The sequence below is a fragment of the Diceros bicornis genome, chromosome 35 (genome assembly GCF_020826845.1).
Source record: "Diceros bicornis minor isolate mBicDic1 chromosome 35, mDicBic1.mat.cur, whole genome shotgun sequence".
NCBI lineage: Eukaryota > Metazoa > Chordata > Mammalia > Perissodactyla > Rhinocerotidae > Diceros > Diceros bicornis.
The window spans coordinates 30,372,786-30,441,966 of record NC_080774.1 but is presented as its reverse complement, the minus strand read 5'-3'; the positions used below and the strand labels follow the sequence as shown (position 1 = coordinate 30,441,966).

General features: G+C 54.2%; 2 protein-coding genes across 7 annotated transcripts; both read left to right on the top strand.

Annotated features, from left to right (window-relative positions):
• The first annotated feature begins 16,343 nt into the window (after positions 1-16,343).
• Positions 16,344-37,404, top strand: TOP3B (DNA topoisomerase III beta). Of its 6 annotated transcripts, none has more exons than XM_058532040.1 (19): positions 16,344-16,464; positions 17,248-17,412; positions 19,936-20,120; positions 21,275-21,406; positions 22,980-23,086; positions 23,705-23,779; positions 25,052-25,248; positions 25,748-25,904; positions 26,715-26,828; positions 28,243-28,333; positions 29,940-30,121; positions 30,247-30,352; positions 31,072-31,218; positions 31,335-31,508; positions 33,339-33,467; positions 34,005-34,154; positions 34,565-34,665; positions 35,487-35,688; positions 36,841-37,404. In XM_058532040.1, exons 3-19 carry the CDS (start codon positions 20,051-20,053, stop codon positions 37,320-37,322), a joined length of 2,616 nt encoding a protein of 871 aa, XP_058388023.1. In that variant the 5' UTR covers positions 16,344-16,464; positions 17,248-17,412; positions 19,936-20,050; the 3' UTR covers positions 37,323-37,404. The 6 variants fall into 6 exon arrangements, with proteins under 6 accessions (XP_058388023.1, XP_058388024.1, XP_058388025.1 ...); XM_058532041.1 differs by having other exon boundaries at positions 17,248-17,427; XM_058532043.1 differs by having other exon boundaries at positions 16,345-16,464; positions 29,967-30,121.
• A 4,793-nt stretch (positions 37,405-42,197) lies between these two features.
• PPM1F (protein phosphatase, Mg2+/Mn2+ dependent 1F) lies at positions 42,198-68,720 on the top strand. Its single transcript, XM_058532039.1, has 8 exons — positions 42,198-42,265; positions 48,937-49,184; positions 54,291-54,436; positions 59,341-59,543; positions 60,223-60,411; positions 62,156-62,299; positions 63,206-63,299; positions 64,616-68,720. The coding sequence occupies exons 2-8, from the start codon at positions 48,988-48,990 to the stop codon at positions 64,966-64,968; spliced, it is 1,326 nt and encodes a 441-aa protein (XP_058388022.1). The 5' UTR covers positions 42,198-42,265; positions 48,937-48,987; the 3' UTR covers positions 64,969-68,720.
• The last annotated feature ends 461 nt before the right edge of the window (positions 68,721-69,181 follow it).

The following is a 69,181-nucleotide window of genomic DNA, read 5'->3' as shown; positions in this document are numbered from 1 at the left end:
ACGTTTATTCATTCTCTTGTCTGTGTGCATGTGGCTTGTCCACAGGTTTGAGCTAATACGCACAGTGCTTCTCTGAACATACTAGCACATGTCTCTCGGTATTTATTCCAAGAGCTTGTCCCTGATTTATATGCAGAAGTAGAACTGCTGAGTTAAAGGTATCTAAATATATAATTTTCCAAGATAAATGTCAAACTGTTTTCCCCCCAGCACTATGTGAGAGATCCTGTTGATCTCTTCAGATCCTGTTGATTTGCCAGCCAAATGTCTCACCATGGCCTAGGCTTTACATTTTCCTATTTATTAATGAGGCTGCACATTTCTTCCTGTTTATTGGACACGTGTAATTCCTTTTCTGTGAAATGCCTGTTCTTGTCTTTTGCCTGTTTTTCCATTGAGTTGTCTTTCTCTTGTGGATTTGGAGTTTTTTTTTTTGTGAGGAAGATTTAGCCCTGAGCTAACATCCAATGCCAATCCTCCTCTTTTTTTGCTGAGGAAGACTGGCCCTGGGCTAACATTCATGCCCATCTTCCTCCACTTTATATAGGACGCCGCCACAGCATGGCTTGACAGGCGGTGCGTCGGCGTGCACCCGGGATCCGAACCTGCGAACCCCGGGCCACCACAGCAGCAGTTAGTAGCTTATCTTATCTCCCCACTTTTTAAAGTGTCTTTTGATGAACAAAAATTACTCTTAATATAGTCAAATGTATCAATCCTTCCTTTTATAGCTCTCACTTTTTGTGTCTTAAGAAATCATTTCCTGGGCTGGCCCTGTGGCTTAGGGGTTAAGTGCGCATGCTCCGCTTCTGGCGGCCCGGGTTCGGATCCCAGGCACTCACCGACGCACCGCTTCTCTGGCCATGCTGAGGTCGCGTCCCACATACAGCAACTAGAAGGATGTGCAACTATGACATACAACTATCTACTGGGGCTTTGGGGGAAAAAAAAAAGAAATCATTTCCTACCTTAAGTCAGAAAGATATTCACCTGTATTTTCAAATAAAAAGTTTGTTTTACTTTTTACTGTGCTTTTGTTTTACTTTTTACTGTGTTTTACTGTGCTAACATCTGTTGCCAATCTTCTTCTTTTTTCTTTTTTTCTCCCCAAAGCCCCAGTACATAGTTGTGTATCATAGTTGTAGTGTTGTAGCTTTTCTACGTGGGACACCACCTCAGCATGGCTTGACAAGCGGTGAGTAGGTCCCGGCCAAACCCAGGCTACCGAAGCGGAACACACAAACTTAACCGCTATGCCATCAAGCCAGCCCCTAAGTTTTACTTTTGAAATTTGAGTTTTGACCATCTGGAGTTTATTTTTCTGTATGGTCTGAGATAAGGATCCAATGTCTTTTTTTTTTTGCATGAATAGCCATTTATTATAGCATCAATTTCCACTGATCTGACATGCTACCTCTGTCATATTTCAAATTCCACATGCACAGGTCTGTTTCTATGTTCTCTGCTCACATTGGTTAATGTCTGGTAGGCCAAGACTCCCTCCCTAGAGACAACATTCAACCCAATGATCTTCCTCTCTAGAAGTCTCTAGGCAATTCTTGGCCCTTTACTCTGCCTTGTAAATTTTAGAATCACTTTGTTAAGTTCCCAAAAAGACCCTGCTGGCTTGTTTTTTTTAATCGCATTGCATCTAAAGGTCAATATGGAAAGGACTGATATCCTTATGATATTAAGTTTTCTTATCCATAAACATGGATATCTATTTATGCTTTTTAATTTATTTTTTAAAGTTTTATAATTATCCCCATATAGGTCTTCAAAAACTTTTATAGATTTATCCCTAGACATTATATGATGTTTTTTGGTATGGTAAATTTTCTTTCTTTTTTTTTTTTTTTTTGTGAGGAAGATCAGCCCTGAGCTAACTTCCATGCTAATCCTCCTCTTTTTGCTGAGGAAGACCGGCTCTGAGCTAACATCTATCGCCAATCCTCCTCCTTTTTTTTCCCCCAAAGCCCCAGTAGATAGTTGTATGTCATAGTTGCACATCCTTCTAGTTGCTGTATGTGGGACGCCGCCTCAGCATGGCCAGAGAAGCGGTGCGTCAGTGTGCGCCCGGGATCTGAACCCCGGCCACCAGTAGCGGAGCGCGTGCACTTAACCACTAAGCCACAGGGCCGTCCCAAGTATAGTAAATTTTCTTATTATTATATTTTCTAATTATTGCTGGTATATAGAAATGCAATTGACTTTTGAATATTGATCTAAATTCAGTCACCTTGTAAATCTCTTCTGTTATTTCTGTTAATTTGTCAATTGATTTTTCTCAATATTCCAAGTAGAAGATCACATTATCTGCAGATAATTATTAGTTTTATTTCTTCCTTTCCAATTCTTATGCCTTTAATTTCTTTTTTCTTCTCTTACTACATATACCAGGTGTTGAATTTTACCAAAGCTTTTTCTACCTCTATTGAGATGATAATGTGATTTTCTTCTCTCATATGCTAATGTGGTAAATGACATTTATCTTAGAACAATTACCAAATTGCTGATATTTGCCCATTTTTGACCAAACACAATTTCATTTACTTCAACCTAATGGATTTTCTTTGGTTATTTTTTGGTTTTTTTTTTTTTTTTTTTTTTTTTTGGTGAGGAAGATTAGCCCTGAGCTAACATCTGTTGCCAATCTTCCTCATTTTTTTTTGCTGAGGGAGGTTGGCCCTGAGCTAACATCTATGCCCATCTTCCTCTATTTTATACGTGGGACTCCACTACAGCATGGCTTGATGAGCAGTGCATCGGTTTGCACCCGGGATCCGAACCTGTGAACCCCGGGCCACCAAAGCAGAGCACGGGAACTTAACCACTATGCCACCAGGCCAGCCCCATCAAAGTAATGGATTTTCTAATATTAAAATGCACTGCTGGGATGAACCTAACCTGATCATGACATGTTGTCCTTTTAACACTCTGTTGGATTTACTTAGCTAAAGTTTAATTTTGGATTTTGTATATATGTTCATTAGGTGATATAGCTAATCAATATAACAGTATTAATCACCCACCATAATGGGATTTATTAATTCCTCCCTGTAGTTCTATCCATTTCTGTTTGATATATTTTTGAGGACATTTTATTATGTGCATTCATGTTTAAAATTGTTACACTCTTTTGGTAAATTGACCCGCCCTTCCTAGATAGTTCTGTTCTAAGGGTCATAAAGCAATTTTTCCTGCAGGGCTGGGGGAGGAGGGAATAGAGTCTGGATGACTTTCCCCTACCCTGCATCACTCAAGCCTGGTTAGGGAGTTGGACTGTTTCCAATAGGGATCAGTTTTGGTGCTGCCTGGTTCCTGGAAGCTCTGGGGCTCGAGATGATCCTACCCCAGAGGTAGCCCCAAGAATCACTTGACCTTGCCTCTTGGCTCCTATCTGATGATCAAAGGCAGAACACCTGACCCAAGGAGAGCCAATCAGAAGCCTACCCCAGGCCATCACCCATGCTGCCAAGTAGGCCTAAGTCAGGTTCACCTCCTTCTCTGGCCAGTGGGCTTCAGCTGAGTCTGTGCAGTGAAGGCTCCTCTAGCCTCGCATATGGCTTAGCCTCTGCGATTTTTCTGAAATTATACAGAGCACACTTATTACTGAACCAGGTTCGTTTTGCCCACTGCACAATTATGCCAACCTCCAAGATAATGAGTTTGCAAAGAGAAAGGATTTAATCACAAGGCGGCCAAGCAGAGAGGTGAGGGAATCAATCTCAGATCCACCTCCTTGAAAATGGGGACTCGAGGATATTTATGGGATAAGGGGGTAGGGCAGAAGTGTGGGAATAGATGATTGGAGGTAAGGAGAAGTGAGGTAATTGACAATCTGCACAAGCATTGTCAAGCTTCATGCCTCTTCATAGGATGCATGTTCACAAAATGGCAGCATTACCATGATCGGAGGGTGGAGTTTTTAGCTCCTTGATGTCAAAAAGGTCACTTGTTGAGCACTTGCGCAAGCCCAGTTGATGGGTTGGTGGTCTCAACTGGCCTGAACTGGACAAGGGGTCAACTCTCAGTTCCTGAAAAACTTAAGCTCTCCACTCGTTACCATGGCGACCCAGGCCTCAGAGATGTTATCTTTAGGGTGGGTTTTAGTAATGTGTTATCTAACTACTTTTGCAAACAAACAACTGAGTATAGTTAAAGCAAGCTGGCCCCGGTTTCACTCTTGCTGGGGCTTCCTATATCTGGGGGCTCTATTGCTAGGCAGAGGCAGAGTTGGGGATTTCGAGTGCTGAATGCAGAGTGAGACCAAGGTTGGTGCAGCTCTGGCTTCCCAGAGGCGGCTGCTGGAATGAGTGGGGGAGGCTTGGGTTTTCTTTGCCTGTCCCAGGAGGGCATGCGCTGTGAATGCGCTCTCTGGAGTTCTGTTTTATCCTGCGTCAGATTCCATCCTGGTGAGGAACCCAGCCCCTTCCAAGCTCTTGGAACTTGCAAGTGGGAATGTGCCGAGAAAGATAAGGCCTCAGGTCTCGGCCACGGCCACCCGGCAGAGTTCCCCAGAGGCCTCCTCCACCCCTGCTTCCTGCTGCTTTTTCCAGTTGACACAAGGAGGCAGTAAAGGCCACGCTGCAGATCGGGCCCTTCCCCTTCTCCATCTGGCTCCCTGTTGGCCCAGCAGCCAAGTCAAGACAGCTACAAGCTGTGCAGATTGTCTGGGATCCTTCCCTGCCTGTGGGGCTTGCTTCAGGTAACATCAGGGTTGGGGGCAGGTAGAGAAGGAGAGTCAGAGAGTTAGGGTCACATGAGGAAGGAGAGGCTGGGACGGTACCAAGCTGACTGGGCTAAGGGTTGCTCAAGCTGAGGTTGATGAGTGAGAGGTGTTTCACCTCCTGTGGGTGGTGATATGGAAGAGTGCTAGGGATGGGGGTGAGGCAAGATCTGAGGGGCAGGAAGGATGGATGAGGGTGGGACCAGCTGGCAGCAGGGACACAAGCCCAAGGCCCAGGAGTGTGGCCCTTGCTCAAGGTCTCCAACCTCTGCTGGACTTGTTGCGTGGGCAACACTGCCCTGAAAGTCGGCCTCTCGGGCCATCCTCTCCCATCCACATAGGAGGCGGAAGCTGAAGTTGATGTGATTCAGGAATTGGAACAGGATCCCCAGAACACATGCTCATTCTGTTCTCAAGCAGCAGCCATGACTGTGGAGGTCCAGCCAGTGGCCCAGCCAGGGAGGAGGTGAGGCCAAGGCCAGAGCAGCAGGAAGCAGTAGAGATATGCACAGACTTCATATTGCAAGATGGAGAAGTCCTTTGTATCCTAGACAAGATCAAGCTAAGCCTTGGCTCCCTGCTCTTCTGCTGCCGGAGAGTACGGTCAAGGGGTTATCAGATCCTGCGTCACGGTGGCCTTGCAGGTGCTGGAGCCAGACTTCCTCCGGGAGTTGCTGGAACTGGACTTTCACCCTGTTGCTATGAGCAGGCTCGCCCAGGTGTGGTGCCCACAGCCAACCTGTTCAGGGCCAAGTTGCCGCCCACCCACTGGCATCTCACTGAGGAGGAAGGGTAGGACAGGATCTCAGCAACATTGTTGTCCAGCTCAGTAGTCAGGGCTACTTTGAAGCAAGAAAGTTCCCTCAGATGAGGAGCCATGTTAAAACCCTAACCCCCCGCGGTGGCTGTATTTGGAGAGAGGGCCTCTAAGGAAGTAATTAAGGTTAAATGAGGCCGTAAGGGTGGGCCCTGATCTTACAAGTGTCCTTGTAAGAAGAGACACCAGAGGGTTTGAGCTCTCTCTTTCCCTGTGCACACAGAAGAAAGGCTGTGTGTGGACACAGAGAGAACGCAGCCCTCCGCAAGTCAGGAACAGAGCTCTCACCAGTAACTGAATCGGCCAGCACCTTGTTCTAGGACTTCTAGCCTCCAGAACTGTGAGAAAATAAATGTCTGTCTAAGCCATCTAGTCTATGGTATTTTGTTATGGCAGTGTTAGTGTAAGTGCCCGACAATTAGCTTTTTTGATTATAATATAAGTGCCTGACATTGAGCTTTTTTTTTTTTTTCTGCTGAGGAAGATCACCCTAAGCTAACATCCATTGCCAATCTTCCTCACCCTGAGCTAACATCCATTGCCAATCTTCCTCTCTTTTGTGTGTGGGTCGCCGCCACAGTGTGGCTTGACAAGTGGTGTAGATCTGTGCCTGGGATCCAAACCTGTGAACCTGGGCCACCGAAGTGGAGCACAGATTTTTAACAACCTGGCCACGGGGCCAGCCCCCTGACATTAAGCTTTTGATTGCTGAGGCATCCACTTCACAGACATCCATCTTGAATAAACACAGCCCAAGCTACACAACTAGATAAAGAACTGGGCCACCCCACCCACAAAGTTGCCCTTTTTTTTTAATCAAGGTCATATGGGCTTATAACATTGTGTAAATTTCAGGTCTACACTATTATATTTCAGTTTCTGTGTAGACTGCATCATGTTCACCATCAATAGTCTAGTTTTTATTCATCACCATACGTATGTGCCCCCTTATCCCTTTCACACTCCCCCCACAGAAGTTGCCCTTTATAGAAAGCTCTGGTCGACCTAGATAACTGACCGTTTGACTGACGCTTGCTTTTCCCTTCCTGCACTTTAATTCCCACTCTTATTTTTTAAATTCACAAATTTAGAGTGAACTGTGAAACCCTAAGAACCCCGCCTTTGATACCAACAAAGGCAGAACCCCAGGTCCGAGCTCTCTCTCTCTCTCTCTCTCTCTCTCTCCCGTGACCTCACTGTGTGGCCCCAGGTATGCCGCGTATCCTCCAGGACCTGTGAGTAATGAACCTTGTCTTTCCAAAGTTCCCTGATGGTTGTTGCTGAGGTCCGTCTTGCAATCATAATAAGAACCACAAGGACCAGTCCAACCACGACACTGGCTCTGGTCTGGGGGAAATGTCTGTGGGGGCTGGCCACAAATAGTACAGGCCCAGGAGAATGCCCATGGGCATTTCTAGCCAATAGCGTCACTATCAATGGGCTGAGACCGAGTCAAAACAGCAGCCTTATCCAAAATATGTAAAGAACTCATACAACTCGATCAAAAAATGGGCAGAGGATATGAACAGACATTTTTTCCAAAGAAGATGTACAGATGGCCAACAGGCACATGAAAAGATGCTCAACATCACTAATTATTACAGGAATGCAAATCAAAACTACAATAAGATAACACCTCACACCCATCAGAATGACCATTACTAAAAAGACAAGAAACAACAAGTGTTGGAGAGGATGTAGAGAAAAAGTAACTCTTGTACACTGCTGGTGGGAATGTAAATTGGTGCAGTCACTATGGAAAACAGTATGGAGATTTCTCAAAAAATTAAAAAATAGAGGCTGGCTCTGTGACGTAGTGGTTAAGCTCGGCATGTTCCGCTTTGGCAGCCCAGGTTCACAGGTTCGGATCCCAGGTGTGGACCTACACCAACTCATCAGCCATGCTGTGGTGGTGACCCACATATAAAGTAGAGGAAGACTGGCACAGATGTTAGCTCAGAGCTAATCTTCCTCAAGCAAAAAAGAAAAAAACCATGAGGAAGATTGGCAACAGATGTTAGCTCAGGGCTAAGCTTCCTCAGGAAAAAAAAGAAAAAATAGAAATGCCATATGATCTGGCTATTCCACTTCTGGGTATTTATCCAAAGAACACGAAAACACTAATTTGAAAAGATATGTGCACTTCTGTGTTCACTGCAGAATTATTCACAATAGACAAGACTTGGAAGCAACCTAAGTGCCCCTCAATGGATGAACGGATAAAGAAGATGTGGTATATATACACAATGGAATACTACTCAGCCATAGGAAACGATGAAATCTTGCCAATTGCGATAACAGGGATGGACCTTGAGGGTATTATGCTAAGCGAAATAAGTTAGATAGAGAAAGACAATTACATATGACTTCACTCATATGTGGAAGATAGGGAGAACGGATTCGTGGTTACCTGAGGGAAAGGGGGTGGGGAGAGGGTGAAAGGGGTAAAGGGGCACATATGTATGGTGACAGATGGAAACCAGGCTTTTGGTGGTGAACATGATGCAGTCTATACAGAAGTCAAAATATAATGATGTACACCTGAAATTTATATAACATTATAAACCAATGTGACCTCAATAAAAAAAATAGCAGCCCTAGCAAACTAATACAGGGATGATGAAAAAGTTTTGGAAATACATAGTGGTGATGGTTGGACATAATTATGAATATAATTAATGCCACTGAACTGTACACTTAAAATGATGAAAACGCCCAATTTTATGTTATGTATATTTTACCACAATTAATTTTTTTAATCAATTGTACTTCTATACACCTCCAATGAATAGTCTGAAAATGAATTAAGAAAGCAATTCCATTTACAATAACGTCAAAGAGAATAAAATATTTAGGATAAATTTAACAAAAGAAGTGCAAGACGTACACTGAAAACTATAAAATGAAAGAAATTAAAGACCTAAATAAGGGGCCGGCCCGGTGGCATAGTGGTTAAATTCACGCGTTCTGCTTCAGCGGCCCGGGGTTCACCAGTTCGGATCCTGGGCGCAGACCTACACACCACTCATCAAGCCATGCTGAGGCAGCGTCCCCCCAGAAGAACTAGAAGGATGTACAACTATGACATACAACTATCTACTGGGGCTTTGGGGAGAAAAAGAAAAAAAGGAGGAAGATTGGTAACAGATGTTAGCTCAGGGCCAATCTTCCTCAAAAAAAAAAAAAGACAAATAAATAAAAAGACATCCCATTGTAATGAATTGGAAGACTCAATAATGTTAAGATAGCAATTCTCCTCAAGTTTATCTACAGATTCAAAGCAAAGCCTGTCCAAGTCCCAGCTGGCTTCTTTGCAGAAATTGACAAGCTGACCATAAAATTCATGTGGAAATTCAAGAAACTCAGAACAGCCAAAACAATCTTGAAAAAGCAGAACAAAGATGTAAGACTCACTTCCCAATTTCAAAGTTTACTACGAAGCTAGAGTAATCAAAACAGCATGGTACAGGCATAAGGACAGACATATTTAGATCAATGGAATAGAATTAAGAGTCCAGAAATAAATCCTCACACTTGTGATCAATTGATTTTCAACAAGGCTGCCAAGACAATTCAATGGGTGAAAGAATAGTCTTTTGAACAAATGGTGTTGAGACAACTGGACATCCACATGCAAAAGCATGAAGTTGGACGTTCACAATATGCAAAATTATCTCCAATGGCTCAAGACCTAAATGCAAAAGCAACAACTACAAAACTCTTATAAGAAAATGGGGGGTGGGGCCGGCCAAATGGCATAGCAGTTAAGTTCGCTCGCTGCTTTGGCGGCCCTGGGTTCGCAGGTTTGGATTCCGGGCACAGACCTATGCACCGCACATCAGGCCACACTGCAGCAGTGTCCCACATACAAAACAGAGGAAGATGGGCACAGATGTTAGCTCAGGGCCACTTTTCCTCACCAAAAAAAAAAATAGAAAGAAAGAAAATGTGGGGGTAAATCTTCATGACCTTCAATTAGACAATGGTTGCTTCGATATGATACCAAAAGTATAAGCAACAAGGAAAAAATACTTTTCTCCAAAAAGATACACAAATGGCCAGAAGCACACAAAAAGATGTTCAACATCCTTAGCCATGAAGGAAATGCAAACAAAACCACGATGAGATACTACCTCACACCCACTAGGATGGCTAGAATCAAAAAGATAGATAACAAGTGTTGATGAGGATGTGGAGACATTGGAACGCTATACACTGCTGGTGGGAATGTGAAATGGTGCGACCACTTTGAAAAACAGTCTAGCAGTTCCTCAAAAGTTTAAATATATAGTTACCATTGGGTTCAGCAATTCCACACCTAGGGATATACCCAAGAGAAGAGAAAACACATGTCCATACAAAAACTTATACACAAATGTTCATAGCAGTGCTATTCATAACTGCCAAAAGGTAGAAGCAACTCAAATGCCTATCAACTAATGACTGGATAAATAAAATGTGTTACGGCCATACAATGGAGTATTATTCAGCCATGAAAAGTGCTGATAATGCTACAAGATTGATGAACCTTGAAAACAGTAAGCTAAGTGAAAGTAACCAGACACAAAAGACCACATATTGTAGGATTCCATTTATACGTACTGTCCAGAATACAGAAAGTAGATTACTGATAGCCAGGGCGTGGGTGGGGATGGGGAGTGATTGCTAATGGTTCCAGAGTTTCTTTTTGGGGTGATGAAAGTGTTCCAAAACTGACTGTGGTAATGGTTGTACATATTTGTGAATATACTAAAAACCATTGAATTGTATACTTTGAGTGGATCATATAGTATGTGAATTATCTCAACAAAACTGTTATTAAAAGAAAGAAAGGAATGGAGGGAGGGGAACTCCTGTTGCCCTCAGGGGCTGTAGATGGCCTGCAGTGTGTGGTGTATTTGTCTCGACAGAGACCACAAAGGCTGTACGTCCTGTCCTGGGTATTCCAACACAGGGATCTCCTGGAAGGACAGGCCGGTCGGAGGAGCCGCTGCAGGCAGGGGGTGGGCCCAGGGACACTGATCCGTGCTGTCCCCAGGCCTGCAGCCTGGCGTGACCAGGAGCTCAGACCTGCTGTGCTACACTGGGGAGGACAGCAAGATAGTGTGTCCCTCCCTGCTGCTGCCCATGGGCACCCAGGAGGGCTGAGCCCCAGTCTCTGCAGGGGGAGGCTCTGCAGGGGAGAGGTGGGGCAGAGGGGTAAGCTGGGGGATTGGGCAAGTGACTCACTGTCTGGAGAAAGGACAGGTGGCTGTATTCACATATACGTGACCTGAGAAGCCTGTAGGGGCGTATCCTGTACAAGTACAAAGACAGAAATACAAATCTTGAGCTATGGTGGGGGGAGTCTGAGCCGGGGAATATCTTGGAAATCCTCACTACGCTCGAGGTTGTGGAAGCTGTTTCCATCTTTCTGGGCTCTGCAACTGCGTTTGCTTTGATTTTTCCTTTGTTTCTGATGAGATAATTTCTTCTCCCTGTTCACACCTTTGGGCCATGGGGCTCACGTGTTCAAGAACCAGGTTTAAAATTTTTTGTGTGTGTGGTGAGGAAGATTGGCCCTGAGCTAACATCTGTGCCCATCCTCCTCTATTTTGTACGTAGGATGCCACCACAGCATGGCTTGATGAGCGGGTGCGTAGGTCCACGCCTGGGATCCGAACCTGTGAACCCCGGGCCACCCGAAGCAGAGTACTGGAACTCAACCACTATGCCACTGAGCTGGTCCCTCCCCTCACCCTGCCACCAAACCCTAGATCTTCCAGGGGATGTTTTTCCTCTTCCCTCATTTCCCAGCAGAGTCGCGTCAGGGGTGCAGGATCAGCAGACCACACTCAGAGGCTGCTCCTCCTTCAGACCTCCCCGACTCCCTGCCTTGGGTCCCACAGGCCCCCACATCCTACGCAGAGACTCTGCCCCTGCATGCCCACATCGTGGGAAGAGGGCATCCTTTCTGCACACTGGTGCCCCACCCCTTGGCCCTACACCTAGTGCATCAGCCCCTCAACCTCCTAAAGCCCCACACCCCCATACCTCCAAACCCCAGCGTGGACACAGCCCCAGGGAGCCTGAGCAGCCATTGGCAGACAGGAAACCAGGGGGCTGGTTGCCCAGCAGTGATCAGACCCCAGGGACAGCTCCACTGAGCCCCTGCTGTCCCAAGGCCCTGGGCCCTGACTCCACCACCACCCTGCCCCCTGCCCACACCACCCCCAAAGAATAATGCCCACTGACATCCTCAGGCCCAAATGGAGAGTTGGGCTGGAAATAGGAAAAGACGGAGAACAGCCCAGTCCAGGGTAGGGAGAGACTTAAAGGAATAGTATAAATAAATTTTTGACCATAAAATTGATGACTTAGATGAAATAGACAAATTCCTTGAAAAACGGTTTCCCAAAAGTAACAGAAGAATACACAGAAAATCTAAAATGTCCTATATCTGCTGAAGAAATAGAATCTCTAATTTTAAATTTTCCCACAAAGAAAACCCCATGTCTAGATGGCTTCCCTGGTGAATTCCCCCCTAAGCATTTAAAGATAGAACACTAACCCTACCTAGGCCCCACAGCTAGAGATGAGCCAGCCCCCAGTCCCTCCCATTCCGCACCCCCTCCTCCAGCTTCCCTCCTCTGCGCTGTGCCCACCTTCCCCTCATTCTGCCTGGGAGATGGTCCCGTGAAGGTGGCCTGGGCAGGGGCTGGAAGACAGCTGCGGGCCCCTGAGAGCACTGAGCATCAGGGAGCCAGGAGCTCATGTCCCAGTTGCAACACCCTCTGCATCTCTCAGGGACATGCCCAGACCGCCCCCTGCTGCTTCTGAGAAGACATTACAGGCGCTGCCCACTGACTCCAGCATGAACGCATGCTATACACACACACACACACACACACACACACACACACACACACACACAGGGCACCCGGCAAATTCAACTCTTAACAGAAGAGCTTAGAAGGGAGTACTGACTGGCAGGGCAACAAGAAGACCTTCTGGAGTGCGGGAAATATTCCTTGTCTTGATCAGGGTGGTGGTAGCATGGGTGTTTACCGGTGAATGGATCATCAAGCATACGTTCATGACAACAGCACTTTACTGTCTATAAGTTTTACACCAACTTTTTTTAGTCCATGGGATTGTGCATGAGATGTCAAGAAAAGACTTGCACTTTTGGTTCAGTTTTCTGATCATCTGGGGGAGCCTTAGTTTGCAAGTTGCTGTCATGTATGATTCCTGATTTAAGAAAAACAAAGGCTGAGAAACTAGAAGAACGACAATGTCTTGGTTGTAGAGAAATAAACTCTGAGTTCCATTAAGGAGCCTGCAGCCTAAGGAACTAACTTTCCCTACTTGTGGGGAGTCTAGGCCAGGCCAGTGGACAGCAGCGGAAGCCAGAGAGTGAGGCAAGAGCTGAGGTTTGTTTCTTTCAAGCACCACTTATCAAAAGGATTTTCCTTTCTCCTGTTGAATTGCCTCACTGCCTCTGTCAAAAATCAATTGACACACACATGCTTGTCCCAGACTGGGAGCTCTGTCACACGCGTCATTGGTCTCTGTCTGTCTCCTTCCGCCAGCACCATGCTGGCTGATGACTGTCTTACAGGAAGGAGTGAGATCAGGCCATGTAAGTCTCCCAACCTTGTTCCTCTCTTTCAAGCATATAAAATAAATAAACAGACAAAACAAATTTGAGAAACAGTTACAAGTTTAGAAGATAGGCCAAAAAAAAAAAATCCGACACATATATAATAGGAGCTTCTGAAAAGGAAAAACAAGAGAATAGTCTCAAGTCAAGTACAGACACAGATTCAAGAAAACTTTCCTGACATTAGAAAAAAATTGTTTGAAACCATATATTCAGAGGGAAACTGTGAACCTGAGAAAACTGATCACAATGACCGACACCAAGATGCGTTCTAGTAAAATTACTAAACTTAAAAGAAAAAGAAATATACTTTGGGCATCCAGGCAAAAAAAAAAAAAACAAATCACTCACAAGAGAAAGAAAATAAGACTACCAGACTTTTTGAGAGCAACACTTTATACCAGAAGAAATTGGAGTGACATATTTAAGATACTCAAGGAAAGAAAATGTGAGCCAAGGATTTTAGGTCCAGCCAAACTCACTTCCAAGTATAAGGAGCATACCATAGTCAGCCACAAAGGCAGAGATGCACAAGGAGCTGACGTAAATTAGAAGTAAGTACAAGAAACACAAAAATGCCTGAATTGATTTACAAAACATCATAGTGAGAAAAAAGAATAAAATTTACCGGCCGGCCCCGTGGCTTAGTGGTTAAGTGCGTGTGCTCCGCTGCTGGTGGCCCAGGTTCGGATCCCGGGCGCGCACCGATGTACCGCTTCTCCGGCCGTGCTGAGGCCGCGTCCCACATACAGCAACTAGAAGGATGTGCAGCTATGATATACAACTATCTAGTGGGGCTTTGGGGGGGGGGGAAGAATAAAATTTACCCAGCAGACAATGTCATCAGTGTGCTACAGGAGTCGGGAGGTTTGAGTCTCACTCCCCCTGGGGTCTGGAGCTCAGAACCATGCAGGCTCACCTGTGGTGTCATAGGAGTGACAGTAATAACTAGCCTTGTCTTCCACCTGGAGTCCGGCGATGGTTGGGAAGGCTGTGTTGCCCAACTTGCAGCCAAAGAACCAAGTTGAGATCCCTAAGGGCCGATTGTTGTTCTTGTAGATGAAGACTTTGGGGACCTGGCACATGCTGGTACCAGTTTGGGGCATATCCCCTGATGTTGCTGCTGCTTCCTGTGTAGCGTACTGTGACCATGTCTCCCGGGGAACCCCAGCACAGAGGCCAGCTGAGTCAGCACAGACTGGGCCCTGGAGTCTGGAAAGATAGAGAACGAGAAGGAGTGAGAAGCCCTGTGGCAAGTGGGTGAGAACTTGACTTCTGGAACCTGGCTGCCTAGTCGTGAAACCTGGCGCTGCCATTTACATCTGTGTGACCTGTTTCCTTATGTGTAAAATAAGGATAATAACAATAATACCTAATTCCTAGTGTCATGAGAATTAAATGTATTCATAATAGAAAAGTGCCTAGAACAGAGTAAGCGCTGGGTGGGTGTTAACTATTTACAGTGTTAGCAAGACCATGGCCCAGCCTATGCCCCACCAGAGAGAAGAGACCCAGGAGCTCTCAGGTGTCCCATCCACCACAACTAGGCGCCTGTGCATAAGTGAGGAGAGTGTAGGGGTTCCTCCCAACGGTGAGGAAGTCAAAGCGTTCCTCTGAATCTGGGTCATTTGTCAACATAAGTGTCCCCGGAATGGCCTGCCCCACAGCTCCCTGGGAGGTCTGTGGGGAGGACTCCCCAAGGGGCTCTCCAGGCAGCAGGGGAGCACAAGCAGCTGCAGTTTCCCAGCTCCGCGGAGAATACTCAGACAAGCAGGCTTCCAGAGCTGACCATTCAGCTCCCCTGCCAGGCCCAGGCCTCAGGTCCTCCTTCCTACTCTGTGGAATGAACCCCAGAGCTGGATTAAACAAGCAGTGGGGCTCTGGTCTTGCCTCTCTGCCAACTGGACATACTCTTCAGATCCAACCTTAGTCCTGGCTGCTGTCCGCCGGGGCCTGTGTGGAGAGCAGCCTGTAGGGCTCAGGGTGGGACCAGGAGGGAGATGGGACTTGGGTCAGTGTGGTGGCAGCTGAGGCCAGAAGGATTGATTGGATCTCAAATATGATTTGAAGACAGTGATGGATACCAAGTGAGAGAAAGAGAGGAATCCTGGAAGCCTTCAAGGCATTGGGCCTGAGCAGCCAGGAAGGTGAAGTTGCCGTCTTAGCAATGGAGAACCTGCCAAGGAGTGGGCTGGGAATCAGGAGTTCTGCTTTGAAAGGGAAATCTCACTGTAACTTAATTTTCTGCATTTCCCAACCTTAATTTGACCATAGAACTTTTCTTTTTCCAGACATCTGTCAGGGCTAGTATTCCAATAAAGACAAGTTGGGAACAGCATCTACAGGGAGCAAAGGAAACGTTTGTACGCTGTTATTTAAAAGATATTAAAATCAGGTCATGAAAATTATTTTTAACTTTCCATAATCTTAATGCTCTAACACAAAAAAGATTACTTTTATTTTCCAATTCATCTTCCAGATATATTTTACAGTTTATTTATTCATCCACAAATGTTTGTAGCATTGAAAGAAGCCTGCTCTACAAACATCTGTGGTTTGTTTTTCGGTTTTTTATTGTGGTAACATTGGTTTATAACATTATATAAATTTCAGGGGTACATTATATTGCGACTTCTGTATGGACTACATCGTGTTCATCACCAAAAGTCTAGTTTCCATGCGTCACCATACGTGTGTGCCCCTTGACACACACACACACACACACACACACACACACCTGTAACCACCAGTCTGCTCTCTGTTTATGCGTTTGTCTGTTGTGGTGGTGGTTGTTGTTGTTTTATCTTCCACATAGGAGGGAAATCATGCATATTTGGCTTTCTCCATCTGACTTATTTCACTTAGCATAATGCCCTCAAGGTCCAACCGTGTTGTCGCAAATGGCACGATTTCATCTTTTTTACGGCTGAGTAGTAATATACACACATCTGTAGTTTTTAATTATTTTAATTATTAACAGCATACACGTTTCCATGCTTATCATCTAGTTTTCATCATCATTGTAATGATGATTGTCATTATTGCCTCCGGGGCGGGGAAGAATGGGGTGGAGGGATTAGGGATCTCGGCAGATGCGGTGGGCAAGGGCCAACTCGGGGCGTGCTCCCGGAACGCGACAGCCACGGAACCCGCGGACGCAGGTGTGCGGGCACCGGCGGGGAAACGCGGGGACGCCAGCAGCGGCCCGACCCGGAAGTAGAGTTGCCGGCGGCCGCCGCGAGCGGAGCTGAAGCCGGAGCCGGGGTGGGGCTGCGGGTGAGCGGCGGGCGGCGGGCTCAGGGATGTGGGGAGCGCGGGCGTTTTCCACGCACCGGGGGCCGCCAGCCCCGCGGCTTGGGCGAGGGTCCTGGGCCGGGCTCTTTGCATTCTCGCCTCTTCCCCGGCGGGGTGGACCCCCCCGAACCCCGGGACTGGTTTGGGGGTTCAAGGAGGTGGCGATGGGCCGGCACCTGGAGGGAGCAGGCGCTGCAGTTAATACTTTTCTTCATCGAACCTCCCGCAGTTATTGAGAGGGGTCTGTTGCCCGGATTTGTTGTCACGGGTGGGGAAACTGAGGCTCAGGGAGGCGGTCGGTCCACGCAGGTCAAGGCAGGGTCCACGCCGCCCCGGAGCCCTGGCTCGGCCTCGAGGGCGCCCGGGCGTGTTTCTCTGAGTTGTTGATGTGGGTGAGAGGGTACTTTTGTGAACAGACGAGCGAGAATCCAGGGGCAGTCATTTCTCAGAGGTGAAAAGAAAGATGATGGCCTCGTCCTGCCTATTTGTCGCTCAGCCGTTGGGAACAGGAGGTGAAAATTCAGCCCAACCAGGGCTTGATGGCCCGTGAGCCCCGGGGGGGTCCCTAGAGACTTGGCAGAGGTCACCTGACACTAGTCTGAATTGTTCTAAACCTCAGTTTACTCCTAGTTGAAGAAATGAGGACACCGCCAGCCCTGTGGGCTTGTTGGCAGGATTCAGTAGAGTAGCGTTTAGAGCTATAGCGCTACAGACGACCTTAATTAAGAAGGTGTGGTTTCTTCCCCTCTTTTCCTGACTCCATAGGTGTCTGGTCAAGTTCTGAGGTGGGAAATCCTAGGGCTGTAACTTCTGTCGGCCCACTGCCAGGCCTGCACTCCGGAGCTGAGTCCACATGTTCATGAGGGCTGACTTGAAAGGACTTGATCTGCAGTGGCTCCCAGAAGGACTCCTACCGTTGTGGTTTTGCTGGTGAGAGTTGACAGGGTAATAACAGGCTTACCTGCTGCTCCCTTTCACTTTCAGCCCTCCTAATTACAGTCCCAATTTAGGGTGTTTGCTGTCAACATCCCCTTAGCACTTGCTAATCTCCCTTTTTGAAGTAAGAGGACAGATGTCAGGCTCAGCACTTTGGCAGGCAGCAAGATCAAACTTGATGTGTCATGTGGGTTACCGGAAGGAACCGAGTTCTGGCCATTGATTACAGGCTTTCAGTTCCTATGAGGCTATAAAATTTCCCTTTTCTATATATTTAAGCTTTTTTAAAAAGCAAAAACGGAAGTAAATAATAATGTTGGTAAGGCAAAGCAGTAAGATGGTGTATAAATGTTCTCACACCATTGCTTTCAGCTTTCCTGCTCATTGGCTTCCATTTTGAAATTGCAGATGTGCCTTAATGGAAAAATAGGGAGGCCTCAAGATTAATCACAGTTACGACTGCAGAAATCTTTTAAGAAGTAGAACCTGGTGCAGTTAAAAACAGTGTGCCTGGCTGGACGTAAGGAAGCATGAGTTTCAGCCCCAACTCAGCAAACTTCCTAGGTTACCTTTGGAAAATCCCTTTCTCTGAGTCTTAGTTTGTTCTTCCTTGAGATGGTTGTACCGGATCATCACCAAGATCCCTTTCCCAGGACTCCCTGATTCTGTATCCTTAAAGGAAGTGGTATTTATTTTCCTAATAAAACAGTGATACTTAGAAATTACAAAGTACTCATGCAGAACTGAAGTATAAACTGTTGAACTAGAAGGTGTGTTTTGCCACATATCAAATGTGGACTAGCCGCTGCACAGCCTGGCAGTGGACAGGTGATCTGAAGCTGGGCATGATGCTGACGTGCTTTTGTGTGCACTGTCCAGTTGTATCCCTAGTCCTAGATAAATGAGGTAATCCCTTTGAAGATGCTAGGGCAAAATGTTTCTCTGGAAAGGGATCTTGAGACAAGAATCTGTTGAGCTCCTTCTTGGAAGTGGGAGTGCGGGGATGTGAGGTATTGCCCGGTGGCGCCTGTAGAGCTTGCTCTGGGTGAACTTGCGGCACCCACGTTTGAGTTCCCTGTCCCTACACCGTCATTCGCACGTGTGCTAGACATGGGTCTTTGCTGGGGAGAGAAACTCAAGACCGCTCGAGCTCTAGCTTGCTTTGATGAGTATTGTTGGAATTATTTCCTATTACAGAGGGCTAATTTCCTTATTATATAAACCACTCCAAAAATAAGATAACAACCATCAAGTTGACAAAAATGGGTAAAAATATGAATAGACAGTTCACAGAAAAGGAAGCCAAATGCTTTTAAACGTGAAGTGTGCCTCTGAATGTTGAGGGACTTAGGTGTTTGTCTTTTTCATACTAAAGTTCATATTTTCTAGTTTCATTTTTTTATTTAAATCTTTGCTAGAAATTGGAATCTGTTTTGGTGGAAGTTATAAAATAGGTGTCTGACTTTGTTTTTCTTACCATAAGGTTGCCCGGTTGTCTCAATACAAGTCTTTTTCTTATACAGTGCTATGTTTGTCAATGTCGGTGCCATACTTACAACAATCAGAAAGACAGAAAGGGTTCATATGTTTCTTTCACTCAGCCAGCGGGTATTAAATGTCCTCTGTCAAGCTCGAAACCAGCTGTTGAATTGCCAACAGTGATTCAGACATCAGGCCACTCGTGTGCAGCAGGAAGAAGAGGCAGTGACCAACCGTGGCATGATGGGCAGAGGGTTGTAAGGAACGGCCAGGAGGAAAGGATTCATCCCGCCGGCGGGTGTAGAGAGAGCTCTTTGAAGAAGAGTTAGCACTTGAGCTGGGCCTTCGGACAGTTGATCTGCATTCTCCAGGCTTGGCAAAACATTCCAAGCAAAGGGAACAGAGGCTTGAAAATGTGTTTTTTCTTTAGACGCTGCTGTCCAATTTAATTGGCCAGAGCATGGCTTGCAAAGTGAGAGGTGGAGTGGGGCGGGCGGGAAGATGAACTAGAGCCTGTGAAGGGCCTTGAAAGCTCTGCTGGGGACCAGATCCCCTGGCCAGTGGGTCTCAGGCCCAGTGGTGGGTCAGAAGGACCTGGGAGCCTGACCTGGGCATCTCCATTTAGAACAGCATCCCAGAGCACCCTGATGCTTAGGTGAGGTGGAGGTGCCGCTCTCCGCCCCAGGGAGTAAACAGAAGTACTGCACAGAGGAGGGCAGGGCATTCACCCTACCCCAGCCCCTTGGTCCGGGTCTAAAGGCCCAACGTCTTCCTAGCATGGATTTGGGAACAAAATTGACCTGAGGTCATGGGGCCACCTCAGCTTTTCCCAAATGAAGCCAAATTCCCAGGGTCATCTCTGAGCCAGTTCAGTTGACCTGACCAGTTGTTTGTATGTTAGATGTCTCCAAAGTTCCCTAATTTTTTTTTTTCTTGCCTCAGGATTATTTTTTCACTTTTTAAAGTGAGTTTCCTTGTTAGTGGTATAAGTTCCACTGGAAGCATTGCTATTTTCTGTGTGTGTTTTCTTCTCTTTAGGGGTCAGTGTTGACAGTGGTATTGAGCTGCAGGAGAGCAGTTTCTGAACTTCTTCATCGCCATTTCCCTGAAACTGGAGTGTGGAGGCCAAGGGTCCTGCCAGCTTTAAGACAGGATGAAGACTGTGCTCATGGTTGCAGAAAAGCCGTCCTTGGCCCAGTCCATTGCCAAAATCCTCTCTCGAGGTAGGGAAGACCAACCCCAGCGTTCTGTATGGCTTTGATCTGTAAGCCTCGTTGTTTCTACTTTACACATCATTTCTTTCTTTCTCCGAAGTGTGACTTCAGCCCGCTGGAGTAGATTCCATTCAGGACAGCAGGCGTTACTGAAGCACCTTGGTGTTAGTCACTGTGGGTGCATTTACTGCCATAGCCAGCATGAGCCAGGCCTGGGGCAGGCACAGTTCACAGCATAGGGGCAGGCAGGCGCCGATGGCCACTGGTCAGAGCACTGTCTGGTCAGGGTTGTTGGTCACAAGCAGCAGAAACCAGCCTTGGTAACTTAGAAAGGGAATTCACTAGAAGGAAGAAGACACAGCCGGGACACCACCCCAGTCTAAGTCTGACAAGGCCATGGCATCGTCACCACAGGACCCTTGCCACTGCCCTGGACCCTTGACAGTGGCAATTGCAGCCCACGCACCTTGTGTCCCTTGAGAGCAGCCCGAGACACCAAGGCACTGGGAAAGGGATCGTCTGCCTGCACCCCCATTCTGTCCACTGGGGTGGGTGGTGGGGTGCTGCTTCCCCTCCTATCTCTGAATTCCCTCCAAATAGGAAGGTGTTTGCATGCTGGGTACCCAGAAATGGCAGACATCTGCCTTGACCTCCCCTTGGTCCCGTGGCTGAGGGAGGAAGAGACCCTAGGACAGCAGGCTAGGGTCTCTCCGAAGGGGAGAGAAGAACTGAGATGTGCCCAGGCCCAGAGGCTGAGAAAGTTGGGCTCTTTCTAAGGGGCCGTCGGTCGGGAGCATGAGAAGACACCATGGGATTCAATAATTAGGCGGTCCCTGGGGACCTGTGAGTACAGTTTGAAAGAAGTGAGGCAGAAGTGCAGAGAAAGAACCCAAGAGTGTTCAGAGGGGGCGCTCCTGGCCCCTCGCCGACCCAGAGCCTACTGTGCTGGGTTGGCTACTATAGCCAACCCAGCTGGGATGGTGTTTTCCTGGAGAACCATTAGATCTCACAGCACCTAACTACCCGCAGTGGCCTGAGGAGTGTTATCACTTAGCGCTCTGAGTAAAGGGTTTCTGGCCCTCCGAGAGGCAGCATCAGGGCCTGGGGCCTCTGCAGCGGCCACAGCTCACTGGAGCAGCCATCACCACGTTTCTCCTCCCCAGGGAGTATGTCCTCACACAAAGGGCTGAACGGAACATGCTCGGTGCACGAGTACACCGGGACCTTCGCGGGCCAGCCAGTCCACTTCAAGATGACATCTGTCTGTGGTCATGTGATGACCCTGGATTTCCTGGGTGAGCCCCCTCAGTCTCCCTGCCTGCCCTCCATTCCACTGAGGGAAGCCCTGCACGGTGCTGCCCAGGCTCCAGTTGGAGAGAATTTTGTCCAGTATCCATGAGTTGTGAGGCCAACAGATTGTGGAGAGGTGATCCAGTGTCCCTGGGTGAGGCGCCTAGAACCCAGGCTTTGGTCTCAGTGCCTGTAGGTCCCCATCCCAGTGGCACCCCTTAGCCATTCATGCCCTGTGCACCTGCCTGTGTGGATGGGAGTCGGTGGTGCCAACCTGAGGGGACCTGACCCGAGCAGGCGTTCAGGAGAGGGCTGCTGCTCCTGCTGAGTGTGACTGCTGTCCACAGTCACTCGGTGGCTGTCATTGTCATCCTCATGTTGTTATTGTTATCCATCCCCTTGGAAGGGCCAGCTTAGTGACCCAGCAGGGCTACGTGCAGGGCCTTGTGGTTGAGGAGAGTCCAACCTGGGCTCTGACCACAGCTCATGGGCTGAGGCTGGGGCTGGGACTGGGCCTCCGTGAGTTTCTGCTCCTTGTGGGTGAAATGAGCTATCCACTTCCCAGGATTGTTTGGGGACTCAGTGTGACAGTGAAGGTAGAGTGCTTAGTGCAGGGCCAGGCACGCAGCAAAGCCTTAATGGTTCTTGCTGCTCAGTGATGACAGTGACAACAGTGACATTGATTCAGTTGTGTGGCCGAGCCTTAGGACCCAGAGCTTTACCACCAGCCAGCAGGTGGGGAGCCAGGATTTGAACTTGGCTCTATCTGACCCCATTCTTGCAGGCTGCAAGAAATGGGGCCTAGAGCCAGCCCTGATGGCCTAGTGGTTCAAGTTCGGCGCACTCCACTTCGGCAGCACAGGTTCGGTTCCTGGGTATGGAACACACCACCCGTCTGTCAGTAGCCATGCTGTGGTGGCAGCTCACAAAGAAGAACTAGAAGGACTTACAACTAGGATACACAACTATGTACTGGGGCTTTGGGGGAAAAAAAAAAAAGAGAGGAAGATTGGCAACAGATGTTAGCTCAGGGCGACTCTGCCAGCAAAACAAAGGTGGGGGGGGTGGCTAGAAGAAAGCCAGAAGGCTGAGCATGCAGGTTCCGCCCCTGAGTAGAGAAGTAGGTGGGTGTGGCCAACATGAGGCCCGAAGAGATTGATTCTCCAGGGGATCAGCTGAGCACCCCTCTCCTGTGCCGGTCGAGTGCTGGGTTGGGGAGAGGGGTACAGAAATCCAGGCTGGAAGAGAAGACAAAGGTGTGCAAGGCATGGTTTCAGGCTCTGGCAAGGTGAACCAGTCCAGGGGTGGTGCTTGCAGCCACAGGGAACATCCCGGAAGCAAGGCTGGAGCAGCAGCCCTGCCCAGAGCTTGTGTGGCTCCCGTGGGTGGCTGAGGTGGAAGGAAGGCCCGTTCTGCCTCCGACTGTCAGGATTGCCCTGGGAAAATCGTGCTCCCAGCCTCCCTCTCCCCATGGGTGAGACACCATCACCATTCTCCTGGGGTTATGCCGATCTCGGAGGCCAAGCCCCTGTGAGCCATGAAGTGTGATATAGATGTCATTGTGCCTGTGCTTCGTAGGAAAGTACAACAAGTGGGACAAGGTGGACCCCGCAGAGCTGTTCAGCCAAGCCCCGACGGAGAAGAAGGAAGCTAACCCCAAGCTGAACATGGTGAAGTTCCTGCAGGTACGAGGCCGCCCGTGGGGCCAGGCCTGGGGGCTGGCAGCCGGCAGGCCCTCCCCTGGATCCCTTTGTCTACAGGCCTCTCTGTGAGCACCCCCTCCTGGCCCACCAGGCACCTTTCAGGCCTGCTTCTCCCCCCAGGGCACAGTCGGCCAACGTGGATACCCGGGTCCCTCAGCCCTGGAGAACAGGAATTCTGCTTCTAAAATTGTTTGTTTGGTGGTGGTTGTTTTTCTAATGTTAAAACAAACGCATACACATTATTGAAAATTGGAAGGTATAAATAAGTAGAAAGAAGGAAAAATTATTGATAATCCAAGGCAACCACTGTTAACATTTAGGGTTATTTCATTTCAGCCCTTTTTCTATGTACTTTTTGGGGTTAAGATCACATTGCAACTTTGTTGGTCCAAAAAACAGCAGTTCTGAACTAAATTCTTTCTGAGCAGCTAAACCATCTGAACTGCAGCTGGCTCCTCCACAAGCCTGGGCCCCGCTCTGGACAGGCCTCCTAAACAGGCTTGGGGCCGGGGCTCTGCTCTGGTGCCAGGCCGGAGCACATGGGCGGGCACAGCGGGGCAGGGGTGGGTCAGGTGCGAATCACCTCTTGCTGTGTGGCAGGTGGAGGGCAGAGGCTGCGACTACATCGTGCTGTGGCTGGACTGCGACAAGGAAGGGGAGAACATCTGCTTCGAGGTGAGGGTGGGGCCCACTGGGGTCTCATGCCTGGCCTTCCTGCACCTGCCCTGAACTGCCGTACAGTCACACCATTCCTGGGCCAGAACTGGAGAGTCAACTACATTGGCTTAGAAATGCCTTCTGTCCTCCTTTATCTTGAAATACTGTAGACTTTAAAATGCATGGACTCTGCTAAGGGTGATGTAGTGTTACTTCACTTGCTGGAGGGACATCGCATGAGTGAACCTAGAAACGGCAGAATTTCCTAGGTGGCTACGTGTTTCCAAATGGGGCTGTCTGGAGGAGAAGCCTACTCGGTGCCCTGCAGGGCCCTCCAGTCAATGCTAGTTGATTCCCAGCACCATTCTGTGCTCCTTTCCGAGCCTCATCCTTCTCACCCTCCACCTTCACGCATCCTCTCCCCACCTAGGATGCCCTCCCACCTCCACCACCCCCGCAGGCAGCCCTGCCTCTGCACCCCCAGCTTTCCCCCCAGACCTGGCACACCTCGGGGCTCAGGAATTGCTTCCAGTGCAACAGGGGATCTCGGGGCACCCTCTGCAAACTCCATCATGCTCTGTCCCTTCCCAGATACCTCTCCCCCGTCCCCTCCCCTGCAGGCTTGCTCCTGCCCAGGGGGCCTTTGCGTCTGGGGTGAACGGTGGCAGCTCATGGGGCTTTCTCCCTTCAGAAACGAAGCCACTTCCCCGTAAAGAAGCTGCATGGCCAGGCTCCAGCGTGACTCCCCTCCCACTGCACAGCCTTCTTAGTGAGTCTCAGCTCCAGGACCCCGCTGTGCTTCAGCCCTGAGCCGCCCACACCCCTACAGTGGGGGTCGCCATGGCCTTCCCACTCCTGCCCACTGCCTTTGCCCCTTCATTCCTTTTTTCTTCCCTGTCTTTTCTCTAGTCTCTTAAAAGTTCTACCCACCCCTTAGCACTCCCTCATCTAGAAGGAGGGGAAATGGGCCGAGTGGGGTGGATCTGGCAACTCGGAGTTCCCTTGCGTCCTTGGCAATAGCATTTTATGGTTTGGTGGGGATGGAAGCAGACAATAAGAAGAGAGAGGGTGGCAGCTTGCAGGGCAGTAGTAAGAAGGGGTGTGTTTGAACATGTTTGCAGACGGACCAAAAGGAAGCCATGTGGCAGGAGTATTGTAGAGAGATTGAGGCTTCTGGAAAAGGAGTGAGGCAGAGGAGGGTCTGGCAGGAGTGGAGGGGGGGTCACAGGTGAGGTGTAGCACGGGAGGCAGAGACCTCGGGGTGGATTACAGCCGGGCCACCTTCCCCAGGTCCTGGATGCCGTGCTGCCTGTCATGAATCAGGCCCACGGTGGCGAGAAGACGGTGTTCCGGGCCAGGTTCAGCTCCATCACAGACACAGACATCTGCAACGCCATGGCCCGCCTGGGCGAGCCCGACCACAACGAGGCGCTGTCAGTGGACGCCCGGCAAGAGCTGGACCTGCGCATTGGCTGCGCCTTCACCAGGTGCCGGCTGCCCTCCCTTGGCCAGACCCCCTGCCTTGGCTGGTCCCATCCATGGCCCCAGGCCTGATTGCACTAGGCAATTGTAACATTTTAAAAACACTGAAGAAACCTGTCTGTTTAGCTGAAATAGACCACACAGGCCACTGCTGGATAAGCAGGGTGTGTTTGTCCACACTCAGTGGGTCTTGAGGGGAAGGAGGAGGGCACAGAATATAATGGAAGGGCTTCCCTCCCCAGGATGGTCAGAACCTCTTCTCTTCTTTCCCACCTTCCCTGTCAGCGCACACTCGATTCCTCCTCTCCACTCACACACACCCTCCTCTGCCCCCCATGCTGAGCACATCCTTTTACCCTGTCTTCTGAGCAAGGAGCAGCTGCCTTGAGCCTCCTGCTTGCACCCACCAGCTAGCCCGGGGCCCGACTCATGGGCAGGTAATGATGGTGTCTTGAGTGAGTATATGACCGAAATATCTTTCTTCCCCCCCGCCCCTCCCTGTAGGTTTCAGACTAAATACTTCCAGGGGAAATACGGCAATCTAGACAGCTCCCTCATCTCCTTTGGGCCGTGTCAAACCCCCACCCTGGGATTCTGCGTGGAGAGACATGACAAGATCCAGTCCTTCAAACCGGAGACCTACTGGGTGCTGCAGGCCAAGGTCCACTGTCCCTTCTCTGTCCACGCGGGGTCTTTCCAGGTTTGGGGTGTGGGTTCTGAGAGTCTTCTGTCATCATCAGCATCATCATCACAGTCCCGAGGCTGAGGGCACAAATGTGGGCAGCTGTACCAGATGAGGGAGGCCAGACAGTGGTCTGCACGGTGCCCAAGGAAGGGACCCCAGCCTCCATGGAGGCGGCAGGATAAGCTAGGCCTGGATGCCTTGAATTTGGATCAGTGGGAATGAACTCAGCTTTGGTAGTGCCCCTTGGGGGCCATCAGCTGCAGCGGTCAAGTCCAAGGACTAGACTGAGGGCTGTAGGCCGCTGACTTGCAAACTTTTTAAAAGTCTTAGAACACTTCTCCAGATACAAGTCTCCATGAGAGCTTCTCATAAGATTTAGAACATAATACAGAGCTGCTCCAGTCGACACTGGGCTGGGAACTCCTGGGTGGGGCCATACCTAGTGCTGGCCAGGCCTTAGTGGGTGAACAGAGATGGCGTGGGAGGTGCAGGCTCTGACACTCCTTAAGGACACATCAGTCTCGGCTTTGGGCTCCCTCTGAGAACGTCTGCCTGATCCCGGGTGGGGGCGGGGAGGCCTGGTGTCCGGGCAGCCTTCCCTTGGGAAGGGGCTTGGTCTCTGCCGGTGTATCTGTGCACCTGACCAGGTGTGGCTGCGAGACTTTAGAGCCGGGACTGTTTTGCTCCAGACAAGGACCAGCTTCATCTGCCTCACCTCTCTTCCCTGGTAGTGGGGACACCTAGATCCTTTCTCTTCAGGTTCTCCTTTCATCCTTCTTCCTGCAGGTTAACACCGATAAAGATAGATCTCTGCTTCTGGACTGGGACCGTGTGCGAGTGTTCGATCGGGAGATTGCACAGATGTTCTTAAACATGACAAAGCTGGAGAAGGAAGCCCAGGTGGGCCTGCTGCACCCACATCTGTCACATTTGTCTTGGGTAGGGGTAGGCCTTGGAAGCCTCTGGCTGGAAGACTAGCTCATGACCGCCAGGCCCCTCCACTCTGCCTTTCCACGTGACCCCATGGGCATTATCTCCTTACTGCAGGACTCCATGTTACCCCGATGTCTCTTTTCTGTGGTACCGAAAGCTAACAACTCTAGAGGGACCTATGTGCATGTCAACAAACCCAACCAAGGTCACACAGCTGGCACAGGATGGGTCTGTGTCTCAACCTCAGTCAGCTTTCATGGCCTTTATGGTCCTGTATTTCTTACTCAGGGTTTTTGTGAATTGGAAGGACATGCTGCTTGGCCACTAGGAAGAGGGTGATGTCACCTGGCAAGAGGATGGCTGCACGGGGTGGGAGCAGGTCTGTGGCCATTGCAGCAAATGCCCTGCAGCTGTGACAGCTACTAGACTCATTGAGGTGCAGCCTAGCCGCCTTCAGCCACCTTCTCTTGTCCTTCTCGAGCCTTCCTTGGGTGCCCTCTTGCCCACCCACGCGGTTGACTCAGGCTTCCAGCACTTCTTCTAAAGCTGCGGCACGCTTTTATCCTCAGTCGTGTTCCTGCAGAGACACCATCACCGCCATCTCCAGATCTCAGCCCTAGACATCCCAGACTCCACTGCTGCGCACACACTATGAGGCTATGGCCTCAGTGTTAACCCTGATGTTCGTCTCCCGGGAACTCAGAAGGCTCTGCCCTGGCCAGGTCTACATGGGACTGGCGGGACCGAAGCTTCAGAGTTGAGATGTTTGGATTGTTTTTGCTACAGGCAAAGCAGAGTCATCTCTTCTGACAACTGCTCGACCCAGAGGTTGAAAGTGGCAGCTCACCAGCATTTTATTTAAACTGCATGGTGTTTACAGAAGTTTCAAAATAGTTACCAACATTTAAAAATTGTGAGATTTCACATAAAAGTCCTGATTTCCATGTTCTCTCGACAAGCCAGAAGATATAGCAATCCTGGTGGGCCCTGATGGCTGCACTCAGGCACAGTGAGGGCAGGCGGCTGCTCTGAGACCGTCCTGCCCACGTAGCCACCCCAGAGCCCACCTGCCATCCCCGTGGCCTGGCTGACGCAGGCCTCTGTTGGATTTTGAATTTGCAACCTCTTCTCCTGACTCATCCCCATTCCTCTAGGTTTTCTCTTTCCCTAGAAAATTCTCTAAAAAGGAATTTTCTTTCTTTTTTCCTTTCCTGGTCCTGAATAAATTTTCATTTAAGTCTTGAGACTGCCGTGAAGAGTGAATTTGAGAAACAGAGAAACCAAATGAATGAAACCAGACTCTGCCCACACGGCCTAATTCTCTCTCTTATGGCGTCTTGCCCCCTCCACCCCCAACCGCTGAATCTCTTCTGTCTTCTAGGTGGAGGCCACAAGCAGGAAAGAGAAGGCCAAGCAGAGGCCCCTGGCCCTGAACACCGTGGAGATGCTGCGTGTGGCCAGCTCTTCTCTGGGTATGTATGGGCAGTTCTCTAAAGCCCCCAAAGACTTCTTGGGACAGGCACGTGGTGACCCAGTTCAGCCCTGGGGCAGCACCTGGGGGCCCAGAACAGTGCCAATGCTCTCACCTGTGCCACACACCCCTCACCTGTGCCGAGCACCACCCCCTGCTCACCTGTGCTGCATACCCCCCTCACCTGTGCTGTGCACCTCCCTGCTCACCTGTGCCACACACCCCCATCCCTGCTCACTTGTGTCGCACACTCCCCTCACCTGTGCCAGCACCTTCTCTATGCTCACCTGTGCCAGCACCCCCTCTCTGTCTTCCCCTGTGCCAGCACCCCCCCCACCTTTGCCTCACCCCTCCTCCTGCCATGTCACCCAAGGCTTAGAGGGAATCTGAGCCTCATGCAGATTTCATTTATCTTCAATTCCAGAGTGGAATCAAGTAACAAACAGGAGAGAGGATTCCATTTCATAGGATTGTTGGTTAACACTCAACAGCCTCTTTGAGTTTATATAGGAAAACACAGGCCACTTTATATTACTAAATGTCTGAGCGGCCGTGGCCTGGCCTGAACAAGTGGAAGGCCGTGGGCAAGGTCCCACCCGCAAAGCGGCCCTCATGTGTCCTTGGCTCAGCGGAGTCACCTCAGAGGCATTAAACCGTGGAATTCCAGCTCCAGAGCCAAACTCTGGTCCAAATCCAGCTCAGCCACATCCTCCTTGTCCCAGAGCCATTGTCTCATGATTTCCTCATGAGAAAATAGGGTGACCATGGTACCTGTCTTTCTGGGTTATTGTAGGGATTAAATGATTGAAACAGCACATCCTAACACTAGCAATGGTAATGATTGCCACCACCTGAGAGGGACATCCTGACCATAGCATCCCAGAGCAGCTCCCCTGGTGCAGGAAGAGAGGTCAGGCATGGTAGGTGGCGCTCGAGGCCCGTCTCCTGCTGGGGACAGGTGTGACAGTGTGACATAGCCTCTCTGAACCTTATTTCCACAGTAGCAAGAAGGGCTTGGGCTGGAAAGTTGGCACTCTCTGACAGCTGTTGACCTCCAGGCATTGGTGGCCTCTGTGTGGCCTTGGGGAACCATGGGCAGTGTCCTCTCAGAGCAGCACCTCCAGGGATTCTCGGAGGACAACAATGACATGGAGTGACCGCTAGCTGAGTGCCAGCCTCTGCTGGTCTGGGAGGAGCAGGAGGACGAGCCGTCCGTGGAGTGCTGTGAGGACAGAAACATCCAAGGGGCTTAGAACATGGGGCGTGTGCTAATTCTACTGTCATGGCAGGACATTAGCAGCCCCTGAGTCGTGGCTACGGCTCCAGGCCAGAGCGTGACAGACAAGCACTCTGAAGGCCAGATTTAATCAACACGGCTACCAATGTCATGAGGGTGACACTGGAGCGTCCCTGTCCTGGGTCCACCCTCACAAGTTAGGGACATCAGCCTTGGATAAGGCTGTGTGGACACAGGCACCTGGCCAGCAGCTCTGCTCTGGGCCATGCCCACTCAGAGCCACCTCACCTCCCAGGAGGCCCTGTCTGCCTCTTGGAGAGCCTGAGTGTCCAGGCCCATGGCAGACACCTGGCTGTCATTGGCATTCCAGGCTGGCTGAGCCTCCTGTCTCTCACAGGCATGGGGCCACAGCATGCCATGCAGACCGCCGAGCGGCTCTACACGCAAGGCTACATCAGCTACCCTCGGACCGAGACCACCCACTACCCCGAGAACTTTGACCTGAAGGGCCCTCTACGGCAGCAGGCCAACCACCCCGCCTGGGCTGACACGGTGAGCAGAACCGGGCCCTGCCACCAGCTCAGGACTTTGGCCAAATGCAGGACTGACGGCAGCTCCCTCTGGGTGGGAGGGCAGCCGTGCTGGACTCACACTCGGCTCTGTCTTCTCTCCCTCAGGTGAAGCGGCTGTTAGCAGAAGGTATCAACCGCCCACGGAAAGGCCACGATGCTGGCGACCACCCCCCCATCACCCCCATGAGGTCTGCCACAGAGGCCGAATTAGGTATCGGGTGCTCCCCCCAACACTCGCACACTCACACACTTTAGGCTTCTAGGGAAGGCAGGGCAAGAAGCTACGGCGACGTGGCACCTTTGGACAGTGTCAGGCCCTTTCGGCAACATGGAGGCTCTCTCCTGCCCCTGGCTGTAGTGAAGGAGGTCACCTGACAGTTGTGCTCCATCACCATGGGATGGGACAGGAGTGAAGTGGTGCCGAGTGCAGGTACAGGCCGCTGCTCACAGGAGGACCTGGAGGAGAGAAGGCCGGGCTGGAGGCAGGAGGGTGAGGCAAGTGGGCAGGTGGCTGGGGTGGAACGGGATGAGTCCAAGACAGAGCGTGCGGGGGCTCAATCACAGGCGCACCTCCTCCGTCCCCGCTGCCCAGGGCGGTGCTGTGGCCCACATGCTGGATAAGGCAGAGGAAGGGAGACCCATGTGGTGGAGACGAGCCACTTGTGCACAGCCCCAGTTTGAAGTGATGGTGGCATGTCACTAGACAGGGACAGGCCAGGCCAGGCGCCTGAAGAGCAGCCCCACCTGGAGGCAGGAGCGGGAGGTGGGAGCCGTGGTTGTGAAGGAACCACTAACGCACAAGAGACTCGCTTCCTTTCTGTGCGTTTCCTCTGCCTTTCTCGGGCTTTGGAGCAGGCTGGCCTCAGCATCCTGTGGCCCTGCCGCTTGAGCCAGAGCCCTGCCGGTGACCAGTTTCTGTGCCTGCCGCAGGGAGCGAGGCGTGGCGGCTCTATGAGTACATCACCAGACACTTCATCGCCACGGTTAGCTATGACTGCAAGTACCTGCAGAGCAGCATCTCCTTCAGGATCGGGCCTGAGCACTTCACCTGCACGGGGAAGACTGTCATCTCTCCAGGTAAACTGCAGGTCCCAGCTCGGCTCCTCTCTTCATCTCCACAGACAGATGGAACCTGCTCTGTCGGACCTGGAGATGGGAGGCCCCGGGTCTCAGGCAGTGCTGTGTCTCCCCAGGCTTCACGGAGATCATGCCCTGGCAGAGCGTGCCCCTGGAGGAGAACCTGCCCACCTGCCAGAAGGGCGACACCTTCCCCGTGAGCGAAGTGAAGATGCTGGAGAAGCAGACGAGCCCGCCCGACTACCTGACGGAGGCCGAGCTCATCACGCTCATGGAGAAGCACGGCATCGGTGGGTGCACTCCCCCAGGACCCAGGCCCAAGGGTTCCCAGCCCAGGACTGGGGCCCGGGAGGCAGTGCTTCCAGAGCTGCCCAGTGACCCTTCCATACCCAGCACCTGGTGACTGAGGCCCAGGGTATGGCCAGCTGAGCCAGGCAGGGTGGCAGAGGGCAGCCCCTCACCGAGACTCCACGTCAGGACCTGGCCTTGCCTGTAGAGGCCAAGAGGTACCTTCGTGTGCAGTAATAGCCACAGGGCTGAGTGTTGGCCCAGGATGCCAAATGATTCATCTGCAGGAAAACACAAATGTCAGGTCAGAGTCCTCCTGAGTCCACACAGCTAGCTGGGTCTGTCCTGGAATCAGGCAACCCAGAAACCAAATCCTCAGGGTCACCGCCATCACTGTGAGGGGAGCAGAGATGCCCACTCCAGGGCCAGGAAGCTCCCGCGTGACAACCAAAAGGTTTCCAAGTGAGAACGGGAGTCCCAGGGCAGTTTGCTTGCTCAGAAGTGTAGCTGCTAATGCATGCACCTCACAGGTGAGGTGGTCTTGCCCAGTCTCCAGGCCTAGGGCTGTGACCCGTGTCTTCACACACTTGGGGCCAGCCTCACTGCTGGAGCTTTCTCCCCAGGCAGTGTTCACTCTGATGGGCACTGCCCATTCCCTGATCCACTGCCCGACTGGCCAGGCCCCTGCTGGTCGACAGGCTCTGGAGGCCGCTGTTCCTGGGCTCTGCTCCGTCACTGACAGTCCTACAGGTGACTGCCAGGGAGCATCTCACCTGCGTCTGCAGTCCTGCTGACAGTGGTGGCCTCAGCAGGAGAGCTGGGCCTGGGGGCTTCAGGTGGGTCCTGCCCTCGTGGTCCTCAGCCTGCTGGGGGTTGTGGGCACTCTCTCCTAGAGTCCTCTGCTCCTTTCCGTTGATGTGGGATGTCTGTGGCTTTTGGCAGCCGTAGACTAGACAGCGGCCCAGAGCCCATGACAAAACGAGTTTGTGACAGTAAAGAGAGCTCTTGTCAACTGTGGCCCCCCAAAGCTGTGTACAAAGAGCCTGACGAGAGCTGCCCCGCAGGCTGTGGTGAGAATGCAGCAGGGAGCATGCTGCGGAGCCCCCTGAGCCACACGGGGGACCTGGCAGACCCGGGGCAGCAGTAGGCACAGCCCTGCTCAGAGCCCCCACACAGGGTTCAGATCTTGATCCCAGCCTCATCCTGCGAGCGTGGGGCCTCAGCAGGCTCCTTCACTTCTGACCACCCGCTAAAGAGCCTCCTCAGCACAGGGGAGCAGTAATGGCAGCATCTGGCAGTGCCAGGCGACCTGGAAGTCCTAGGGGAGATGCGTCCTGGAACTGGGTGCCTGCCCTGGGGACTGATCGTGAGGGACCCAGAAGCCAGGAAGTGGGCAGAACAGGGCAGGTTCCGGAAGGGATGATTTGACAGTGAGTGTGTAAGCTCCTCCATGTTCAGGGGGCTAGGTCCTGGCTCCAGGTGGGGGTGGGTGCCACAGGATCCAGGCAGGAGAGGCCAAGGAAGTCACATTTACCAGATGTGAGGGGCAGGCAGAATGAGCTCTGTGACCTTGCAGAGTTCTTTAACCTCTCTGAACCTCTGCTCACATCTGTGGAGCAGGAATAAGCACCTGCTGCTGGGAGGGCCATCCTCAGGTTCACAAGACAGTGCGTGAAAGGCACGTGGTGGTGTGCCCAGCGTGGTGCTGGCGGAGCAGTGGGGAAGGGGCTGAGAACCAGGCCCCAGACAGGTGGGAGTGGAGGGGGGCCCAGAGTCCAGTGGGGAGTGTCAGGGCAGGCTGAGGAACAGCAGGGCCTTGCTGTGTGTTTCAGGGACAGACGCCAGCATCCCTGTGCACATCAACAACATCTGCCAGCGCAACTACGTTGTCGTGGAGAGTGGGCGCCGGCTCAAGCCCACCAACCTGGGCATCGTCCTGGTGCACGGCTACTACAAGATCGGTGAGGCCCCCCTGGCTTCTCCCTGTGCTGTGGCCCTGCCTCCATCAGCCCAGAGCCTCCCCCGACAGGCCATGGCCCTGCAGTGAGACCCCAACCCCACTGCAAGGCTGCTGCCCGGGCCCTCCCCCCGCCCTGCCCCAGCAGGGGCTCCGTGTGTGGCTCATGGATGAACGGACAGGGGCAGAAGATCCAAAATGGGAGGCAAGGGCTCTTCCTCATGGAGCAGCTCCCAGCAAGGCCTGGGGTCCTCGCTGCAGTGCTGTTTGCTCTGTCCCTGTGAGGTCCTGAGGGGCCTGTGGGAGATGGCGGAGCACAGACCTGGCCCGAGGACTGCCAGGAGCACATCTGACACAGTCCCAGAGGCAGGATGTCTCTCCACTCCACACAGGATTTTCCCAGTGGGAGATCATGCCTGGGAAAGACCTGGGAGCATGGGAACCAGCCTGGTGCCTTCCGACTCCAGCAGGAGCTGGGGGAGGGGTGCGACCATGGCCCCTCGGGTGTGAGTGCTCACAGCAGTGTCCCCCACATCCGCAGATGCGGAGCTGGTGCTCCCCACCATCCGAAGTGCGGTTGAGAAGCAGCTGAACCTGATTGCCCAGGGCAAGGCCGACTACCGCCAGGTCCTGGGCCACACCCTGGACATCTTCAAGAGAAAGTTCCACTACTTCGTGGACTCCATCGCCGGTAAGGTCCACCCCTTCACCAGAGGACCCTGGGTCAGGGCCGCCACCACCGGGGGGCTAGGAGTCCCGATGTGGGACCAGCTCCCAGAGCTGGACACTGGGCTCCAGGCCTCCGTCTGGAGGACGGGGTGATGATAGCTCATTCCTGGGCCAGTGTTGGGATTAAAAAGCAGGTGTATTAACACTACATGCAGGGCACACAGCTCATCTGATAAATTGGGCTGCAGCTCTGCCATTCCCAATACTGACGTGGAAACCCCACTACCCTCAGGGCCGGGGACATACACTACAGATCCTTGACCACATGTGATGGCTTCCCCTCCAGCCCGCCCAGTTACACCATCCGCCTGTCAGAGAGGTGGGCTGGGGGGCCGGGAGGATATGACTCTTTCCTGCACTGCTTGCTTTCAGGCATGGACGAGTTGATGGAGGTGTCTTTTTCGCCCCTGGCAGCCACGGGCAAGCCCCTCTCCCGCTGTGGAAAATGCCACCGGTTCATGAAGTACATCCAGGTAGGTGGGGGTGCAGGGCTATGACGGCCCCTTCTGGCCTGCGGCGTCCTTGTGCCCAGACTCGGGCAAGTCTTGTCACCTCTGTAGGCCTCCGCTTTATCTTCAGTCTTATAGGAATAACATTCTTTGTCCTGGCTGTCACACAAGAATGATTGAGAGGCCTAAAGCAGCCTTGCCAGCGAACACCCACGGTTTCCCCATGACCCCAGGAACAGTAGGCTTGTAGGCCACTTAAACACGTCTGTTTTTTCCTAACAGCACATTACTTGCTATCATAGATATTAATATAGGTACAGATTTTAGAACTGCCTTTCTTCATGCCCGGAGCAAGCGTTCTCAGACTCATGGCCAGGGATCCTTGCCTGGCAATGTATTACAGATTATGTATTACATGTTACATATTAGGTATTAGGTGTTAGGTATTATTACGTATTATCCATCCTGTCTTACATATGTATGTATTCTGTGTTATGTACACACGTATATGCATGTAATATGTATTATGTATTAGTATTGTGCATTATGTGTTACATAGTATGTGTTACGTATTGTGTATTACATAGTACTTACATATATAATAAATGTATTATGTATATAACATATTACATATTACGTAATCATTATTACATAACGTGTAGATTTTGTATTACACATGTATCGTGTGTTACATATTTTGTATTACATATTATGTATCATGTGTTACATATTACACATTACACGTTATGTATTACAAGTTATGTATTCTGTGTGATGAGAACGAGGGCGGGCGGGAGAGCTAGGTGGCCCCGGCAACCCCATGCCTCCCCCCGGCGTCGCTGCAGGCCAAGCCGAGCCGCCTGCACTGCTCCCACTGCGACGAGACCTACACCCTCCCCCAGAACGGCACCATCAAGCTCTACAAGGAGCTCCGGTGCCCGCTGGATGACTTCGAGCTGGTCCTTTGGTCATCGGGCTCCCGGGGCAAGAGCTACCCACTGTGCCCCTATTGCTCCAACCACCCGCCCTTCCGAGACATGAAGAAAGGTGAGTGCCACGTCCCCGGGCCCCGGCCACTCCCTCCCGAGCCGCCCCCGCCCCCCCGGGTATCTGTGATCTCTGCTCAGCACCAGCCTCTGCCCCCGCCTCGCACCATGCTGGACTCCGAGGGGGTCCCTCCCCCAGCCCGTCCCATGCTCACTGGTGCTGGGGTGGGAGACCCTGAGGTGTACATGGGCGCTGCTCAGGCATCAGCCGGCCCGTCTGCTGCTCTCTGTCCAGGTCATAATTGGATGGACGACTACAGTTGGGATCTGGGCAGTGGGCGTGCTGTGCCCCATCCTGGGTTGGGGTGAGTGGGAGGATGCAGCAGGTGAGGGGGTCCCACCTGGCGAGGGGCATGCCTTCGGTCAGTGTCCACCACCGTTCTCTGTCCTCGTGCTTACTACTGGAGAAAGGAGAGCGCAGTCCAGGTGGGCCCGAGAGCACCGAGCCAGGAGTCTGAAGGGGGCCCAGGGCCCAGCACCTTCACCCTCAGCGGGGCTGTCCCCTATACACCCCGCACAGCCCCTGGTGTTCTCACCCCATACAACAGACAAGAACAAGGAGCAGCAAGAGTGAGGCACCCACCCACATTCACGGCCAGGGCTGACATCTTGTCTTTCGGCTGCTGGGCGCTGAGCTTCCCCGCAGGTCTCCGGCCCCGGGCCCACCCTCAGCCCTGTTACATGGGGTCTGGGGAGCCCTCGGGGGTCTTGGTCCACCGCCTCCTGACTCGAGCCTCAACCCTGGGGCAGGCATAGTCAGCATCTGGGCTGCTAGGGGCAGTCAGGCCCACCTCTGCCCTCCAGCAGTTTCCAGGGCAGCTGATGGCCCCATGTGGCCCAGTGGCATGAGGGCCACGTGGAGCTGCCAGTAACGAGTTGTGGAAACAAAGTGAAGGGGGGACAAAATCAGCTGGAGGCCACCAGGAAGGCTTTCTGGAAATGATGTTAGCCCAGGAGGAGGGGGTCCTCAAAGGTTGAGGAGTTTTTAAATAAGCAGAGAAGGGCCAGCGTGTGCAAGGCTAAGAGAAGCACGTTCTGCTGGGACGAGGGATCCTGGAGCAGGAGGCCCTGAGAGAAGGCCCGGGGGTGGGGTGGGGCTGCAGCCTGGAGCAGGTGGGCAGGTGTGCCTCATGGGCTGCCCTCTCCCCGCCAGGCATGGGCTGCAACGAGTGCACACACCCCACCTGCCAGCACTCGCTGAGCATGCTGGGCATCGGCCAGTGCGTGGAGTGCGAGAATGGGGTGCTGGTGCTGGACCCCACCTCGGGCCCCAAGTGGAAGGTGGCCTGCAACAAGTGCAACGTGGTGGCACACTGCTTCGAGAACGCCCACCGCGTGCGGGTGTCCGCCGACACCTGCAGCGCCTGCGAGGCCGCCCTGCTCGACGTGGACTTCAACAAGGCCAAGTCCCCGCTCCCAGGTGACGAGACACAGCACACAGGCTGTGTCTTCTGCGACCCCATCTTCCAGGAGCTGGTGGAGCTGAAGCACGCAGCCTCCTGTCACCCCATGCACCGCGGTGGGCCGGGGAGGAGGCAGGGCCGAGGGCGGGCCCGGGGCCGGAGACCTGCGGGGAAGCCCAGTGCCCGGCGGCCGAAGGACAAGATGTCAGCCCTGGCCGCCTACTTCGTGTGACGGCCCGCCATCCCTCCCCCAGGCTCCAGATGGCTGTCCTTTGGGCCACGGAAATCATTAAAATGCATTTGTCTTCTCCAGAGCAAGCAGCTTGGGACCTTTTGCTGGTGTCAGAGGGTTCCAGTGTCCTCCCCACTCTCCTCGTTGCCCCTCCATCCCCACGCCCCACCTCTCCATTCATTGTGCACACACCTAGGTGCCTGCTCTACCCACGCCCCGGCAGTGCCTGCAGGGAGGCCCCCAAGTGTGGAGACAGAGCAGACCCAGTCCATGGCTCACGTCACATTCCAGTACATGTGACACAGCACAGCAGCTGTGGACATGAGTAGGAGTTACCCCTGACGCCCAGAGGAAGGAAGGCACCAGCAGCCTGTCACCGCGGTGGGTGTCATGGGAGGGAGGCCTGGTGGAGGAGGCAGGGCTGGGAGAAGTCCTCTCTGGACTTTGGCCTTTGCTCCAGCCCACTGCTTGGGGTCAGACCCCATGCTCCCCACTCAGTGGCTCTGAGCAGGGCTGTGTGTGGGGCCTGTATGTGACCCTGGCAGCCTCCTGGGGCCTGTTCCGGTTCCTGGTCTCAAACAAGCCCTTATTGTCTCAGAGAGAGGCAGGCCAGGAACTTACAGGAAGGGGCTGGGTGGGGGTGGCGTGGCGAGCCGCAGGGCACCCCGCTGAAGCCATTTGCAGGCCAGGTTTAGAAAATACCCCATCTGGGGCCGGCCCAGTGGCGCAAGCGGTTAAGTGCGCACGCTCCACTGCGGCGGCCCGGGGTTCGCGGGTTCGGATCCCCGGCACGCACCAACGCACCGCTTGTCAAGCCATGCTGTGGCGGCGTCCCATATAAAGCAGAGGAAGATGGCCACAGGTGTTAGCTCAGGGTCAATCTTCCTCAAGAAAAAAGGGGAGGATTGGGATCAGATGTTAGCTCAGGGCTAGTCCTCCTCACATACATACATACATAAATAAAAAGAAAGAAAATACCCCATCAGCCAAACCGCCCTGTGTGCTGCCTGCTGCCCGCCATCCCTCGCATGTCCCCACTCTAGCGCACAAGGAGGAGCTCCCATATTAGGCAACTACACGTCCACCATGCGTTGGAACTCCACCCCCTGCCATGCCCATGTGGCAGCAGGAGCTGGGGAGAACGGCTTTCCAAGCTTTCAGTCAACACTTATGTGAGGGGCAGATCAGAAATGTTTTGCACACGGACTCCCTCTCTTGGTAGTAGATTCACAGCTCACACTAGAACGTATAAGCCTCTGAGAAGAGCTTCCGTAAATAAACCTGTGGCTTCACCCAGCATTCCACACACATGCTGCACCCACCAGGCTCCCTGTTCCTGGGGTCCCAACAAGCCAACCCCAGTGTTCCCTGGAACACAATTTGGGAAACTACTCTAGAAGCTCAAAGAAAACGTGCAGTGAGATGGAAAGGTGTCACTTCGAGAAGGCCTGTAGGGCAGGCTCCCGGGATGGTGTCAGGAGGGGCGCGCTCAGAGGCTTGTGCTGCTTCCCCCCGCCCCACCTGCTCTAGTCATATTCTGGGGCACTGACAAGGCCACATCTGCTCGTGGACAGGATCCCTGGAACAGGGCTGTGACTGCTCTGCCACCCACGAGGACCGTAGTAAGCAGACCCGGGGCCTTCTCTCCACTGGAGGGTGACCAGCTCCCTTCTGCTATAGGACCCCTCCAGTGAGGCAGCCAGGTACAGGGCTGGTTTGGGCTTGGAGGGGCAGGCTGTACCTCAGGCCTTAAGCCCAGACCACCATTCCTTCCTTCCCAGGATTCTGCACAAGGTTCAGCCACGAGCAGGCCTAGTCACGAAGCATTCGCCTGTTTTTCTCTGCAGTTGTCCTTTGTGCATGAATCTGGACTCCACTCTGGGTGCCTTCACCTCATCCCATCCAGCACCGCTGTTGTTTCTAATGTGGCTGCAGGAGCAAGGAGGCCTGCCTTAGGCCACAACTGTCAATTGTGCTCCTTGGGACTGTACCTTCTGCTCTTGAGGCCAGGGAGGTCAGCAGCTACAGGCTGGCCTGCTGCGAGGGGGGCACAGGGCAGAACCCCTGCAGACCAGGCCTTTGCATGTGGCAAAGCAGCAGGGCCTAGTTGTCTGTCCAGCTGAATTGGCTAGACACAGACAGTTGCCCTTGACAACCTCCATCCCGGTCACCTGGAGACCCTGGCACACGTTGACAGTGGGTGCCCCACGTGTGTTTGCTCACTTGAGTGTGGCACCCCTTCCAGGGCTGCTAGACAGGAGAAGGCACCACAGACCTGCAGATATGTACTTGCTGCCACTCTGCCCACCAGGGGACAGGCCCTCAAAGACCTGAAGACACCAGGGGGGATCCGAGGGGCCCCTTTTAGAAGGGAGCACTGCTGTAGACAGGAAGCCAGGTGGGCATCCCATTACAAGTACCCTGGAAAGTCAGGAGTGAGGGATTTGCACTTCCCTCCCAAGGGCCAAGAGCAATGTAACCCATCTCTACGGCTCCAGCAACATGTGAAACCACCTGCAGACGCATGAGGTTGTAGGGGGAGCAGAGGTTCAGGGTGGGGTTCCAGGACAGGGGACATTTGGGGACCAGAAGAGGGTTCAGGCAGAGGGGACAGAGGTGGGAGGAAAACCCAGGCAGAGACCTTTGGGAGCCTGTGCGCTCTGCTCCCATGGCTAGGGGCACAGCCTTGTAAGAGAAGCAGAGAAGCTGGAACTCGGTGGCTGGGTGGGGTGGGTGACGTTGAAAGATTCTTTTCAAAAGGGTGAAAGCCAAGAGCCAGGAGCCGAGGCGTGATGGAATGCAGACAGGGAGGGGTTGACAGAAGCCACAGGGCACAAGTAATTTCACAGGCACGTCCTTGGCCCAGCACCCATAGGGGCCAGCTCCTGGCCAAGTGGCAGTGCCTTGCTTTGCTGTCATCTCTAAGCTGCTGACCTCAAATGGAATCTGCTCCAAAGAGTCTAATGTGGGCCCCAGCTGAGGAGGCCTGCAGGTATATCAGCTTTCATGGACAACCCACTTGGCAGTGTGGGAGGTCCTGTCCCATATACCACCTCACCTGCACTATGGTTCTCAAACTTCACCCCACAGTCATTCTGATCACAAGTGGTCCTGGCACATTTTGAGAAACACTGATGCAGGGACTCACAACAACCCTATGAGATAGGTTGGCTGCTATTGTCTGGTTTTCTGGTAAGGAAACTGAGGCTAAGGAACATGTCCAGGGTCATGTTATAAGAAGTAACGTCAAGCCCCACTCAGGGTCACCACACTGACAGGGGTTTCCAGGATCTGGGAAGGCTCTAGTAGGAGAATGGGATGAGCCACCCCTCCCGCCTGCTTTCTCTGCCCAGACAGCCCTGCCTTCCAGACCCACCCCTACCCCAGATGGTTTCCTTTCATACCTGCCAATTGCCAGTTCTCCAGGTTCCTGGCTTCCCTGAACCCCTCCTGTTAGTGAAGCATCCCAGAGATCTTAATTCCTGGGAGAACGCAGGCCGGTATGTGGACCTGAAGGTCAGGTAGGCAGGGCCTCAGTAGAACTTCTGAGGGCCCTTCCTCCATAAAAATTTTTTAAATTATACTTTACAACTGCATTGATATAAAGATGAATATATTCATATTATATATGAAAACATTTTCTTTGACCTAAAAGTTCACTTATTTCTTCTGGCTTTAAAAGAAAACATTTTCGTGGGCCTCTATGGTGGCAGAAAAATGACCCCCCAAAGATGTCCATGTCCTCCTCCAGGAACCTGTGCAGATGTCAGATTACGTGGTAAAGGGGAATCAGGGCTGCAGATGGAAGTAAGGTTGCTCACCATCTGACTTTAAAATAGGGAGATTATCCTGGATCATCTGGGTGGCCCAATGTCATCACAAGGGTCTTTAAAAATGGAACAGGGAATCAGGGGAGGGAACCAGAGAGATGGCAGCATGAGGAGGACTTGTCCCCACATTCCTGGATTTTGTTTTGATTTGGTTTTTTGGGGGTTTTTTGGAGAAGAAGATTGGCACTGAGCTAACATCCGTTGCCAATCTTCCTCTTTTTGCTGAGGAAGATTGGTCCTGGGCTAACATCTGTGTCCATCTTCCTCTATTTTGTATATGGGACACTACCACAGCATGGCTTGATAAGCGGTGCATAGGTCCGCGCCTGGGGTCCAAACCCGGGACCCCGGGCCTCCGCAGCGGAGCGTGCAAACTTAACCATTACGCCACCCTGCCGGCCCGCCAACGTTCCTGGTTTGAAGATCGAAGGGGCCCACTAGCCAAGGAATGGGCAGTCTTTAGAAGCTGATAAGGCAAAAGAATGGGTCCCCCTAGTGCCCCCAGAAAGGAACACATCCTGCTGACACCTTGAACTTAGCCTTGAAACCTTGAGGACTTCTGACCTCCAGAACTGTAAATAATAAATTTGTGTGAGTCTGTGGTAATTTGTCATAGCAGCAAGAAGAAACTAATACAGCCACTAACAGTATGGTGAGCCCCGGGCCTTGTGCCTTATTGCCTGATGGATGGCAGGCCCTGGGCGGTCTGGGTTTGCATCCCTACTCTGCCACTTACCAGCTGTTGACTGCACAAGTTGTTTAATTTCTGGGCGCTGTGAGTTGGGATGGCTTTCTCCCATCTACTCACCCACCCAAGGCTTGAGAAGTGAAGCAACTCGCCCGTGAGCAGCTTGGCTGCAGAGCCCAGGATGTGGGCCGCGTGCTCCCGCGACCCTCCAGGAGGAGCCCATCTCTTCTCCACCTGAAAGGAAAGGGTTGTAGTCACCGGCCGGGAGGCCGCCAGGGGGCAGCAGAGGCCCGGCCCCACCCGCCCGGGGCTCGACTGCGCTTGCGCGGTGCCCGCGCCGGCCGGGGACGGGAAGTAGGCGGGGCCGGCCGGAGCGGCGAGCTGGACACGCAGCGGCGAGCTGGGCACGCAGCGGCGGAGTGCAGGTGAGGCCCGCGGGGACCCAGCGTGAGAGAGCCCGGGCACAGGACCGGGGGGCTAGCGGCGCCAGGGCGGGGCTCAAGAGTCCGAGGCGTACGCGGGTGAAACGGGGCGCTGAGGAGCCAGAGAGGGCGGAATGGGGGGCTGCGGAGGCAGGGAGGCCGAGATGAGGAGACCGCGGGGCTCGGAGACTGAAGAGCGGGGGGAGCGGCAGGGACCCGAGGAACCCTGGGTGGGACCTGGGGGGCTGGGAAGCCAAGGGTGCAGAACCAGGGGGCCGGCGGGGGTGTGGCCGAGCCGAAGACCAGGTGGGGACCGAGGGTCGTGAGGCAGAACGGGTTGCAGAGGGGTGACGCGCCCCCATTGTCCCGGGGTCCAGCTCCTTCCACCCCACCCTCCAGGAGCATCTGGGCGGGACCCACCGCCCTGGCCCCTGCCCCACCAACCCCTGCACCCTTGCTGGACTGCATCTGCCCCCACTCGTGACCCTCCCCCAAGTGTGTCTGAGGTAAGTGTTTTAGTTAGAGCCAGTGTTGGGCTGCAGCTGCTTTAGCCCCGCATGTGTGAGATAGAACCTCAGTCAGATAGGCATGGGCTCCACCGCTGCAGCTGTGTGACCTCAGGCAAGCCCCTTAACCTCTCTGTGCAATAGGGAGAAATGGCACCTGATTGTAGGGATTTTAGTGCAGAACCTAACACGTAGAGGGGCCTAGTCCATTATGATGGACTCCTCCCCCGCACCTTTCACTCAGCTGGACACATGTCCTGAGTGACACGTGTACTCATGGGATTCTCTGGGGCAAGTTCTGTGGGCCGAGCTGTGCTCCCACCATGGGAGATAGAATGTGAAGCCAGCACTCTGAGGTCATCTCTGGACTTTATGCCCATTTCTGGCCTATTGTCAAATTTCACCCTTTTCCTCCTGCAACTGAGGTGGAAATGACAAAGGCATCAGAAGACCCCGTCTGAGTCCAGCTTTGCCATTTCCTCTGTGTGTGACCTCAGGTGTGTTGTTTACCCCCCACCCCCAGCATATTTCTTCATCTGCAGTGTGACCTAAGAGCATGTACTTCTCAGCATAGCTGTGAGAGGTAAACAAAACGAATACCACTCTGAGTGCCATTGGAAAACTGTAAACCTCCACGCAAGTTCATCTGTAGAATTCCTTTGAGATATCACCTGAAGCCAGCCCTGTCTGTAAAACCTTTCCCTGCTGCCCACCAAGTCCCACAGAGTATCTTAGCTTCCTCCTTGAAGGTGCCAGGCCTCAGGCTGCCTGTCTCAGCCCACACCACCCACTGGTGGTGGTGGAAGGAAGCTGACGCCTTCCCTTTGCCATCACGCTTACCAGCTGCCACATGCAAAGGGCCCTGTTACACCCAAGAGGACAGGGGTTGGCTCCCTGACCTCAGGAAGCTTATAATCTAGTGAGAAAGCCAAGCCTGTAAAAAAGTGGTGGTTGCACAACAGTGTGAATGTGCTTAGTGCCACAGAACTCTACACTTAAAAATGGGTAGAATGAGGGTCGGCCTGGTGGTGCAGCGGTTAAGTGCACGCGCTATGCTTCGGCAGCCTGGGGTTCACAAGTTCAGATCCCCTGCGCACACCGACGCACCGCTTGTCAAGCCATGCTGTGGTGGCGTCCCATATAAAGTGGAGGAAGATGGGCACGGATGTTAGCCCAGGGCCAGTCTTCCTCAGCAAAAAGAGGAGGATTGGTATTGGATGTTAGCTCAGGGCTAGTCCTCTGCACAAAAAAAGAAAAAAGGGTAGAATGATAAATGGTGTTATGTATGTTTCACCACAAATTCTTTAAAAAGAAAGTAAACGTATGTAGGAAAAGAACTGGAAGGATTTACACCAAACTCTTCCCAGTGATTATAAATAAAGATATAAGATTCTCCATTTGTAGAAAAAAAATTTGTGTGTGTAAGGAGGACTAGCCCTGAGCTAACATCTGATGCCAATTCCCCACGTTTTTTTTTTTCTTGTGGAAGATTGGCCCTGGGCTAACATCTGTGCCCATCTTCCTCTACTTTACATGGGACGCCGCCACAGCATGGCTTCTCAAGCAGTGCGTGGGTGCGTGCCCGGGATCTGAACCTGCGACCCCGGGGCCGCCGCAGCGGAGCGCGCGCACTTAACCGCTGTGCCACTGGGCCGGCCCCTGTGGAAAAATTTTTAACAACAAATACAGTCCTTTTGTGACAGTGATGCAGTTTGCTTTTCTAGGGTTGCTGTTGTTTTCTTCTTCACTCAGGTTCTGTAGTCAATCAGGACTTGGGTATTTTGTCCATACCACCTAGAAAAATGCAGATGTGCATTAGTTAAGCTTATGAATCAAAACCAGTAAACTAGAGGAAAATAATATTTTAAATGGAAAAAAAGGAAGAATGGACTTTTTACAAGTCAGGTGCAAGCAGAAGAGCTTAGAGCCACGGAAGACCACCTGCCGGACCGCAAAGATGTGACAATTTCAGCAGAGCTTGGCTCCGAGAGGTCTCAGGGGCAAAATTGAATGCCATGGGGCAAGGCACAGGAGCACGGAGGTGAGGGGCTGCGCCAGGGCAGGGGGCACAGACATAAAAGAAGGGGCCGTCAGAGAGGCCACATCTCAGGGCTGGTGACCAGTGAGGGGTGGGCGGGGTGTCTGTCGCAGTTAGGAGCCAGGCCCCGCGGTCGGACTTTGCTGGGGACCTTTGGCAAGTTCCTTGGCTGGAATGCCGCAGCCCCCACTATAAAGTGAGGAGGTGAAAAGAGGTGATCCAGGAAGTGTGCTCAGCGGCGACGGCCCCCGGGGGCCCCTGGCGGAGGTGAGCTGGCAGCACCGTTATTCCCGCCACCATGGCTGCCCGCTGGTGAGCGGCACAGAGGGGCATTGTTCCAGGAGCTGGGAGGACCCGGCCACAGGCCACATTTGGCCACACTGGTCGAAGCAGGTGGCAGTGGGGGTTGGGGGCCCAGTGTCCTTGCCATGCCAACCCCAGGCCCTTGGTGACTTGCACAGACTCACGCATGAGTCCCTCCCCGCTGAGCCTCTCACCAGCCTCCCCAGTTGGGACCCCCTTGCACCAGGCCCAGCTCCGCCTCATCCAGAACCCCCTTGTCCTGCTGCCCACCTGCTAGCCACTGGGTCGTTCCTGAGACTATCCCCTCCAGTTGATCCTGCTAGAGCTCAGGGCCAGGGCACTGTCCCCCACCCCTCCTGTCACTCCCAGGGCTGCCTCTGGGTCCTCCTTTGGGTTAGGAATTCCCCCACCCCTTCCCCTGCCTTTATCTCTAGGCCCCAGGCTCCCCAGGAAGGGATTGTTTTGCTCATATCCGTGTGGCTACATCAGAGTCAGGAGTTGTTGAGAAAAGGAAGGAAATTACTCTTGTCCCTTACCCGAGCTGGGCCGCAGAGAAGGAAAGCCATGTCCTGGCTCCTCTCCTCGCCCTCGCCTCAGCCAGGTGATGCAGAAACAAGTCTGGTGGCTCCTCAGCAGCCAGGATGGCTCTGGGCTCTGTCTAGCAAAGGAGGGCAGCTGGCGCGGGCCCTGAGAGTAAGCCAGCCTGCACTCCGGCAGGTGCCGGCCGAGCCTACACACAAGCACTGTCACTCTCATGTTGCCTCGCCCCCCAGCCCCCGCTCAGCACACATGTTGCAGGCTGCCCTCCAGGCCCACACAGGGCACAGAACTACAGCCCCTCATGAGCAGGGGCTCAGCAGAGACCAGGGCTGCAGTGCCACAGTGCAGAGAGGAGGGGCCTCCAACCCCAAGGGAAACAGGCAGACTCTGAGGAGGGGACTCCAGGCCCAGGAAACAGCATCCCAAGGCTGGGAGGCCAGGAGGAGGCTCCTGCATTCTGAAATGTGCAGCAGACACCACCACCGGCAAGTGAGGTCGAGGCTGAATGGTCTTGAATTCTGTGCTTTACGGTGTGGGCTGGGGTTTCTCAAACTGGGGCCCTCCCATGCGTCTGGGGAGGTCAGTGAGCGTGCTGCCCTCTGGTTTTGATCCTAATCGGACATTGCCTGAACGCGCCTTGCACCGCCTGAGATTTCAATGCCTATAGAGTATTTGTCTCCAGGCTCAGAATTGCATGGAGCTGGGCAGCATTTCTCGACCCGGGGCGCCAGCCGTTGCTCAGGGGCAGCTCTGCATTACTCACATTTCTCTCCCCTAAGCAACAGAAGGCCAGGGCAGTTCCCTAGCAGAGGAGGCTGCTCAGCCTCTTTCTCGGCCCGAGGGCGTCTGAGCCTGCTGGGAAATTCACGCCATCTTGTTGTTTTTCGTTGGCTTGATGCTCGCTCTGCAGCTCTGCCGGGCGCTGGATGGGCGCGGGTGCTGGCTGGCGGGCAGCCGTCTCCCCAGCTGACCTTTGCGACCCCGCAGGGCTCCCGGCCCTTCCTGACCACCTCCGTTCGCGAAGCCTCACCCTGTGGCTCGAGTGCAGTTGTCCAGCCTGCTCTCCTCCTGGCTTGCTTTATGTTACGTTCTTTATCTCTTTACCTGTTTGCCTTTTGCAACCACGGCTACATTTTATTTATTCTACTTGTGAGTGAACATGAAAGGTAACAGTGAATTTAAGTCTGTCCCTGTAACCTTCCATCACAAGAGCCCACATTTCTGTATTATTTCTATGCGTCTAGTTTAAAATTTTTTCGATTCTTATCTGAGAGGAGGGAGAGGTTTTGTGTGTTTTTAACTTGCCTCCGAATCCTTTGCTGATTAGACTTTAACTTCCCCCTCGGCTCCCCCTCTTGCTCTCCTTGTGATTTTCCTCTGTTCTTCCAGAAGACTTGTTACCTGAGTTCTAGACCCTCCCTGCTGTGCTCTTCACTGGGCAGTGAGCTGCCTTCATCCTCCAGCTTCAGACCCCTGACCACAGCTGCCCTTTGGCAAAGTCTGGAGGCAAGGTCTTTAGATATTCTAAGACGGGTGATTTCGGAAGAATCTTTCCTGTGGTCCTGCCTCTCCATTCACTCTTCAGAACTTGGAAGCCCTCAGGAAGGGGATGAGTATTAAACCGCTCTTCAAATTCTCCTCCTAGAACTCGGGGTTCTGCTGGGACTCACGAGTCAATTTGTTACAGGCAACAAACACTGTTTATTTCCCTGGGGGATAAACTTATGAGATTCGTTCCTGAAGAAAGTTCCCCAGCCTGAATGTTCCCGAAGCCCGTGGGGCATCCCAGCCCTGGGAAGGCTCAGAGGGAGCAGCAGCTGGAGAGGAAGGGGTGAGAGAGGAGGGCCTGTGCTGAGTGGGTGGCAGGGAGGTGACCCACTCGTACATGCATGTTAGGAAGTGGAGCCTGGAGAAGGCTGGACTGCAGCCCTCTGAGAGTGAATGGGGCGGGTGGGGCAGGAGGGATGATGGAAGGGTGACACTCTGTGGTCATTTGGGTCTGGAGGGCTGTGAGTGGGTGGCATGAGTCCAGGTGGGCCCTTGGGGCTGTCGGGGTGTCTGACAGACAGGGCCTTCGCTAGCACATGAACCCAGGAGGCAGGCAGGCTGGGGAGAAAGGGGGGCATGTGTGAGGTGGAGAGGGTGGGCTGGCAGTGCATCGGCGGTCTTGAGCCAGGGTTGAGGAGCTGGAGGTCCACCTTGGGGAGGAGGATGCAGCAGGAGCTGTGGGTGAGGCCCTCGTGTGGGAGGAGTAAGGTCGGGTGGTGACGAGCTTGGGCTCCACAATCCCTCCTGGACCCCATCATCCATTTTCAGGTGATGTGCTGCCCCTCCCCAAGTCTCAGTGTTCCCGTCTGCGAAATGGGGGTTTGTCCTGGCTCCCAGGGGTGTTGCGGCAATGCATGGGGCCTGGCAGCCAGTAAGCCCTCAGCGTTCCTAAGGATGCGAGGAGAAAGAGCCCTCGAGGCGGGGTCAGCGGTCTGGGCCGTCCACAGCGCCTCTCCTCTAGCTGTTGCTTACTAGGGTCAGGCCTCCTCCTGTTGGAGAGGATTTAATAGGCTTGCCCATATCCTAAGTGTGAGCCACCCCACCTCCCCGACTGTCCTGGGTTAACCCTCTGCTTCTCTCCGGCCCATGCCCTGGGGCACCCCTCGGCCTCTGGGGAGCCCCCTCTGCTCCCCATCTGGTCTGTCTCCATAACAGCCCAGGGCCAGCCCTCTGCTGCGTTTGACCTTGTCACCAGCCCGGCCCTTCTCTTCCTTCCCCAACAGGTGTCCCTTCTCCCCTCTGGGTACCACTTCTAGGCTCACAGACCTGATGGCATCACTTCCTCACCTCCTGGCTCCCCAGGTCACCTGCCACGTTCACCTGCCTCAGTGGCCTGGCCCTGGGTCCCTCTCCTGCCCGCTTTTGTCCACATCAGCCACCCTCTGCCAGGAACAAGCCTTCCTTCTCTGTCATTTCTTGGAGACATCCATGCAGCCTCTGCTCCCGGCTCCGTCCCCTGAAGTCAATTCTCTCGGCTCCCGAGCATCCCATCTGCATCGGGACATGGGCCAGCGTTGTGACTCCTGCTTACTTGGGCCCCCTGAACTCTGTGAAGCCGAGCTGCCCTGCCCTTCCGCAGTGAGGCCCCAGGCTTCATGCAGCACCTGCCAAGTGATGGTTGGAGGTGAAGGAGAGAAAGCAAGGCACCGTGCGCCCATGCACACCCATGAGGGCGCAGGTACCCCAAGAGCAAGGCGCTGATCACCCCCTGTTTTTGCTGACCTCACATCTCTCCTCAGGGTGAAGACTAACTGGAACCCCAGCAGCAGGCCCCCCGAGATGCTCTGGGCATGGCCTCTGGAACCCCACAGCAGAGCAGCCAGATGGCAGAGGAGACCCCAGGCTTCCTGGATGCACTCCTCCACGACTTTCCAGCCCCACTGAGCCTGGAGAGCCCTCTGCCCTGGAAGGTCCCGGGGACAGCACTGAGCCAGGAGGAGGTGGAGGGCGAGCTGGCCGAGATGGCGATGGGCTTCCTGGCCAGCAGGTAGGCTGGGCCGCTGCTGGGGGTGGCGGCACAGGATGCGAGTGAGGGGCTTGGCATGTGCCACCTGCTGCCCTTGACCTGGCTGCCATTTACTCCACATGTCCTGCTCTGTGCCAGTGTGTTCCCTCTGTAAATCCCCGGGACAGTGCTGTGTTGGTTTCCCAGGGCGGCCCTAACAGCGTACCACAGACTGAGGGGCTTAGAACAACAGAAATGTGTTGTCTCACAGTTCTGGAGGCCGGAGGTCAGAGATCAAGGTGTCGGTAGGGCCATGTTCTCTCAAACAGAGATTTGAGGAAAATCTCCTAGCTTCTGGTGTTGCCAGCAGTCCTTGGTGTTCCTTGGCATGTAGACACGCAATCCAATGTGGCCTTCATTGTCACATGGTGTCCTCCCCATGTGTCTGTGTCTTCATGTGGTGTTCTCTCCCTGTCTGTGCCTCTTCTCCTCCTCTTGTAAGGACGCCAGTCCCAGTGGATATGGGGCCTGCTCCATATCGCTGCTCCAGTATGAATTCATCTGACACCTGCAAAGATCCTAATTCCAGATCAGGTCACATTCTGAGCCTCTGCAGGTTAGGACTCCAGTGTATCTTTTGGGGGACACAATTCAACCCATGACAGGTGCTAAACAGTAGGTCCTGTTTCTGTCCCGTTTCACAGACGGGAGACAGAGGGCAGGTGGGTTAAGAGACTGGCCTGAGGCCTCGTGCTCAGGGCGGGCCAGGGCCAGGCCGTGCGCCCAGTGCAGGGAGGAGGCACAGCAACCAGCTTTGCAGATTCGGGGGAGAGAGAGAGCAGCGTGCCTGCCTGTAGCCCACACGGGAGGTTCCAGGTGGTACGGGCTGGTGGGCCACGCGGCGTCCATGTGAGCCTCGTCCCTCCCCAAGGGGCCATGCCCACCGTCCCTAGTGACTGCATCACCCACAGGTCATCTGCAAATCCCCTGAAGCTGGGACACTCCCTGGCCTCTGTGCACTGGCATCTTAGTGTCCCCAAGAGTGCTTCATTTGTGGCAGGTCACTTCCATCTGCACACCACCTGAGGGCCTGCTTCTTAGGACCCCCAAGGCCCCAGCAGAGTCTACAACTCGCGTGTCCTTGCTGAGCACGAAGGCTGAGGGCCAGCTGCAGGGCCACATCCACCCCGGTATCCCCCACAGCCCCACAGAGCTCCGGAGGAAATGCCCAGTGACCACGTCCCTCGGGGTGTGGCCTGTGCAGAGGGTGGTATTGGCTTGTTTTCTTTGCTTTGAGGAAATATTTTAGAGGCAGGCAGTGTAAAGTGGATCCGTGGAGCAGAGCCTGCCTGGGCCTGACGCTGCCGCCGGGGTGCTGGGTGCAGGAGTGGGTGGAGCTCTGCCTTCCTTGGGGCCCAGCACAAAGGAAGGAGGGACGGAGGAGAGGGGGCAAGTGGCTGCGCTCAGAGGGGAGAAGAGAAGTCAAGGGCCCCGGGGCCACCGTGTCTGTCCCCCCAGCAGCCACTGGGCCTTCCATGGGGACTCGGGCCGAGGGACGAAAGTCAGGCCCTGAGGGATTGGTGCCCCTGCCACTCCTGCTTGCTAGCCTGGGTTCTGAGGAGAGCGAGAGGACAAGGATGACGTGTCCATGGGGATAAAGAAGAAATGAGCTGGGGATCGAGGCAGGAAAGCTGTCCTGGGTGACAACAGAGCCCAAGTTACCCCGGCCTCTGGGCTGGTGGCACAGCATCAGGAGGGACAAGCCACAGCGTGGGACCTGGGAGGGACTCCAGCCTGAGCCATCAGTTCTCAGGTTGGGGGAGGAGAGGGCACAGAGAAGGCACGTGCCCCATGCGTGGGGGAGGATCCCGGATGGTGGGACTGGTTTTGCTTCACAGCAGTGGAAATGGGAGGCATGAGGAAGAGGGGGTGGCTGGGCAGCAGCAGGAGCAGGTGACCTGCCCTCCTGCCCAGGGACAAGCCTGAGCTGGAGAAGTCAGGGGTCGGTTGGAGGGGTCTGCCGGGGCACATGGCCTTGGGGGGGTGAGTTTTAGTTAAGGTGGAGGGAGGGTGTCTCAAGCTAAAAGTAGGGAAAACCAGAACTTATTCAAGGTGGAGTGGGGCCCCTTGAGGCCCTGGCGGCAGGCGAGGCTGAGCCGGGAGGAGGGCAGCAGGCTCCGGGCTCAGGTGTTGTTGAACAGGCACCTCGTTAATTAGCGGGATGACAGAACAGGTCTGAGACCATTAGTGATGGGGGAGAAGCCAGGGGTCTCGGCCCCCAGGGCCTGAGGTGGAGGGGGCAGCACAGGCCTCTCCAGAGCTTCCCATGGCCCGCTTAGACCCCTCTGTGAATCCATCTGAAAATGTATTGTCTTATATTTCCCAGCCATCTCAAGGGATTTATTTTCAGTTATTTTTGTCCTTTTCTAGTAGTTGTTCCCTACGTAGTTGCAGATGCTCACGTGTGTGGTCACGGGTTGTTTGCACTGCGTGTGACTGTCGGGCACCCCTACACGCTGGGCTGGCCCCCTCCAGCTTTGCTTCCCGTCCCACAGCTGGAGCGCCGGCTCTGGGTGTAAGGCCCGAGCCTGTGGGTCCATGGGGTTTGCTCAGACTGTAGATGGCGTCCCCACGAGACTGTCTGGCAGTCAGAGCATCGAGTTCACGGGCGCGGTGACTTATGTCCTTCCCCGTTGTTAGTGGTCCTGTGTCACACCTCGGGTCCTCAGCAGTGCATACCTCATACTATAATTATTTATGTGCATTTTCATCTCTGCTGCTGGATGTAAGCTCCTTGAAAACCCCGAGGTGGGCGGGTCCCTGGGCCTTGCACACACCTTCCCTGGATGGGGGGGGTTGCATCTCGGGTGGGACCCCTGGATGAGGTGGGAGGGGCGTCCAGGAAGCGAGGCCTGTGGCCCACGGCCAGGCATTGTCTGGGTCCCCACTGCCGGAAGCTGCTCCCTGCCCCCAGCGGCCTCTCGGGCCTGCAGGAAGCCACAGCCAACCTCACCGACCTCACTGGCATGAGGAGAACAGGCGCCCCTGCTCCCTGCTGTGAAAAAGGAAAACCCAGCAGTTGGCAGGAAATCCCCTGACAGCAGAGGAACTCATTTCTCATGTCTTGGCTGGTTGTTTTTCAAAGGCTGTTCCAGAGGCTTCTACCCTGAGTCACCCTCTCATTTTAAAACATCACAAATTCATTCTGGTAGAGTCCTAAGACCATCAGTAGACGCAGCATGGACGCCCAGCCCACAAGGAGACTTGGCCATCCGCCTGGCTGTTGGGAAGTCCTTGCCCTCAGGGCAAAGCCGGGTGTGTCGGCCCAGCAGAAAATCCTTGGCCTCCCTGGATGTTGGCCCCCAGCCCTCAGGGACAGGCAAACGGGCAGTGGGGGTTGGGGGTGCACATCCTTCAGCCTGTGAGGGGCTCCCACTGGTGGGGAGGCAGATTCCAGGGTCAGGATGCATCCTAGAGGCTGTAGGGGCACCAGCTGGATGGATCCCTTATGCCTGGGGAGCCAGGGAGGGCTTCCCACGGATGTGCTGTGGGAGCCGGTCCCTGAGGCAGGGGGGCTGGCAGGCAGGCCCGGGAGCCCGTGGAAAGGTGCACGTGTGGCAGAATTTCCGAGAGTCATTCCGCACTGGCCTCAGTCTCTCCATCCCCAGGACTTGCCGGGAGCTGCCACTCGTCCCTCTCCTGTGCACAAGGTTCCCACTTCTCCCTCCGTTTGCTTTCCCACCCCTGCCTACTCCAACCCTCAGCTCTGCTCTGGGCGGCCTGTCTGTGACCTTCGAAGCAGTCAGTCAAGTCTCACTTCCACTGCCCCAGGTGGCCACCCCTGGGGTCACCCCACTTCTCCAGCTGCTCTCTGCCCTGCTCCCCTCCTCCCGGGCAAGCTCCTTCAGCTGCAGCCCCCACCCCGATCCGTTCCGAGGCTCCATCTCCTGTCCAGACCACATGCCCACCAGCCCAGGCCTCTCGACCTCAGCAGAACCTGTGACTTGCTGTGGACACGTAACCCATCCCCATCTGGTCCCCTGCCCAACGCTTGCTCTGTCCCCTCCCATCCACTGCCAGGCCTTGCCCAGCTTGGGCCTTGGCCTCCACCCAGTGTTGGCTCTTCAGTCCACCCTCCATGTTGAGGCCAGAGAGGTCTAAAAGCCTGATGTGATCATGTCACATCCCTCTTCAGAACACACCAGGGTCGTGGCTCCCCGTTGTCCTGACACCTGCCCCCTGCCCAGCGCCCTCATGCACCATCCGCCTGACAGCCTGCTTTGCCCAGGGACCCTGTGGGTGGTGTACAGCCTGGCCCTCCAGATGCAGCTTGTGGGTCCCATGCTCCTGGATTCCTTTCCTGGGGCAGCCGTAACAAAGTCCCACAGCCTGGTGCCTTAAACCACAGAAATGTGTTGTCTCAGAGCTCTGGAGGCCGGAAGTCTGAGATCAAGGTGACGGCAGGGCTGGTTCCTTTTGGTTGTTGCCGGCAGTCCTTAGCTTGTAGGCTCTTCACTCCAGTCTCTGCCTTCATCTTCCCATGGCTTCTCCCTGTGTGTGTCTATGTCCAGATTTCCCCTTTGATAAGGACACCATTGTTATTGGATTAGGGGCCAATCCTACTCCAGTATGACCTCATTTTAACTAATTGCATCTCCAACAACCCCATTTCCAAATAAGGTCACTTTCTGAGGCACTAGGGGGTTAGAACTTCAGCATAGGAATTTTAGGGGACACAGTTCAACCCATAAGATTCCCAACCCCCAGGGGTCCCCAGCTGGTATTGGTGACCAGGAGCTCTCATCAGGCTAGATGTTGGGCATTTGTCTGACCTGGCTGCCAAGGCCGGCCGGCAATCTTACACGTCTGTGACACCTCCTCCCCACCAGCCCCAACCCACGTTTGGTGCAGCACGGGCCCCAGTAAATGGCATTGCGTGGACGTCCTGTTCAGCTCCCCTGAGGACCAGAGGCTGACCTGCTCATCGTGGCCGCACAACTGCAGTGTGGCTGGTCATCGCTACCTCCAGAAGGGCCTCCCTGAGTGGAAAGGAGCCCGAGGTTTCCATCTGGAGCATTTGGGCAGGCTCTGGGGTATTGGCTTCTGCCGAGGAGCCAGCCCCCCTTCACTTCTTGTTCCTGTCCCCAGGAATGCTCCACCACTGCTTGCTTCATGTCTGGCCCATGAGGCAGTTTCCCAGCTGCTGCAGACAGACCTGTCTGAATTCAAGATGTTGCCCAGGCAGGAAGAGGAGGAGGACCACGACAAGGAAGAGGAGAAGGCCCCTGTGACCTGTGAGTTCTCCTCCCTCTTGGGGCCCCTGGGCTTAGCAGGCAACAGACTCGCTGCCAGACAAGGGACAGGCCGCAAGGGAGCGCCGGTTTGGGAGGTGTGAGGGCTCACCTGGACTCCATTTCCATTCTCACTTTGCTGGTGGAAGGGCGGTTGTGGGCATCACATGACTGGAGGGCTGGAAGGGGCAGTGCCGGGTGCGCATGCTCAGAACAGGATGGCAGAATCAAGACGCAGAGGAAGCACTCACACCAGCATGACGTCGGCGGGGCTGCAGCCCACTCACTGAGCCTCAGAGCAGCCTGTCCCGTGTTACACGGGAGGAAACCAAGGTGCTAACTCACGCTCAAGCACCTGCTTTTCTGCCTCAGCTGACGTCACCCCATGGTGACGTCGGAGTCGGAGGGTGACATGGGAGCAGTCCCCAGGGGCGGCCTCGGGGTCCAGCTAGTAGAAAACACCAGAGCTCAGACCCATTGCCTGGGCTGACCCAAGTCAGGACCCTGTCAGGTGGAGATTCAGTGGTGTCCACGAGAGCTTGGGGAAGCGCCAATGGAGGCTTGTCTGTCGGCCTGTCCCCGGGACAGCGGTCAGCGGGGCAGGCCCTGAGCCACGCTGCAGGCCAGAGGAGCCCAGAAGCAGGGTGGGAGCTTCCTCGTGGAAAGGCAGGACTCTTATTTTGTGTGTCTTTCTTTCACTTTGCTAGTAATTCCTTTCTGTTGTACGTCACCCAAGTGTCTGTTCACGTGGGACCAGAACTGCAAAGAGCGAGAGCCACTCAGCCTGAGGGCCATGGCCAAGTGTTCCATGGGCCGTGGCGGGGTGTCCCGTGGCCTGGGCTTGGCACAGGCATCGTTCACTCCACCCTCGCCGGAGAAGGGTGCAGCCCAGGCCACAGCAGGGCTGCGGGGTGGTTGGGATGCAGAGCAGAGTGGGTCCCCGGGGCCCAGCGCTGGCTATGGGAGCAGGGGGACCTTTGGTGGATTTCCCTTCCTTTGCCATTTCCTATCTGACTTGTTACCTTATTACTTTTTGTGTGTGTGTGTGTGTGTGTGTGTGAGGAAGATCAGCCCTGAGCTAACATCGTGCTAATCCTCCTCTTTTTGCTGAGGAAGACCGGCTCTGAGCTAACATCTATTGCCAATCCTCCCCATTTTTTTTATCCCCAAAGCCCCAGTAGATAGTTGTATGTCACAGTTGCACGTCCTTCTAGCTGCTGTATGTGGGACGTGGCCTCAGCATGGCCGGAGAAGCGGTGCGTAGGTGCGCGCCCGGGATCCGAACCCGGGCCACCAGTGGTGGAGTGCACGCACTTAACCGCTAAGCCACGGGGCCAGCCCCCTTATTACTATTTTTAATTGAGATGTAATTGACATATAACATCGTGTAAGTTTAGGGTATACAGTGTGTTGACCTGATAGGTTTATATATTGCATATGTTAACACCTTAGTATCAGCTAACCCCTCCATCATGTCACATAGTTATCATCTGACTATTACTTTAAACTCAACATTGGTGCCCACATTGAGGGCAGAGCGAGAACAGGTGGGAAGAGAGAAGACAAACACAGGCAGCCTCTCACTGCAGTGGGTGCCAGCCCTTCTCGTCCGCGTGCCCTGCCCTTTTCCCTGGCTCCCTGCCCGAGCTCCATTCCAGCACAACCTCACCTTCCCGCCTGCCAGGCGCAGGAGACAGTGGTGCACAGTGACAGACACCCATTGTCCTCTGCAAAGCCGCCTGGCTCTAGGCACACAAAGGGAGTGCCTGCCAGCCTGCCGTCCCAGCGGGAAATCAGCGCCACCTGCTGGCGGCCGACACCAGCCCGGCCCTACACCTGGGGGCTCCTGCCACCTGCGGTGAAAGAGGGAGGGGCCCACACAGGAGGAAGTCGCAGGCGGCCCCTGCCCTCCACACAGGCCTAGGCTCGGCCTTGATCATTTGCTTCCTGTCATGGGAGCGGAACATAGTAGTCTATCATCTCAAAGCCATTCTTGCAAAATGAGCGTCATGGCAGGTGTTGTAAGAATCACTGACCAGGGGCAGAGATGGGACTAAGACTGTGTGGCCCGGGCAGGTAGAGCCTCCGCCGGCCCCTCCCCAGTGAGCACTTCCTGTGAGTGTCCCTGAGAGCAGCCTCAGGACTCTCTGGGCCTGGGATCCTCCCCTTGCTTATCATTCTCAGTGGTAATTGCCCTTCGCTGGAGCCAAGATTCAAGTTTAAACATGTTGATGGAGACAGTAGCACAACCTAAGGGCACCGTGTGCCTCCCTGGGTGTTTCAGGCCTGCTAGAGCACAGAGCCTGGGGTTTCCTGAGGGAGAGAAAAAGAGTCCTGGTGGGCAGGGCAGCCATCTGAGCACAGCCGTCACAGAGGAGAGAGGGAGGGCGGGGAGGCAGCACCTACAGACCAGCTGAACGTGTGGGTGTCTGACTTGTTGGCAGGAGTCCATCCCTTGCGCCAAGCGCATATGGGCCTGTCTTCCCTGAGCTGAGCCTTCCCACACCCACAGCCCCTTAGGCCAGCCCTGCCGGTCCCCCAGTTCTCCCAAACACCTGAATGGCCCTCGCATCCTGGGTGTGGTGGCAGCCACCAATTCAACCCTACCCCCACCCCTCCCTTGATGCATCGAATCTGATGTGTCTCTCAATGCCCCTCTGCACTCACAGACCCTCCAGGCCTCCCCTGGCCTCAGCCCTTCCTCCTTCTGCAGCCACCACCTTTGGGCAGGAGCTCTTCCTTCTCCAACTCGCTGAGTCCCTTGAGTGTGGCCTGCAACACTCCTCGGAGTCTGCCCTGTTTTCAATTACTTGCCCTTGAACCCCCTCCACCCTCCAGTGACTGGCCCTGACTCACCTGTACCTGCCGAACGCACCTGGGCCAGGAGGGGTTTGTGCGTCGAATGAGCTGAGTCTCTGAGGCACAGCACCCGAGGTTTTCTTTGGACCTTTCCTTGTTAATGTTTTCTTTAGAAGCCAGGTTTAGGTAGGATTGGGGTTTTTCTTTTAAAATTTGTGTTGTGGGGGGTATTACCTGTTACTACATGACAAATTGCCCCCAAATTTAGTGGCTTAAAACAGTAAACATTCATTATCCCACTGTTTCCGTGAGTCTGGAATTTGGGAGCAGCTGAGCTGGTGGTTCTGGCCCAGGGTCTCTCATGGGGTTGTGACAAAGGCCAGGGAGGCGGAGGTTCCACTTGCAAGATGGTCCATCACACAGCTCTGGGCAGGAGGCCTCAGCTCCTCACCACATGGTCTCTGCCAGGGCTGCTTGAGCATCCTCATAGCATGGCAACTGGCTTCCCCTGAGCCAGTGATTCCCAAGGGAGACAGACAGAGACAGAGTAATAGGGAGAGAGCACACAAGGTGGAAGCCACAGCACCTCTTAGGACCCAGGGTCTGAAGCCACTCACAGTCACTTCTGTTTTGTTCTACTCATTAGAAGCAGGTCACTAAGTCCCACACTCCAGAGAAGGGAATTAGGCTCCCACTCTTGAAGGGAGAAGTATCAAAGAATTTATGGACATATTTTAAAACCATCATCTGGGCCTAACACTTGTAATGGAAAATTGAGAAAGCACTAAAAAAGTGTATGTAAGAAAAAACATCACCCACAGAACCACCACTTGCAGACACCCACTGCTGACATTTTGGGTGTAGGCCTTTCCTGCCTTTTATTTTCTTGGTCCAAGTGGTGGAAGGCTTTTTCATGTACTCATCATCAAACTGTATGTAGAATTTTCTATCCTTTTTTTACAACATTTTTTCTTAACATGAATGTTTTTCCTTACTATCATGATATAAGCATTTTACATGCTTGCAAACTCTGTAGTACGAAGTCCATTTTTGTTTTACTCTTCAGTTTTTTTAATTAACCTTTAATTTGAGATAACTATAGCCTCATCTGCAATTTAAGAAATAATACAGAGAGGTCCCATGTATCTTTCACCCAGTTTCCCCCAGCGGTAACATCTTGCAAAAAAGTAGTAAAACCAGGACCTTGACACAGTTGAGATACCGAACAGTGTCATCCCACAAGGATCCCTCATGTCATCGTTTATGGCCACCCTAACACCCCTCCCGCTGCCTGAACCCCTGACAACCATGAATCATCTCTATTTCTATAATTTTGTCATGTCAAGAGTGCATATAAACGGAATCATACAGTACGTAATTTGGGGGATTGGCTTTTTCCGCTCAGCCTAATTCTCTGGAGATTCATCCCAGTCTGTGTGTGTCGGCAGCCCCTTCCTTTCCTCTGTGAGTAGTATTCCGTGGCGTGTGGTGCCAAAGTTTGTTTAACCATTCACGTGTTGAAGGACACCTGGGCGAATTCCAGTTTTCAGCTGTTCCAATTAAAGCTGCTGTGAACTTTCTGGCACAGGTCTTGGTGTGAACGTAGCCTTCCTTTCTCTGGGTAGATGCCCGGGGTGCAGTCGCTGGGTTGCATGGCAGTTGCATGTTTAGTTGCGAAAATCATTTTTAGTACCAGCTTAATTCTTCATCAGAGAATAGACCATAATTTACTCTGTCATTGGATATATGTTGTTTCTAATTAATGCACAGTTATAAGTGATTCTGTACTTAGTCCTTAAATTATCTTTGCATTTCCTTGAGATGGGCTCCCATGAGTGGAGTTGCTCTGCTGTGGGCCAGGAGGCTCCTGGCACATATTGCCAAACCAGACATTTCTCACAGCTGATGACACAGGCTATCATGCATAGTGTATTAGGCTGGTGTACTCAGAATGCCCCGGGGAGTGACAGGCTGGTGGGGCATGTGCAGGCCTGTGATGGGGGCTGTCGAGAGCTGCAGGGGCCACAGGAAAGGGGGCAAAGAGAGCAAGGGGAGCCTCGGCAGGCCTGCCTTGGTGCTTCCTAACAATCCTCCATTGTGCCCATCAGTGCTGGATGCCGAGGGCCTGGCAAGGACTTTCTTTAACCAGCTCTGGGAAGTATGCAGCCAGTGGCAGAAGCAGGTGCCCTTGACTGCCCAGGTTCCACAGAGGCAGTGGCTGGTCTCCATCCATGCCATCCGGAATACTCGCCGCAAGATGGAGGATCGGCACGTGTGCCTTCCTGCCTTCAACCAGCTTTTCGGCCTGCCCGTGAGTGTGCCACCTCTAGTGCCCCACCTCCCGGGCCACGTGGCGGCGTGTGAGGTCAGTGTCCCCAGTCAGGACAGTGTAGGACGGCTTGTGCAGCGTGTGGGGGCCGCCCTGGGTGCTGAGCAGAGCTGTCTGCCAGAGCTGAGGCAAGAGTGATGCCTACAGTGGCCACCTAAAGGCCCAGGTCCCAGGCGGCTCTCAGAGCACTTCCCAAGGTACCAGGAGGTGCCATTCATCGTCCTAGCACTTCCAGGCCGGGGCAGCCACCAGCCACCTTGACTTCCCAGCTGAGGGACTGAGGAAAGGAGGTGGTTTGCCCACGTCTGTTATAGGGGAGACCCTGGACACCACGTTCATCTCAGACTCGTGGTGGCTGAGCCCTGCTCTGTTTCCAGCACCAGGAGCCACCTGGTACATCTTACCTCGTTTTATGCATCCAGCCACTTGGGACAGAGGTGAAACTGAGGCTCTGGAGGGTTGTCCTTTTCCAAATGTCCCAGCTCATAAGTGCTTGAACCAGGTTGGCTTGTCTGATGGCAAAGGCCAGACTGTTCTTCCAGACCCTACCCCAGACAGCACCCAGGCTCTACCCCAGGCGAGAGCCTCTGGCCAGCTCACGGCCTTGATCAGGCTCGGGGCCAGCAGGCAGGGCTGTGACTCTCACTGTATTCCCCACCAGGACCCCGTGGACCGCGCCTACTTTGCCGTGTTTGACGGTCACGGAGGGGTGGATGCTGCGAGATACGCCGCTGTGCACGTGCACGCCAGTGCTGCCCGGCAGCCAGAGCTGCCCACGGACCCTGCGGGAGCCCTCAGACAAGCCTTCCGGCACACCGATGAGATGTTTCTCTGGAGAGCCAAGCGAGAGGTGAGAACCAGCAGACAGGCCTCGTGTGCAGTTTGGGGGTCAGTAGCCATTAGTACCCAAGAGACCCAGGGCTGCAGAGGGAAAGAAATCAGAGGGGTTGGGATGTCAGAAGGTCCTCACTGAACTCTGCTGGTAGTCCCGTAATTTCATTCTTACAGTAAAGGGGGCTTGTTTTTCGTTTGAATAGAAGCAGCATACAGCTTGCTTCTGATCCAGCACACCTGGCCCCGCAGCAATACAGACCTGCCTCTATGCAGAGGGTGTACAGGCCTCACAGGGAAGGGCAGCCTATTTTAAAATGTGCCCAGGATTTTGTTTTAATCAGGTATGGTGAGATGACAGGCATGGAGACGCCTGCCTTGAGAGAGGAGTTTATGACTTACGGTTCCCAAGAGGAGCCGCCACCACACAGGGCCATGTGGAGAGGCACCACGGTCGGTCAGGAGGCAGAGGGAGTGAAGAAAATATGGCCAGAGCTATGGCCTCCACAGGAAGGCATGGGTGAGGCAGGGCAGGCAAGTCACAGCAAGCTTAGGATTGGACAGTGTGAATAACCTTGACAGGCTCCAGGTTCCGGGCCATGCCCAAGCCTTCCAGGCTCGGGGAACCATTGGCCTGGCACAAGGGACAGAGGAGGTGGTTGAAGACACTGTCTGGCTGGTCATGAAAGGCACGCTCCCGGAGATGCTCGCTGTATTTAGGAATTGGCTAGTCCTGGGTGGGGCATTCTCTCGAGGATTAGCAAGTCCACCAACTTGTCAAAGCGTCATAAAATACAGAAAACAAAACATGATTAATAGCAGCCCCCCTCCTCCTGCTCTCCTGGGCAGGGTCTCAGCGGGCTGCTGGTACCTGCTGGGAAGGCTCTTTCCTCACGAGTTATGGCCACACAGGGACGAGGCGTGTGTTCCTGCGAGAAGAAAGAACGCTCCGGCCCCTCCCTGTGAATTCACTGCCCACTGAACCCCACTGCTTCCCTGCAGGCCAGGTACTACATGTGTGTCCATTTTGGACATCAGGAATCTGAGGCCCAGAGAGCTTAAAAGACCTGCCCCAGTTGACATGGCTCGTGAGGAGACTTGGGGGTGGTGCAGTGTCAATAGACGCTCTGAGCACAGACCTCAACAGAAATCAGCAAAGCCGGACTTTGCATCTTAACAGAAAACCATCCAGCATCCAAAGTTGTGAGGTGGGAGCCCAGTGACAAGCTGGCACACCCTGACCTTCCTGGCCACTGTCACCCCAGGAGGTGAGAAAGGATTCCCTGAAGCAGGTGTTTAATTTCATTTATTATGATTTTTAAAGCCACTTTATTGAGATCTAATTGACACATAATACATTGCATATATTTAAAGTGTACAATTTGATAGGTTCGGACGTCTGTCTACGCCCTGTAACCTTCCCCACAGTAGCGGACATTTCTGTCACCCCGATAGTTTCTTCCCGTCCTTCATTGTCCCCTCTTCTGCCCACCTCCTCCCCAGACACCCACTTGTCTGCTTCCTGACACTACAGACAATAGAGTGTGTTTTCTAGAGTTTGATCAAGGGGACCACACAGCACGTGCTCTCCTTTCATGCTGCATAAGCCTTATGAGATTCATTGGGGCCCTTGCATGCATCAGCGGTTGATTCCCCTTTCTGGCCGAGCTCTCTTCCAGTTGCCACTCAGTCTGGACAGGTGTGTGCCTGTGGCGTGGGCTCCCGGCCCCGCCCTCACCCCGCGCGGGCCTCTCTCCCTGCAGCGGCTGCAGAGCGGCACCACAGGTGTGTGTGCACTCGTCGCAGGAAAGACCCTGCACGTCGCCTGGCTCGGGGACTCTCAGGTTATCCTGGTGCAGCAGGGACAGGTGGTGAAGCTGATGGAGCCGCACAGACCCGAGCGACAGGTAAGGGGCTCTGTCCATCCATACCCGGGACGTCCCTGGCCCCCATCATGCTGGGCCACGTGGGGAAGCACCCGGTCAGGTGGATGAAGAAGCAAAAGGGGCCCATTTTCTCAGGACATTTCTGGTGCTTCTCCAGAGGGAGGGCTCCCCTGCCTGACTGGAGCGGCTGGGATCCCCTAAAGCTTGGGGCTTTAACAGCTGGGCATCCCAAGTGACCCCTTCCTGTCACAGCAACATGGAGCCCATAGCTGCAGGGAAGAGCCGGGCCCTCTGCCCCGGCAGGCAGCCCAGTAAGTGAGGTCAACAGGCAGGGCCCTGTCATGCACATGAGCAAGGAATAGCTGACCACCTGGGCTCTGGGGGCGAAGGGCTTCAGGGAGGAGGTGACGCTGAGCCAGAGTTGAAGGAACCAGGGTGGGGCTTCATTGAGCAGAGGCTACGCTGGGACCCAGAGGTCACTCACCTGTCTGAGCCTCAGGGTCCTCACTTGGACGCAAAGGCAACATTCCTCGCCCAGCCCTGCCGAGTGGCCACATGCAGCTCACAAAGAAGGGACAGTGTCCCCACATGAAAAGTGAGGCAGCTGAGGGACCCGCCACCTGACCCTGGGGTGCGCGGTCTCTCTGCTGCCTCCTGAGCATCTCCATAACCCCAAAACGCAGAGGAGGCAGCCGTCAGCCGAGGGCGGTCCATCTGTTTGCACCATAACCTGTTGAGCCATTCCTGCAACTGAAGGACGTTGAGGTTATTGTAATTACTCGCTGTTTTGCTAGTGCCTCCTTTGGGCATTGTTCAAGAGCCGTGGCTCCCAATGCTGTTTTAGAAACCAGCTCATCTCCTTTCGAGTGCCAGCACCAGGCACCCGCCTGCCCCCACACCCAGGCCCCACTCTGGTATCTCCTGCAGGACGAGAGGGAGCGCATTGAAGCACTGGGTGGCTTTGTGTGTCACATGGACTGCTGGAGAGTCAATGGGACCCTGGCTGTCTCCAGAGCCATTGGTAAGGAGGTGGGGGTGGGAAGAGAAGGCTGCCCAGGGCCTAGGCCTCCTGACCTCTCAAGGCCCGCAGGCTCACCCAGCTGTTTGGGACGGCAGTGTCATGTGCGGGTCTCCAGGGTGGTGTCATCCATCTGATGGTGAAGGGACTCAGATGACTTTAGAGAGGCCAGGCACAGACACCGTAGAAACTTTCATCTCACACAAATAATTGCAGTTTAACTTATATGTTGTTTGTTCTTCCTGGAAACAGTTCCTCAGAAAAATCTAGCAGGCAGCGCTTGGCTAGCTGCGGCATGTGCTGAAAGATGGTTTTTAAATATTCTGTACATGAAGCTTATTCCCCTCCCCCCATCATGCTGATAATTTTTTTCTATCTTTTAAAATATAAAGTAAAGCAGCGCCCCCATCCTATTTTCTCAGCACCCGCACGTCTCCCTCCAAGTACTTAGAAATCCCTCGCTCCCTGCCGCCCCTGCCATGCGACCTCTGTCCCGCCAGCCTCCTGAATCCTTCTGTCCTTCTCGCCACATGTGCTGCCTGCAGTAGAGCCCTTCTCCTTGCTGCTTCTGCAGTTGTCTCTGGACACCCCGGGACAGGGAGTGGAGGCACGGACCGGCCCGTCCAAGGGGAGGGGAAGCTCCGGGCTGTCCCGTGTCAGGGGGCCATGTGGTCTAGTCCCGCTCCGTGGTGAAGGGCCTGTCGGGGTGAGAGTGGAAGGAGGGGGACTGACCGGAAGCTCTGCGGGGTCTGGGTGAGGTGTGAGCTGGAGAAATGAGGAGGGGACATGAGTTCGAGTTGCGTTTTGAAGGTAAATGCAGCTCGACAGGACTTGCTAGTGGATTGCATGTGGGGCATGAGGGAGAGAGAGGGAACCCACGGATTTGGGCGTAAGGACCTGGGGGGATCGTGGCGCGGTTTTCTGTGATGGGGAGACTGGAAGAGCAGAGGTGAGGGAGGAAGAGCGAATGTTTGGACACGCTCAGTTGAGGTGCCTGTTGGGGCTGGCGGGAGCTCGGAAGGGCCAGGGCCGCAGCCTGTGCAGTGTCCTCGGCCGCCCGCTCAGGGTCCGGCTCCACTGGAGTGAGAAAGCTGCCTTGTGGAGCTGAACTCGGGCCTCGCTGCCTCAGGGACACCAGGCTCAACCGGCCACACCGCCCTGCTGTTCTCCTCAGTGTGAGGAGAGTTTTTCACCCCCGTGTCCTCGTGCCATGAGTGCGGGCGCGGGGGCTGGCCACAGGGAGGCCAGGCCTGGCGGGACGGGCAGGAACAGCAGGCAGCGGGGCCTTCTAACGTGAGGCCCTTCTCTCCCGTGCCCAGGGGACATCTCCCAGAAGCCCTACGTGTCTGGGGAGGCGGACGCAGCCTCCCGAGAGCTGACAGGCTCCGAGGACTACCTGCTGCTCGCCTGCGACGGCTTCTTCGACGTTGTCCCCCACCAGGACGTGGCTGGCCTCATCCAGAGCCACCTGGTCAGGCAGCAGGGCAGTGGGCTGCACGTCGCTGAGGAACTGGTGGCTGCAGCCCGGGAGCGGGGCTCCCACGACAACATCACGGTCATGGTGGTCTTCCTCAGGGACCCCCGAGACCTGCTGGAGGGCGGGGCCCAGGGGGCAGGGGACTTGCCCTCTGGCATCTCAGAGCCAGAGACCAACACTCTACAGAGAAGCTAGGAGGTCCAGGCCCCCCGCCTGCTCCCTGTGATCCTCCCTCAGATGCCTTAGGACCGGACAGATGGCAGTGGGCAGGTGGCAACACCCACGCAGTACTTTCCCCAGGACCCCGAGCCCCTCGTGCTGCTTGCATCAGCCCATCTCGGCGGCAAGACCTGCACTGGGTGGTGAGTGTCTCGCCTTGCTGGCGACAGGCAGTGGGACCGCGGGGTCTCTGAAGGAGGCCTAGGGAGGAGACCTCACGACAGTGACGAGGCCCGGGAGGTGGACCGGCCTTATTCCCCATCGGGCAGGGGCCGGACCAGAGGCTACAGGCGCCAGGCAAGCGAGCGGGGCAGCAGGACGCTGTACGGGGGGCCCTCAGGCGGACCCGGGAGCCACGGACGTTCTCAAATGCATCCAGCAGAGGTTTCTCGTCGGCTCCTCCTGCCCACAGCTGCAAGAGGAAAAGAGTGAGTGCCAGGGATCTGGTCTGCCGCGTCCCGCACCCGCTGGTGACACGCCTGCCCTGGCCTCCCTGGTCCCCTCGTCCCTGGAGCACCTGGGGAGAGGAAGCTCAGAACAACCACGCACACATCTTTTGTTTGTGGTCTCTTGTTTTCCAGGGAGAAGTCTGATTCAGAAGCAGTATTTCAGAGTTGTCTTTGTTTCATCAGTGCCAAGGTGACCTGATGTGTCATATAACTTAGACAGGGCTTAGCGTTTATTTTATTCCTTAGAAAACTAAGTATTGTTTTTTTTTTTTAGGGGAAACTTCTTTTGCAGTGTTACTGAATTTTTTTTCCTAAATCAGGATTGAAACAAAGATTTTTCCAGGTGGTGTTAATAAGCCATTCAAGTGCCTTAACCAGCTTTAGGTGAGGCTGGAAGTGCCAGGCCTCTGAAGGATTCTACTAGCCGTGTTTCACTTTTTACGAAGCAGGATTTATTTTGTCAGGCGTGATTTGGGCTAGAATTCTTCCTGAAGAGTTCTTGCTTTGTGATGCGCCGCTGACAGTCAGCAAAGTGGCCCTGAGAGCGTGGCCTGGGCCAGACCACGGGGCTCTGGGGGCTCAGGGTGACCGTGGCCTGCCCCCCAGCCCCCCTTGGCCCTGCCCCTCATGTCTCTGGCTGGACCCCAAGCTGAGGGACCGAGCTTCGTGAATGGGCAGGTCCTTGCTGCTGTTTGACTAGAATATTCTAGAATCTCTTGTGTATTGGTAGTTGAGTTGCATTCATTGGGGAACACACTGAAGAGGCTCTGGCAAGTCTGGAGGTAGCTTGGGGGTCTCTGGTTCCGTTTGGAGGCAGCAGGGTTGCTGCTGGGAGTCTGTCCCACCTGCCCAGGCCGCAGCCCCTCATTCTGCCCCGTGACTGGCTGCCTCCGCTGCCTTCTCTGCCCATGGTCCCCCTGCCTGTGAGCAACTCGCTGTCCCCTAGTGCACCTGGGAAGGTGAAGCTCGGAAGCCACAGGACTCGGGTGATACAGGCTGCTCACGTCAAGTGGGGCAGATGTGACTCGAGTGTGGAGTTGAAAGGAGCAGGGCTGGGTGAGGGCTCCAGGCAGAGGTCAGGGGGCCCTGGAGAGAGGGGTCTCTCCGGAAGGACCCGGCTCACAGTGGTGGGCAGGGCTGCTGCAGGCGGAGGCCAGCAGGTCTGGGAAGGGCAGTGGGTGGCTTTGGCTTAGCTGAGGTTTCAGGAGAATGTCACTGGCGGGGCAGAGGGCAGGGGGAGGAAGCTTGGCATCAGGTCCCCAAGGCCGTGCAGTCCTGTGGTTCAGCGTCCACCCACAGCAGTGGGGCCCCGGGAGGGTCTGCACAGGGAGCGAGCCCACCTGCCCTGCCGGGAGCCTTGGCCCCTCTCAGCCCAGGGAGGGGGGATGGTGAGAGCCGCCCTCCTGAGGCGAGTCTGCTGTCCAGCAAGGAGGGAGGGAGCCAGCGGGGGGGCCACCACCTGCAGCCTCAGCATTTACCCCCCACTCCCACGGCAAGGAAGAAGCAGCTTAGACGTGGTCAATGCCTTGCTCAAGGGCTCATGATAAAAAGCATCCTAAACATGGTCACTGCAATTCAGAGAATGTTCGGTGGCCAACATGACTTTAACTTGAAGGCCCCGCTGCCTTCTGGGAGCCAGAAGCCTCCTCATTGGCCCCTCCCAGCACGAGGCTGGCAAGAGGCAGGATGTGGCCCCACCCTTCACTACCAGCCCAGCCGCCCGTGGGCATGACCTTAATGGAGGGAGGGATCGATGTTTCTTTGCTAATCTTACTCCATTGATTGCCGCCAAGAGTGGAGCTTCCCCCACGGAGTCTGGGTCACCCCACCTGGTGGTCTGATTCATGCTCCGGCCCGAAGCCCGGGAGATCTCCCCAGGCTTGTCCCGGGGTCTTCCCTACCCTGAGCCAGGCTGCTGGGGTCAGAGGCTCCTGCCCCCCACCCACCAGGCTGCCTGGTGCGGCCCTGGGAGCTGCTCGTCCTTCCCTGGAGACCAAGGGAGCCTCGTTCTCCTGCTGCGCAGGGACTGGCCTTGTGCATGCACCCCGGCACAGAGGAGATCTCTCCATCCTCACCAGGCTGGGCTGGGAGCCCTTGGACATCTTCAGCCTCTGCGAGTCCTGGCGCAGTTCCTCTTCAGGCCACAGGCACTGGTGTGGACCTTGATCCCCTTCTCAAGTACCAGCCTTGCCACTAGCTCATCGTATGAGCTGAGCAAGTCGTTGCGCCTCCCTGGGCCTGTTTTCCCTTCGTAGGGCACAGGGTTGCACTGAGTCTGTGCAGCAGCTCCTGGAATTTTGGAGGTGCAGGGGCCACTCGGGGTGAGCCCGGTGCATCAGGGAGATGCCACCAGCGCTGAGGGCCCATCCCCCATCGCCAGCAGGGAGGGCTGTTTAAGTATTATTAGTGTCTATTCTTAAATTTAAGTGGGTTGAAAAAGAATCGAGCTGCAGCTGCCAGCGCCTTATATGGGGTACAAAAGCTGGAGAAGTCAGCCCTGCTTTCACAGGTAGGGCTGATCCCGAGCGAGCGGGGGAGTTGGGGAGAGCAGGCTCCCTCTGCAGGTGTGGGGGGTGTGGGGCGCCTGGGAGGGGGCAGGGCGCAGCTGGGCTCTCCAGGTTGTTCTAGTCAAGTTCCCAACCCGCTGAAATCCCGGAAGCAAATGCATGGCCTCCCTGACCCAGCCCGTCCTCAGCATCCAGGACTAGGAAATGGGCATGTTTTGGGGGGAGAGTGACGGGGGGCTGGCCCCACGGGAGAAACACAGGCTCTCTGAGATCCTGGGTCAGCTCTGGCGACCCCTGCCTTTGCTGCAGTCCTGCCTGCCTGCCCTGCCTGGGCCAGCACATGGCCCCAGCCTCACCCCTTCCCCTGCGTCCCGGCTACCTCAGCAGTATTCCCAGGGCTGGGGGCACAGCGCTGGCTGCTCCTAGGCCTGGCCCCCACCCAAGCTAAACGGAAACCGGGTGGACCTGTGCAAAATAAGCTGTTTTGGTTTGATTCTGGCTGTAGCCCCAGGGGGCATCCCCGGGAGGCCTGCGATTTTCGCCAAGGCTCCACAGCTTTGCCAAACGCACCGCACGAGCCTTGCCAAGGCTGTGCACGTCTCAGTGGGTTCCTGGGAGTGGTGTTCTGTGCGAGGGGAGGTCTTGTTCCAAGACAGGATGGCAGTTCCCCTGTCTGCAGGGATAAGTCCCCGGCATGAAGGGGCCAGAAAGGCGATCTCCTCCGAGGGCCACTGTGCTCAAGTGTCAATAAACCATGAGTTGTGAAACCCTGTTGCCAGAGTCCTGCCTTCTTCTCTCACCTCTGAGTGCCTGGTCCTCCTGGGTGTCCAGGTGTGTCTGGAAGCTGCTGGGGGACCACCTACAATCTCCTTGCAGAGAGCAGACAAATTCAGGAGAGAGTCCGGCCGCCCTCGGCCCCTGCCGGCTGGCCAGCCTGGCCTGGTCCTCATCTCTGGGGGGATGAGAGCAGGAGGGTGTGTTCACTGTGAGCCTGTGCAGGGCTGACAGGAGTGGGGTGAGGCCCCTGGGGACCTCACATGACATTGGGGATCCTACAGGGACACAACTCGGACGAGAGGGGCAGGTTGGCGGCTCTTGGGGAGGTCCTTTGTGCTCCTGGCTGAACTCAGACCTCAAGGGAACGTGGAAAACATCAGAAATGCCTCCACACACGCTGCTGACCCACAGCCCCAGAATGCCGCCCAAACTTCTCCCCAAAACATGGGGGGCGCT

Coding starts and splice junctions, on each gene's coding strand:
- TOP3B (XM_058532042.1), top strand. CDS start 20,051: ATGAAGACTGTGCTCATGGTTGCAGAAAAGCCGTCCTTGGCCCAGTCC. Junction 25,249..25,747: donor ATTGGCTGCGCCTTCACCAG/GTGCCGGCTGCC, acceptor CCCTCCCTGTAG/GTTTCAGACTAAATACTTCC. Junction 31,219..31,334: donor GAAGACTGTCATCTCTCCAG/GTAAACTGCAGG, acceptor GTGTCTCCCCAG/GCTTCACGGAGATCATGCCC.
- PPM1F (XM_058532039.1), top strand. CDS start 48,988: ATGGCCTCTGGAACCCCACAGCAGAGCAGCCAGATGGCAGAGGAGACC. Junction 54,437..59,340: donor GGAGAAGGCCCCTGTGACCT/GTGAGTTCTCCT, acceptor TGTGCCCATCAG/TGCTGGATGCCGAGGGCCTG. Junction 59,544..60,222: donor ACCAGCTTTTCGGCCTGCCC/GTGAGTGTGCCA, acceptor ATTCCCCACCAG/GACCCCGTGGACCGCGCCTA.